At 41.8% G+C, this 72089-nt stretch overlaps 1 protein-coding gene, 2 long non-coding RNA genes, 1 other non-coding gene and 1 pseudogene across 4 annotated transcripts; 2 read left to right on the plus strand and 3 right to left on the minus strand.

The window, feature by feature from the left end:
- Positions 1 to 26571: 26571 nt before the first annotated feature.
- On the minus strand, positions 26572 to 31645 carry LOC130713033 (flavonol 7-O-beta-glucosyltransferase UGT74F1-like; annotated as a pseudogene).
- Positions 31646 to 35286: 3641 nt separating this feature from the next.
- LOC130713034 (uncharacterized) lies at positions 35287 to 36678 on the minus strand. Its single transcript, XM_057562837.1, has one exon. It carries the CDS (start codon positions 36676 to 36678, stop codon positions 35287 to 35289), a length of 1392 nt encoding a protein of 463 aa, XP_057418820.1.
- A 15658-nt stretch (positions 36679 to 52336) lies between these two features.
- LOC130716328 (small nucleolar RNA R71) lies at positions 52337 to 52443 on the minus strand. The gene has a single exon (XR_009011947.1). It is a non-coding gene; the product is annotated as a small nucleolar RNA R71 (small nucleolar RNA).
- An 8102-nt stretch (positions 52444 to 60545) lies between these two features.
- LOC130714131 (uncharacterized) lies at positions 60546 to 62705 on the plus strand. Its single transcript, XR_009011164.1, has 2 exons — positions 60546 to 60947; positions 62464 to 62705. It is a non-coding gene; the product is annotated as an uncharacterized LOC130714131 (long non-coding RNA).
- A 3904-nt stretch (positions 62706 to 66609) lies between these two features.
- Positions 66610 to 68928, plus strand: LOC130714034 (uncharacterized). Its single transcript, XR_009011109.1, has 2 exons — positions 66610 to 67169; positions 68687 to 68928. It is a non-coding gene; the product is annotated as an uncharacterized LOC130714034 (long non-coding RNA).
- The last annotated feature ends 3161 nt before the right edge of the window (positions 68929 to 72089 follow it).

Consider the following 72089-nt stretch of genomic DNA (forward strand, 5'->3'; position numbering starts at 1 on the left):
GGAATTGGGTATAACATAGGTAGTAGATTTAAATGGAATTTAATCCCATTCCAATTACCGACTTCTTCACTAAGTCTCTAGCTAACCCCTTCGTCAAGTGGTCAGCTAAGTTTTGTTGCGACCGAACAAACTCAATGGATATCACTCCATTCAAGATTAATTCCCTAATCATACTATGTCTAACACCCAAGTGTCTAGACTTTCCATTGTACATTTGACTATAAGCCTTGGCCAATGTGGCAGCACTATCACAACGGATAGAAATTGGTGATATCGGTTTAGGCCATAATGGAATCTCATATACCAAGTTTCTTAGCCATTCCGCTTCTTTACCAGCAGCAGCTAATGCCACAAACTCTGATTCCATTGTAGAACCAGTTATACATGTTTGCTTCTTGGAAGCCCACGAGATGACACCTCCCCCAAGCAAGAACACCCAACCACTTGTAGAGGATGAGTCTTCAACATTATTTATCCAACTAGCATCCGAATAACCCTCTAATACCGAAGGAAATCCCACATATGACAATCCATAATTCATAGTACCCTTCAAGTACTTGAATACCCTAGTTATCGCATGCCAATGATGTCTACTAGGATTACTAGTAAATCTGCTCAACTTTCCAACCACAAAAGCAACATCCGGTCTAGTGCTAATCATAGCATACATCAAAGAGCCTATAGCTCTTGAATATTCGAGCTGATCCACAGGTTTACCTGTATTTGGCATGTGTTTTTCACTCGGATCCATGGGAGTACTAACCGGAGAACAACTTTCATGATTAAACTTCTTGAGTATTTTCTCAATGTAATGAGATTGCGTAATTACAATCCCCTTATTCTCCCGTTTAATCTTAATACCAAGAATAACATCCGCTTCTCCCATATCCTTCATGGAGAACTTTGATGACAAGAAATTCTTTGTTTTATCAACTTGATTTTGGTCCGTGCCAAAGATCAACATGTCATCCACATATAGACAAATAATAACTCCTTTACCGGATGTATCAAATTTGCTACTTACACATTTGTCAGCTTGGTTTAGAATAAAACCACTAGACAAAACAACCTCATCAAATTTTTGATGCCATTGCTTCGGAGCTTGTTTCAGCCCATACAACGACTTAACTAGCTTACACACCTTATGCTCATTACCAGGCATTACAAATCCTTCCGGTTGCTTCATATACACTTCTTCTTCCAAATCACCATTCAGGAATGCTGTTTTGACATCCATTTGATGGATCAATAAATTGTGAATAGCCGCTAAAGCAATCAACAATCTAATAGTAGTGATACGAGCAACTGGAGCATAGGTATCGAAGTAATCAATCCCTTCCTTCTGTCTAAAGCCTTGGATTACCAATCTAGCTTTAAACTTGTCAATTGTACCATCGACTTTCATCTTCTTTTTGAAAATCCATTTGCAACCCAATGGTTTACAACCTGGTGGTAAATCAGATAATACCCAAGTATTATTTTCCATGATAGAACTCATCTCTTCATCAATTGCTTCTTTCCAAAAAGCAGAATCTCGAGATTTCACAGCTTCATCATACGTTCTTGGATCCTCCTCTATACTATAGCAATAATAGTATTGATTATCAATATGATCCTTTGATCCCTCAACTAAATATAATTGAAAATCCGAACCATAAGATTTAGGTTTTCTAGCTCTTTTGCTTTTCCGAGGTTCGAGTGTCTCACTTGGTACATCAGTTGAATGATCATCCTTTGTAGGTTCATCCGACTTAGATATAAAGTCCTTTGGTCTAGGTATAGAAGAGAAACAATTCTCATCAAATATGGCATCTCTTGATTCTATAATTATGTTAATAGAAATCGAGTCATTAGGATAACATAGAACCTATAGGCTTTGAAATGTTCAGCATATCCAACGAAGATGCAAGCTACACCTTTTTCACCCAATGTTTTCCTTTTAGGATCCGGGAGTCTAACCATGGCCCTACAACCCCAAACACGTAGAAATGTTAAGTTGGGTCGTTTCTTATACCAAAGTTCATATGGGGTAGTCTTGTTCCTTTTATTAGGAACCCTATTTAACAAATAGCAAGCCGTTAACATGGCTTCTCCCCAAAACCCTTCACTCAAACCAGAATAGGATAACATGGCGTTCACCATTTCTTTAAGAACTCTATTCTTCCTTTCAGCCACACCATTTTGTTGAGGTGTATAAGGTGTCGTAGTCTCATGAATGATTCCTACGGATTGGAAGAATTCAGGATCATAATATTCACCACCTCTATCCGTACGTAATGTTTTAATCATCACATTCTGTTGCAATTCAACTTCAGTTTTATAAACTCTAAATTTATCTAAGGCTTCATCTTTAGAATGCAACAAATAAACATAACAGAATCTAGATGCATCATCTATGAAAGTGACAAGATACTTTTTATGTCCTAATGATGGAGTAGCATGCAAATCACATAAATCACTATGTATCAATTCAAGTATGACAGATTTCCTTGTTATGCTTTTAAAAGGTTGCCTAGTGATCTTTGTTAACATGCAAGTTTTACACTTTTCTACATTTCCATCAAAAACAGGAATTAAATCATCTTTAGACATTTCAAGCATTCTTTTATAATGTACATGTCCTAGACGAGCATGCCATAAAGAAGATTTAATAACATTCGAATTGGTCATAAATACAGAACCAGAATCATTAGGAACTCCATTCAAATTCATCATGAACATACCATTATTATAATATCCAAATCCTACAAACACACCAGACTTTGATAATACATATTTATCGGATTCATACACTTGCTTGTATCCAAGCTTATTCAATATAGGACCAGAAACTAAGTTCTTACGTAGTTTAGGAACATACAAAACATTAAACAAAGTAATAGTTTTTCCAGAACTGAATTCTAACACCACGCTTCCTTTGCCTTCAACAGGATCAAAGTGATGATCTCCCATGTAGAGGACAGATCCAACTTCCACTGGAACAAAAGTCTTGAACCAGAAACGATCCTTGCAAACATGTGTTGTGGCGCCAGAATCAATCCACCACGCAATAGCATCATCCTTGTTCTTGGGATTGGTCCTTAGACCCTTTTCCCGAACCACTTGCATTCGCGTTATCATGCTTCTTTCCAGAACGACAATCCCTCTTGAAGTGGCCTGTCTTACCACACTTCCAGCATTCTAGTTTCGGTTTCTTGTTAGAACCGAAACTTCCTTTGTTGTTCTTGAAAGCACGCTTCTTTCCTTTGTTTTTGTTGTTATTGTTCTTACTACCCTCCTCGATCATATTAACCGAGGGACCATCAACTTCTTTTCCTTTTCCCTTGTCACCCTCCTGCGCTCTTAGAGATTCTTCTATGCGCAAGTGACTTCCAAGTTGGACCAAAGACAGTTCGTCTTTTCCATGCTTCAAATTGTGTTTGAAATCCTTCCATGAAGGGGGCAACTTGTCTATGATACTTGAGACAGATATTGTTTCATCCATCTTCAATCCGTGCAGTGTGAATTGTCCAAGAATTCGTAGAAGTTCATTGTATTGTTCCATGACAGACCTTGATTCAACCATTTTGTAATTGTTGAAGTTAGTCACCAAGAACTTCTTACTGGATGAGTCCTCTGCCATGTACTTGGCTTCAAGACAATCCCACAATTCCTTTGCAGATTCCACATTTTGATAAATATCGAATAAAGGATCAGACATACCGTTAAGAATGTGTCCTCTGCATATGTAGTCGTCATTCTCCCACTTTGATCTGCTTCTTATATTTTCAACAGTTTCTTCCTCCAGAAGTTCAGGAATCGGTGTAGACAGGACGTATACCACCTTCAATGTTGTCAACAAAAAATGCATCTTCTTCTTCCAACGCCTGAAGTCTTGTCCTTGAAACTTGTCCAACTTCCCGAACTTAGTAGTCATCTCCTTTACAGCGCCTTCTCCAGCCATGATTATCTAGAAAATAATTTGTTCGTTTGTTAGAAATCTGGTTGTGATAATCCTGGATAAAGTCAAGAATCGTGAGCGTCCACTTTCCGAACAAATTATTTCGACCCTATAATTGCCTGGGTTCACGAAATCTTTGTTGGGATAATGCTTGACAATCAATCTGTTTCTTGGCACAAGAGAACAGATAAAGAAAGTAGAGAGATGTTGTGTTGTTCGAATTTCTGTTTCAGAATTCTGTTTCTGGTTTTCTGTTTTTTTTTTGTCCTTAGGCTGCAAGCAACCTTATATAGAAGGTTGTGTTTGCACGAATGATCACAATTGTTCCGAAAAGTCACAATTGTTCCGAAAAGTCACAATTCTTCAAACAATTTCAAACTAGGGTCACAACTGTTCAGAACCTTGGACCCCGGTTCGTATTCGCGGTCAATTATGCGTTGGCTCACCGAGCGTGCACTCCGCACTAACCTGACTCAATTCCGAGCCTAACGCGTAATTGCATCAGCCTATAGTAGATCACATTACTACTAAAATACATTGATGATTCTAAAATCACCAACAACACAAGCCCCAAAAGCACTTCCTAAGCTCCAACACTTGGTAAAAATCTAAGGAAAAATCAGAAGTCCTGAACAAAATGGCCTAAAGCCTTATTTATAGGCAGAAAAGTCGAGCTGGGGCGCTCAAGCGCCGCCCATGAAGCAGAAGCTTCACTTTCCCTTCTGGCAAGCTGGCGCTCAGGCGCCAGGCTAGGGCGCTTGAGCGCCAAACACTCGGATTTGGGGACTTTTCAGCTTTTTGTAACCCCCTCTTTGAATGTTCTCATCAATTCTTCACCCTTTTGGCCTTCTTTCTTCAAGAGTAACCTGCTGCAGCACTAAAGGACCAAGACAAGTAGTAAAATCAAGAAATTCAAAGGGTTTTTAATCACCTTAGTCCTCACAAAACCATGGCAAAACACATGCAAGTCCTAAACTCTACAAAAATGCAAAAAGAACCCTCATAAAACCATAAATTACTAAAACTAAACTCCAACCCAAATAAATATAAAAATGCATGAGAATGCATGAAACATGTAACACCCCGATTTCGAGGTGTCACTTTAGTAACCAAAAATAAACTTTACGCGGAAAACAGGTAATTTTTTTTTCGTTTTCTTTCCTTTAAATCAAAGCGATAAAGAAGTAAAGACAACACCCAACAACTAAACTAACCGATATACAATATATACATCTGTACAGCCTCAGCTGCACTCCATGTCACGCGAACTCGCAGTGACTCCAAAGTAGTGCGCCCGCAGGCAAATATACAAACCAGAACTGTGAGTAAAAGTATCAAAATATACAGTCATCCAATGAGAATGTCGGCACCCAAAAATGGCCTGAAAGAAAGACTCCTATACTCCGACAGACTCTCTGTGATCCTCCTCAAAAGAACCACACAAAAAGCCACACATCGGAACCTACCCTGTCCCCAAAAAGAAACTGACGATCAGAGCTCTACACAAAAAAATGTCGCTAATCCTAACCTACCCTCCCAGCTCAGCTCACCAATCCTCCTCCTCCTCATCTCTGCTCGGCGAGTAGCTCTCCCCACTGCTCTCGGAGTCAGAGTCGGAATCCACCGTAATCATCTCGGTGTCCAAGTCCATAACCTCCCTCCTCACTGTCCTGCGCACCGCCCTAGTCGAGCCGGTCTCCACATCCACCTCTCCTGTGAGAACATCCTCCTCCACCACCCTCATCAAGGGGTCCACACGGTAGCCGTGCGGTGAAGAGAAAGATAAGAGACGTGAGGCAGATGGGACAACGGACTCCCTCCTCGGCTGTACGAGCCTAGAGGACGACGCCACGTCGGTAGAAGCGATGGCAGTAGCCGGAGGTGGCACAACAGGTGTAGCAGCAGCAGCAGGCTCGATCTCCTCTGGGTCCTCCTCAACAGAAGGTGAAGTCGGAGGTGGTGCAGGTGGTGCATGTCCAGTGCCTGGTCCACAGTGAACTGAGGGCGGCAAGTCAAAACTCAGCTCCATACGCCGTAGCACTCCTCTCGTCAGGCGTCCTCGCTCATCCGTCCGGTCCTCCATGACTCTTCCCCTATACGTCGCTCGGTGACCAGGGACATCGATCACCCAAGCGGTGGGGGCATCCCGATCCAGCAGCTCATATCTGATCCCCCCCGAGGGAGAGACAATCGAGAACCAGTCGGCCATCGACATCTGGCAGCAGGCCGACCGCCCAAACACAAACATACAAACAAAGCCAAGGCGCTAGGGTCAACTCACAGAAATACGTAGATATACACTCAACATGTGATATGGGGTATAGATATATGTTGATATATACATATATAAACAATCCTAGCATGTTATGGCTCTAATATTGCTTCAATAAACAACCAGCACACAATCCAAGTCAGCATGAATGTATGCGTGAAATGCACAATATGAATCCGGATTTGTGACGCGTTCCCGTTCGCCACAAGTGAAGCATTCCCGTTCTTCACTATGGATGAACCATTCCCGTTATCCATCCTAGATGAACCATTCCCGTTATTCATCCTTGGTGAACCATTCCCGTTATTCACCATATGATGAACCATTCCCGTTATTCATCATTTATGCAAGGTGAACCATTCCCGTTATTTACCATGATATGCACAGGTGAACCATTCCCGTTATCCACCCGATTGATGCAATATGATTAGCCAAACAACGAATCGTCCTTACCACGAAAGTGTCTAGCTCACAACCCAATCTCAACAAACCCATGAGTTAGTGTCGGTCAATACAACACAACTCGGAGTGAGTGTCGGTCAATACAACACAACTCCATCCACAGAATACACAAGGGTCTAGTGTCGGTCAATACAACACAGCCCAAACAACAAGAGCACTAGGTGTCGGTCAATACAACACGGCTCCACAACACTCCCCAAGAGTACTAAAGTACTCGGTGACTTTCAATCATCACCATAGCTCACCTTAGTGGCTTTCCCCAATTCCGATAACTCTCCAAACCCACAACAAAGGTCGACTTTTCCTCGTCTTTCGTAAATATTTTCCCCTTTAGTTCATCCTATGATTATTCGTTTAGTAAAAACGTTTCGAATTGAATTAATCACAACAAAGGTCGACTTTTCCCCGTCTTTCGTAAATATTTTCCCCTTTAGTTCATCCTATGATTATTCGTTTAGTAAAAACGTTTCGAATTGAATTAATCAGGTTATGAGTTTATTTCTCAAAGTCTAAGTCTCCCAAAGTCTCTAGTTTTCAAAATTCTATTCATTCTAGGTTTTCCGAAAACCAACCACCCAAAAGAAGTTTCCCGGGGAAAGTCTAAGTAAACCAACGAATCCCAACAAATGGCTAAGTCCCAAACCCCTCGTTTGATTTTGCCTAGGGTTGCTCATCCAACCCGAAATATCAAAGATCACCAGATCAATGAATCTCCACTCCGAAATCGCGTCAAAACGCTCAATCCAACAAAGCACAACATCACAACATCAGTTCATCAACATAATCAACATCAAAGTAAAGCATAAGTCGAATTGATCGACACCTATCATGCATTCATAGCTAATATATAGTAAGTTGCCCTAACCTCGAGCTGTTCCAGCTTCGCAAACAAAGTTCTCCTCAAACAATTGCTCTGAGTCTTCCAAAGTTCCTTCAACTGAACCTCGGAGAAAAACAAAGCAGAAACCAAACAAAATCGATTAGTTCGATCGCAATACAATACATAAACGATAGACAAAGCATTAAAAGCTTCAGAATACGACTTCCGGGTACGAAAAGACAAGTTTTCGAAAACGAAAGACTTCCCTCCCCTAAGGAATAGTCCACGGCCATAAGGAGAAAAGAGCTTCGGCTCTTTTTCTTCGATCAAATCAATTCACAAGGTAGTTTTAGGGTAAAACTAAGGCAAAGAAACTGTCAGAACAATTTTCGGACAATCGGGTCGAAATACGGCTATCCAGGGGCATTTTGGTCCAAAATAAAGGCTCAAAACTTCAAAGGTATCAGTTCTGAAAACAAATTTGACAGCAACGATCCTCATGACATCCGTGACAACAAATCCTAAAGGCACGAAGTCAGATTATAGCTTTTCGACAATAAAGTTTTGAAATGTGAGACAAAAAGGATTTTGAATCAGTTTTTCAGATCCCTGTCAACTGGATCACAGTCAGAGTTTACTGACAAAGGTTTTAGGCTCTTGGGAACCTAGAGAACATAACCCAAGCAAGAAATCGAAGAAAACAGACAATTTTAGAAAAAGCTCAAAACTGTGAGCACAGAAACGACTTTAGAAACTCAGCAGAAACAGTAATCAGAGGTAGGAATCGTGTTAGTTACCTCGATACCTAGAAGTAGGGACGAACTGGACGAAGATTGGTCAAGGTTTCGCGAAAATCTCTTCTCCCCTTCTCCCCCTAGAACTCGCGGCCTCAAGGTTGCAAATGAAGAGAAATTTTGCTTTTTCGCGCTATTTATAGGCGGGTGAAATCGCGGGAAAATGAAAATTTCGCGATTCCGATTTTTGCAGCACGTTCATCGAGAAATTCTAAGAGAGATTCTGGCGTCATAATTCCAGAACTCAAAACAAATATCTAGGATTTGGGAAAAACGATATCCAAAACGCCAAAAGCGGTGTAAGTTAGTCTGTCCCGAAAAACTACTTTTTGATGTGATGCTCAAACGACAAAACTTTGTACTGGAGAAAGATTGGAAACGTCGAAACAAGTCTGGCAACGCGGACGGAATCTTCGTTAGAAGTCCCGAATAGAAAAAGTCTTCATCCATCGCTCAAAACTAGGGTTTCGCAGCAAAGAAATTAGCGTCGGCGGACATCCGAAAAGTGGAACCTATCGTGCGTACAGTCCAGAGTTCCGAAATGAAACGCTGGTCGATGGAAAAATAAAGAGAATCTTTAAATTTTCCGAGAGTTCGAAATCTCACTCAAAACGTTGCTTTAAGAGTGAAATAGCCTATTCTGGACACGCTCGCCCTAAGACATGTGTGCAGACGACTCGCACTAACTCCAAAAACGACTACGCAACATTCCTCAAGCAATTCCTGAACTTTCTTCTTCATTAATCTTTCTCAAATATCAAACTCCTGTCACGCTTACACTGATTCTACGCGTGAGTCGGAAATTAGCCTGTTATGAAAATCCAGGTCTTACAATACTCCCCTCCAAAAAGAATGTTTCGTGCTCGAAACTCAGAGTTCAGCAAAAAGTCCGGGGTACAGTTCCTTAATCTTGTCTTCCAATTCCCATGTAGCATCCCCCGTATCCTTGTTCCATATCACCTTTACCAACGAAATCTGCTTTCCCCTCAGCTGTTTCACTCTTCTATCCCCAATACTCACTGGCGGTGCCGCAAAGGTCAAATCATCCTTCAGTTCAACGTTGTCTGGCACGATCACATGAGTCGGATCTGGAATGTACTTCCTCAATTGCGACACATGAAATACATCGTGAATGTTGGAAAGAAATGGTGGTAGTGCAATCTGATACGCAACTGGTCCAACACGTTGAGTGATTTGATAAGGCCCAATAAACTTTGGCGTAAGCTTCCTTGACTTAATAGCTCGTCCAACCCCCGTAGTCTGAGTAACTCGTAGAAACACATGGTCACCTTCCTCAAACTCTAGGGTCCTACGTCTTTGATCAGCATAACTCTTCTGTCTACTCTGTGAAGCTCTCATCTGTTCTCTGATCTGCTTAACCTTCTCAGTCGTCTGTTGCAGCATTTCTGGCCCAATCAACAAACTCTCTCCATCCTGATACCAACACAGCGGTGTCCTACACTTTCGACCATACAAAGCTTCATACGGTGCCATCCCAATGCTCGCATGAAAACTATTGTTGTAGGTAAATTCAACCAATGGCAGAAGATCATCCCAGCTTCCTCTGTTATCTAACACACAAGCCCGTAGTAGATCCTCAAGCGACTGAATAGTTCTCTCAGTTTGCCCATCAGTTTGTGGATGATACGCCGAACCCAACCTCAGTTTGGTTCCTAACGCATCATGAAGAGCTCCCCAAAAGTGTGAAGTAAACTTCGGATCCCGATCAGACACAATACTTGTCGGAACTCCGTGTAGTCTCACAATCTCCGCCACATAAATCTCAGCCAACTTCTCCACATTATAGGTAGTCCTCACTGGTAGGAAATGCGCTGACTTGGTCAAACGATCCACAATCACCCAAATCGAATCGTGTCTCTTCTGTGTTCTTGGCAAAGCTACCACAAAATCCATGGATATACTATCCCATTTCCACTCTGGCACGTCTAAACTCTGTAGCATACCAGCAGGTCTTTGATGCTCTACCTTTGCCTTCTGACAAGTCAAACATGCAGCTACATACTCAGCCACTTGTTTCTTCATTCCTGGCCACCAGAAATTCAGTTTCAAATCTTGATACATCTTTGTCATTCCCGGATGAATACTCCATTTGCTCTTGTGTCCTTCATCCATGATTAGTCTTCTCAATTCTGGATTATTGGGTACACACACTCTGTCCTTGCATCTTAAGATATCATCCGTTCCGATCTTGAATTCCGGATCTTTCCCTTGAATCACTAAGTTCCTCTTCTCCAGCAGAAACTCATCTTGCAGTTGTTGCTCTCTAATCTCTTCCATCAGTCCACTGGCAATTCTGATCATACCGAACTTCAACTTTCCCTCAGACGATGTCACGCCTAAACTCATATCTCGAAATTGTTCCAGTAACTCCAGCTCTTTAACCATCATTGACGAGACATGCATCTTTCTGCTCAAAGCATCAGCAACTACATTCGCCTTCCCAGGGTGATATTGCAACGTAAACTCATAGTCCTTAATGAACTCCATCCATCTTCGTTGCCTCATGTTTAGCTCCTTCTGATCAAACAGGTATTTAAGGCTCTTGTGATCGCTAAATATCGTGAAAGTACAACCATAGAGATAATGCCTCCAGATTTTCAGCGAAAACACAATGGCAGCTAACTCCAAATCGTGAGTCGGATAGTTCCTCTCGTGAGTCTTCAACTTTCTCGAAGCATAAGCCACCACCTTTCGATGTTGCATCAGCACACATCCCAAGCCTTGATACGAAGCATCACAATAAACTTCATAAGGTTCTTCTGGTTGCGGCAAAATAAGTACAGGTGCCGTCATCAAACGTTCCTTCAGAGTCTGAAAACTTGTTTCACACGCCTCTGTCCATGCAAAAGGTTGATCCTTCCTCGTCAATTGAGTCAAAGGTCCAACAATCTTGGCAAATCCCTCAATGAAGCGTCTATAGTATCCAGCCAAACCCACAAAACTTCTGATTTCTGTCACTGTCTTCGGTTGCTCCCAAGCTAAAACAGTCTCTACTTTCGCCGGATCCACAGCTATGCCTTCCTTTGAGATAACATGGCCTAAGAAATTAACTTCCCCCAGCCAGATTTCACACTTGGAAGGGTTCGCATACAGCTTCTTCTCTCTCAACACTTGTAAAACTTGGCGCAAATGTCCTTCATGCTCCTTCGCGTCCTTCGAATATATCAATATGTCATCAATAAACACCACCACAAACCGATCTAAGAACTCATGAAAGATGCGGTTCATGTAATCCATAAAGACAGCAGGTGCATTAGTCACTCTAAATGGCATCACTAGGTACTCATAGTGTCCGTAGTGTGTTCTGAATGCAGTCTTTGGTATATCCTCAGTCTTCACTCTGATCTGATGGTAGCCCGACTTCAAATCTATCTTCGAAAACACAGCAGCCCCTCGCAACTGATCCATCAAATCATCTATCCTCGGCAACGGGTATCGGTTCTTGATCGTCGCCTTGTTCAGCTGTCGGTAATCCACACACAATCTCGACCTTCCGTCCTTCTTCTTAACCAAAAGCACTGGCGCTCCCCACGGTGAAACACTTGGTCGAATAAATCCTTTTGCCGAAAGATCCTCCAACTGAGACTTCAACTCCACTAACTCCGCAGGTGCCATACGGTAAGGTGCGATCGAAATCGGTCCAGTTCCGGGTACAATATCGATCGCAAACTCTACATCGCGTATAGGCGGTAGTCCAGGTACATCTCCAGGAAAGACATCCGCAAAATCTCGAACCACCGGAATACCTTGAATATCCGATTCCTTCTTCCCCTCCAAACTTAGCAATGAAAAGTACCTCTGAGTGCCCTCGCTCAACGATGCACTAATGTGGTTAATAGAAAGATACTCGAAAAGATCCGAGTCTGGGAACACCACTCTCTTTCGACTACAGTCCAAAAGACAATGGTAGTGGGATAACCAATCCATCCCGAGGATTACATCTAGGTTTTTAAGGGGTAGACATACTAGGTTAGCATGGAAAGTTCTATCTTTATATACTACTGAACAGTGCATGCATGCGACATTAGCAATTAGAGTCCTAGCAGGTGTAGTTACCATAAGATCAAAACTCAAAGTAGTAATAGGCAGATGCAGTCTTGATACGCAATCCTTAGAGACAAATGAATGAGTTGCACCAGAATCAAAGAGTACAGTTAGAAGATTACCGTCAATTTCACATTCTCCTCTGATCAACCCATCAGCTCCTTCAGCCTCTTCTCCATCCATGGTATACACTCTTCCCTTCGCAACTGGGCGCTTCCCACTAACAGCATTCACCAACGGCTCAACCTTTGGTGCCTTACAATCCGTAGCCAGATGCCCAGATTTGTTGCAGTTGTAGCATCTTGGTGGCCTCGTACAATTGTTTGCATAGTGCCCGGTTCCTCCACACCGGAAACAAGTCACCTCGCGGTTTGGGGTACGGCTTCCCGACCCTCCAGAAGTAGCAGCAGCCATCGGCTTGTAAGATCCCGGGGTAAACCCTCTCCCCGCAGGACGTTGATATGGCTTCCTCGCCTGAAACCTTCCTCTTCCTTGAAAACTCTGTGGTGTCGACCTCACCGGTCCCCCTGTTCCAGTCCTGTTGTACCTCCGATTCTTCATCAATTCCACCTCAGTTGCCTTCTCAACCAACGCTTGGAATCTCGTGATCCCCAACGGTCTCACCGAGTCTTCAATATCAGGCCTCAATCCCCGCACAAATCTCTTGAACATGTAGGGTTCATCAACTTGATCACGGAAAAACCGAAAGTACTTTGCCAGAGACTCTAACTTGGCAGCATACTCCGGGATAGTCATGCTTCCTTGTTTAAGAGTCAGAAACTGTGATTCACGCTCGTCACGAGCACTGTCAGGGAAATACTTCTCGAGGAAAGCAGTTCGAAAAGAATTCCAGTTCACCTCAGTATGATTGGCTTCCATCATCCCTCTGGCGCCTCTCCACCAGTACTCAGCATCTCCCAACAACAGGTAGGTTGCCAGCCCCACTTTGGCTCCCTCAGCAGTCTGTAACACACCAAAGATCTTCTCAATTTCTTCTATCCAGAGTCCGGCTTTGTCCGGGTCAGTACCTCCCGAAAACTTAGGCGGATCCTGTCTCCTGAAGTCATTCAAACCTTTGTTCTGATCCAGAGTCGCCTCCCTCTGACGCTGGTGTTGATCACGCGCTTCCTCCGCAGCACGTCTCAAAGCATTGTCATTCGCTTGGTTAGTCATTGCCTGGGCCATAGTGGCCATCATCTCCGCTAGCTGATTCGTGTTCACCATCGTCTGTTAGCCCCAAGAAAAAGGTTAGTCCTAATCGTAGAATAGCACTAAAGCTACTCCATATAATTAAGTAATAATAATACAATCAATTAGAACGAAAAATCGTTCCGCAGACAATCAATTTTCACTCTTTGCAGAGTCACACAACCTAGCACAGAAGACCTATTCCCCAAAGACTCCCAAAAGACTCGACTAAGCTCTGATACCACAATGTAACACCCCGATTTCCAGGTGTCACTTTAGTAACCAAAAATAAACTTTACGCGGAAAACAGGTAATTTTTTTTTTTTCGTTTTCTTTCCTTTAAATCAAAGCGATAAAGAAGTAAAGACAACACCCAACAACTAAACTAACCGATATACAATATATACATCTGTACAGCCTCAGCTGCACTCCATGTCACGCGAACTCGCAGTGACTCCAAAGTAGTGCGCCCGCAGGCAAATATACAAACCAGAACTGTGAGTAAAAGTATCAAAATATACAGTCATCCAATGAGAATGTCGGCACCCAAAAATGGCCTGAAAGAAAGACCCCTATACTCCGACAGACTCTCTGTGATCCTCCTCAAAAGAACCACACAAAAAGCCACACATCGGAACCTACCCTGTCCCCAAAAAGAAACTGACGATCAGAGCTCTACACAAAAAAATGTCGCTAATCCTAACCTACCCTCCCAGCTCAGCTCACCAATCCTCCTCCTCCTCATCGCTGCTCGGCGAGTAGCTCTACCCACTGCTCTCGGAGTCAGAGTCGGAATCCACCGTAATCATCTCGGTGTCCAAGTCCATAACCTCCCTCCTCACTGTCCTGCGCACCGCCCTAGTCAAGCCGGTCTCCACATCCACCTCTCCTGTGAGAACATCCTCCTCCACCACCCTCATCAAGGGGTCCACACGGTAGCCGTGCGGTGAAGAGAAAGATAAGAGACGTGAGGCAGATGGGACAACGGACTCCCTCCTCGGCTGTACGAGCCTAGAGGACGACGCCACGTCGGTAGAAGCGATGGCAGTAGCCGGAGGTGGCACAACAGGTGTAGCAGCAGCAGCAGGCTCGATCTCCTCTGGGTCCTCCTCAACAGAAGGTGAAGTCGGAGGTGGTGCAGGTGGTGCATGTCCAGTGCCTGGTCCACAGTGAACTGAGGGCGGCAAGTCAAAACTCAGCTCCATACGCCGTAGCACTCCTCTCGTCAGGCGTCCTCGCTCATCCGTCCGGTCCTCCATGACTCTTCCCCTATACGTCGCTCGGTGACCAGGGACATCGATCACCCAAGCGGTGGGGGCATCCCGATCCAGCAGCTCATATCTGATCCCCCCCGAGGGAGAGACAATCGAGAACCAGTCGGCCATCGACATCTGGCAGCAGGCCGACCGCACAAACACAAACATACAAACAAAGCCAAGGCGCTAGGGTCAACTCACAGAAATACGTAGATATACACTCAACATGTGATATGGGGTATAGATATATGTTGATATATACATATATAAACAATCCTAGCATGTTATGGCTCTAATATTGCTTCAATAAACAACCAGCACACAATCCAAGTCAGCATGAATGTATGCGTGAAATGCACAATATGAATCCGGATTTGTGACGCGTTCCCGTTCGCCACAAGTGAAGCATTCCCGTTCTTCACTATGGATGAACCATTCCCGTTATCCATCCTGGATGAACCATTCCCGTTATTCATCCTTGGTGAACCATTCCCGTTATTCACCATATGATGAACCATTCCCGTTATTCATCATTTATGCAAGGTGAACCATTCCCGTTATTCACCATGATATGCACAGGTGAACCATTCCCGTTTTCCACCCGATTGATGCAATATGATTAGCCAAACAACGAATCGTCCTTACCACGAAAGTGTCTAGCTCACAACCCAATCTCAACAAACCCATGAGTTAGTGTCGGTCAATACAACACAACTCGGAGTGAGTGTCGGTCAATACAACACAACTCCATCCACAGAATACACAAGGGTCTAGTGTCGGTCAATACAACACAGCCCAAACAACAAGAGCACTAGGTGTCGGTCAATACAACACGGCTCCACAACACTCCCCAAGAGTACTAAAGTACTCGGTGACTTTCAATCATCACCATAGCTCACCTTAATGGCTTTCCCCAATTCCGATAACTCTCCAAACCCACAACAAAGGTCGACTTTTCCCCGTCTTTCGTAAATATTTTCCCCTTTAGTTCATCCTATGATTATTCATTTAGTAAAAACGTTTCGAATTGAATTAATCAGGTTATGAGTTTATTTCTCAAAGTCTAAGTCTCCCAAAGTCTCTAGTTTTCAAAATTCTATTCATTCTAGGTTTTCCGAAAACCAACCACCCAAAAGAAGTTTCCCGGGGAAAGTCTAAGTAAACCAACGAATCCCAACAAATGGCTAAGTCCCAAACCCCTCGTTTGAACTTGCCTAGGGTTGCTCATCCAACCCGAAATATCAAAGATCACCAGATCAATGAATCTCCACTCCGAAATCGCGTCAAAACGCTCAATCCAACAAAGCACAACATCACAACATCAGTTCATCAACATAATCAACATCAAAGTAAAGCATAAGTCGAATTGATCGACACCTATCATGCATTCATAGCTAATATATAGTAAGTTGCCCTAACCTCGAGCTGTTCCAGCTTCGCAAACAAAGTTCTCCTCAAACAATTGCTCTGAGTCTTCCAAAGTTCCTTCAACTGAACCTCGGAGAAAAACAAAGCAGAAACCAAACAAAATCGATTAGTTCGATCACAATACAATACATAAACGATAGACAAAGCATTAAAGCTTCAGAATACGACTTCCGGGTACGAAAAGACAAGTTTTCGAAAACGAAAAACTTCCCCCCCCCTAAGGAATAGTCCACGGCCATAAGGAGAAAAGAGCTTCGGCTCTTTTTCTTCGATCAAATCAATTCACAAGGTAGTTTTAGGGTAAAACTAAGGCAAAGAAACTGTCAAAACAATTTTCGGACAATCGGGTCGAAATACGGCTATCCAGGGGCATTTTGGTCCAAAATAAAGGCTCAAAACTTCAAAGTTATCAGTTCTGAAAACAAATTTGACAGCAACGATCCTCATGACATCCGTGACAACAAATCCTAAAGGCACGAAGTCAGATTATAGCTTTTCGACAATAAAGTTTCGAAATGTGAGACAAAAAGGATTTTGAATCAGTTTTTCAGATCCCTGTCAACTGGATCACAGTCAGAGTTTACTGACAGAGGTTTTAGGCTCTTGGGAACCTAGAGAACATAACCCAAGCAAGAAATCGAAGAAAACGGACAATTTTAGAAAAAGCTCAAAACTGTGAGCACAGAAACGATTTCAGAAACTCAGCAGAAACAGTAATAAGAGGTAGGAATCGTGTTAGTTACCTCGGTACCTAGAAGTATGGACGAACTGCACGAAGATTGGTCAAGGTTTCGCGAAAATCTCTTCTCCCCTTCTCCCCCTAGAACTCGCGGCCTCAAGGTTGCAAATGAAGAGAAATTTTGCTTTTTCACGCTATTTATAGGCGGGTGAAATCGCGGGAAAATGAAAATTTCGCGATTCCGATTTTTGCAGCACGTTCATCGAGAAATTCTAAGAGAGATTCTGGCGTCAGAATTCCAGAACTCAAAACAAATATCTAGGATTTGGGAAAACAATATCCAAAACGCCAAAAACGGTGTAAGTTAGTCTGTCCCGAAAAACTACTTTTTGTTGTGATGCTCAAACGACAAAACTTTGTACTGGAGAAAGATTGGAAACGTCGAAACAAGTCTGGCAGCGTGGACGGAATCTTCGTTAGAAGTCCCGAATAGAAAAAGTCTTCATCCATCGCTCAAAACTAGGGTTTCGCAGCAAAGAAATTAGCGTCGGCGGACATCCGAAAAGTGGAACCTATCGTGCGTACAGTCTAGAGTTCCGAAATGAAACGCTGGTCGATGGAAAAATAAAGAGAATCTTTAAATTTTCCGAGAGTTCGAAATCTCACTCAAAACGTTGCTTTAAGAGCGAAATAGCCTATTCTGGACACGCTCGCCCTAAGACAAGTGTGCAGACGACTCGCACTAACTCCAAAAACGACTACGCAACATTCCTCAAGCAATTCCTGAACTTTCTTCTTCATTAATCTTTCTCAAATATCAAACTCCTGTCACGCTTACACTGATTCTACGCGTGAGTCGGAAATTAGCCTGTTCTGAAAATCCAGGTCTTACAAAACACTACATGAGACAAAGAAAAAGACTCAAAATACTCAAAGAAATGACCCAAAAAACACTACTAAAATAGGGTCATCAGTTGCTGGCAAGAAAGGTACTCCGAGCCAGTTACTTTTGGCCCACACTAGAATAGGATGCGACCTAGCATGTCAAGCAGTGTGACCCATGTCAAAGGCACGCGACCTCCATCTGGCCCCCACAGAACGACTTTCCTCCCTGGTCTCCCCTTGGCCTTTCCACCCATGGGGAATGGACCTCCTGGGACCCTTCGACACCGCTCCAAAACAACTAAAGCACTTAGTAGTCGTAGTTGAATACTTCACTAAGTGGATTGAGGCAGAGCCCCTTGCCACAATCACATCTGCCCGCATCCAACGTTTCTTTTACCGAAACGTTATCAGCAGATTTGGAGTGCCTAAGGTCCCGATTACCGACAACGACACCCAATTTACATCCAAAGGTTTCAGTGAATTGGTAGATGGGCTGCACATCAAGCAACGCTTCACTTCCGTTGAGCACGGGCAAGCCGAAGACACAAAGGGAAACTGGGCAGAGCAGCTCATACTTAGAGTCATACTGTGGGCAGAGCAGCTCGACCACGTTCTGTGGGCATACCGCACCACCCCGCATTCCACCATTGGGGAAAGCCCTTTCCGGCTGACGTTTGGGACGGAGGCGGTCATTCCGGCGGAAATCGGGGAGCCTAGCGCTCGCACCTTGGGTTACGACCCAGCGGAAAACGACCAGCTGATCGGGAAGGACCTCGACCTTCTTGCTGAAAGAAGAGCGGTTGCTAATTGCAGGGAACTAATCGCTAAACAACGTGCCACCATACGCTACAACAAGAAGGTCATCGCTCGGGTATTCAGGCCAGGGGACTTGGTCCTTCGCAAGGCCAGTATTGGGGCCCGTACGACCGAAAAGGGAAAGCTAGCTACCACTGAAGCAACTGGTACGAGAGCGTACAAGCTGGAAACGCTTTCCGGGGAAGAAATCCCACGCACTTGGAACGCAACCAACCTCAACCGCTACTACAGCTAGTCGGGATCGACCGATAGGAACCTCGCAACCGATTAAGTACTTCAGAGTACCTTTTGCTGTTTTTTAATTACTTTTTATTCCGAATCAAGGGTCCTTTCCCATCTTCCCCTCTGTATGAAAGGAGGAAACTTATGCTTTTCAAAGACAATTCAAGAAGAACCATTTTGCTTATATTTTTTAGTACACTTTACGAGGGAAAAGACCCACCGGGCACGTTAACTCAAAGACCCATAGGGCACGTCAAATTAAAAGACCCACCGAGCGCGTTAATTTAAAGACCCACCGGGCACGTCGAATAAAAAGACCCACCGAGCGCATTAATTAAAAGACCCCCCGGGCATGCTAATAAAAAGACCCACCGAGGGCACATTAATAAAAGACCCACCGAGCATATCAATCAAAAGACCCGAACGGGCAAAGTCACGTAAAATAAACTACAACATGTGAATAAGCTGAAAAGTTCATAACATCCCGACAACGGTTGGTCAAAAGGAAAACGATTACAATGATTCTAAGGCTATTACAATCGTTAAGGAAAAGAACAAAAACACTTGAAGAAAAAACTAAACACAACTATTTCAACTTCCGCTCAAGGAGCGCCCTCCGGAGGGTAGGTCTTTCCACCCAAGACAACCTTCCGGTAACCAACCGGGCCCGCATTCAAACCCGGGTTGACCAAAGAGAGCTGACTCACCACATTGTTGAAGGTAGCTTTGTTAATCTTTGATACAGTTCCCTTCAACTTCTTCTTGTCCGCCTCCAACGCGACAATCTTGGCCTCAAACTCGCTCTTCTCCTTCCCCAGATCAGTAATTTGCTCAAGATCCAGCGCGCGAGTAGCCCGCTCCCCCGCCAGTTCTTTCTCGGCCTTCTTCTTCTCTGCAACCTCCTCCTCAACACGCTTCAGCTTGGCATCCAAGTCTTTGAGGTCGACTTCCCCGGCCTCCACCTTCTTCTTCAACAGCTCTTTTTCAGCATTCGCAGCATTGAGCTTCTTGCTCAGCTCCTCGATAGCAGTCACACCAGCCTCTAACTCTCTGTTCATTGTCGCTATTAGCTGACCGTCCTCCTCCCGCTTTGCCCTAAGGTCTTCCAGCTCGGGGAGCGCCGACAGCTGAAGGTAGCGGACGACGGAAGCAATCTTGAGCAAACCTCTAAGGGCATAGTTCAGCAGACCATACGGATCCTGATCACCCAAATACTTCCGGTCGCTCTTAGTAAGCACCAGATCGTCAATCTGCTCCAAGTGCTCCTCACTGTTGGCACTGGTGGAAGGGCACCAGGGGGATTATGGAAGATAACCATGAGGAGATCAACTGGAACTCCTTTCGGACGGCGTTCTTGGAGAAATATTTTCCAACAAGTGCCCGGGATGAGCGGGAGTCACAATTTCTGACACTTCGTCAAGGAGGTATGTCGGTACCAGAATTTGCTTCCAAGCTGGAATCTTTGGCGAAGCATTTTCAATTCTTTCATGATCATGTGAATGAGCGCTATATGTGCAAGTGATTTATTAACGGACTGAGGCCTGATATTGAGGACTCAGTGAGGCCATTGGGAATTATGTGCTTTCAGCCGTTGGTGGAGAAAGCCACATAAGTGGAGCTAATGAAGAATAGAAGGTTAAACCGTGCTGGAACTGGAGGGCCGATGAGGTCGGGCTCTCAAAATTTTCAAGACAAAGGAAAATTTCAGAGCGGGAGGCCATATCAGCGTCCTGCTGAGAAAGGATTTACTTCAGGATCTTACATACCCATGACGGGTACTGCTGGTGGTTCTGGAGATCGGACTTTGAACAGGGAGATGACTTGTTTCAGATGTGGGAAGCCGGGGCACTATGCTAATGCTTGTCCCGACACGAGGCCCAAATGCTTTAATTGTAACAAAATGGGGCATAATGCCGGTCAGTGCAGAGCACCCAAGACGGAGCCAACCGTGAACAATGCTCGTGGAAAGCGTCCTGCTGCTAAAGCAAGAGTTTACACCATGGACAGTGAGAGAGCTGAGGGGTTTGTCAGAGGAGAGCGCAAGAACGATGGTAACCTTCTAACCATTCTTTCTCATTCTAGTATAATATGTTCCATTACTCTCGTAGCGTGTGCAAACACACCTATCTTACTTATACTGTCTGAGCTTTGACCTTATAGTTAGTACACCTATTAAGACTTTACTCAGTTATTGCTCGTGTTTAAACTATAGAAGTACACGAGGTTTAGGATAACATGCTAAGCCTAGGAAGTAGTCTTCCACCGATGCGTTTAAACGGAAGTATATTGCGGATCCGACCCCTGCTATTGAGCTGGATGACAGTAAGTTGAAGGATGAGATGACGAAATGACTAGTTAAGTCCCTTGAGGTATAGTTATGATTTGATCTTCTAGAGGTTAAGTCTCGATTTATGCGAAGTGTTAGGGATTTCAGTAAGCCTAGATTGGTGTGAGTGAGGAAGGTTTTGAGGATGAAGATGACAATAATGGATTGTTGGATATTAAGAGGATGATTAGCTTATGAGTGGTCGATGAATTGATGATTAAGGGGATGAGTCTTGTCATGCACGAGGTATTAAGACTCAAGTTGAGTTTTAATTTGAACGGTGACTAAGGAGAAGAATTATTTCATGGTGCGAGCGACGATAGTTACGAAGTTGGAAGTGACGTTAATGGACTATTAGATTCCAACGCAATGTTTCGACTAGGGGTTATCAAGTGGTCGAGCCTGACAACATAGGGCTGAAAGATGATATGTCTGTTGAGACGCCGTCGGTCAACATTGGGGCTAGAAGGGTGAAACAAATCAAAGGGAAAGTAGAGTACTTTAGTGAAAGTTATTTGGAACAAAGACACGGACGATGCTATGTGGGTATTAGAGGAAAAGATCAAGGAATAATATCCGGAGCTTTTACTGAACCCTAAGTTTCGAGGACGAAACTTTCTTTTTGGAGGGTAGTAATGTAAGACCCAAGTTTTTAAGTTTAGAATAAGTGAATAAAATCCTATTCACGATTAGGGTTGATGTATCGTGAAGGGAAACCTGAACAAGAGTTTACCAAATGAAATAAATTTATGAAGGAGAAAGTTCAGGAAAAGTCTCAGGATTGTACCAGAGTCGATAAAAGTTATAGCACGACCGTTATACGCTTAAACCTAGGGCAGAAACCCTAGTAAATAGCTAGTTTTCACTTAAAGTCACGATGGAAGTTAATTCCAAAAATCTTCAGAGAAATGTTAGAACTTCTCTTTTTCCATATATAACAATCGTTTCGAGGCGAAACCCTAGGATCTACGAACGTCCGATTCCAATCATCGGAAGTTTGCCGAAACCGAAACCCTGGTATTTCAAAACCCTAGAATCAACCGACGATGAAGACTTTTTCTATTCGGAGCTTCAAATGAAGATTCTACACGCGTACACCCATTTCTCTTGATGATTTCAATCTTTCTTCAGAAGGAAGTTTTCTATTCCGACATTCGATGCAAAAAGTAACTTATCGGGTAAAATAGTTTTACACCGACTTTGCATTAGTCGCCAAAAATACAAGGAGACCTCTTTTTAGTTTTGGAATTCTTTCGCCAAAACATATCTTAGAATTCACGGAGAATGAAGCCGGAAAAATCAGATTCGCGAAACTTTCATTTTCCCGCGTTTTGCCAACCTCTATATATAGCAAGAAAAGGAGAAAAAATGGCAAAACTTCACCATTTTCTCTCCCAAACCCGCGAGCTTCACCAAGGAGGAAGGAAGAAGAGTTTTTGTTCATTTCTTGCTTGATCGTCGATCCAACAGTTGCTACTCGAAGGTTTCGAGGTATAGTCGCTAATCCTTACCTCTGATCGTCTTTTCCATAGCTTTTCTCTATGTCTTTCTGTGCTCATAGTTTTGAGGTTTTTGCAAAACTATCCTGAATATCTCATTTTTGATTCTAAACATCTTCCCTACATTCTTCTGAGTATGTTTAGCTAATAATACCTCGTCGATTCTCTAAAAACTACCGTCGAGTTTCGATTCTGGTAAAAATACCCATTTTGGGGCAAAGCTTTGTCCTTTGGGCTGAAAACTATCGCCTTAGCTTAGTGCTAGTAGGATTAGTTGTCATAAACGTCGTTGGTGACGTCCCCATCCAATTTGTTTTTTGAAATTTCAGTATTGAATTTCTGAGCTAAAAATATTGACCAAAATACCCCTGCGACAGTTTTTGATCCGATAATTTTTCCGAGTTTAGAATACCCTTAGTTACGGCTAATGATAGCATAAAAACCAAGTTTGATCGAAGAAAAATCGACCCTCCTATTTGTGAATAGTGGCCGAGAGCTATAGAGGAGGAGGAGGAAAATTCCTTTTTCGAAAACTTGTCCTTTCGCGCTAGATTATCGTACCTCGGAGTATTACTACTTCGTGTAACCTTAGTGAGTATTGATAGCTTAGTTTCCGATTGATTTTGATAGAATTCTGTGGTTTTGCTCTAAAGGTGCTTTTGAGGATTTTCCTGAAGAGCAAGGCTTTGCTTGTGAAGAAGAGTTAGAGGACAACCCTGGAGAATCTGCAGGTGAGGGCTACTCACTGAATCTCTAGTTAATGCTTAGGGTCGATGCTTTCGACATTGATTTATTGTTTATGCACTTGTTTGTGTTTGATTGGGAAAAATGTTTTCTGAGGCTTCGGCTGACAATGTAGATGATTCATCTACTGACTGTTTTTGAGATTGACTTACATGCTATGTGCTATGTGGGTAATCTAGGATGTGTGGTGCATGCTTTATATGCTAAGTTCTATGTGTTTATTCTGAGATGTATTGATATATGACATGTTTGTTGACTGTGATGAAGTAATTATGTCTTTCGCTGATATCTGTGATTCTGAGTAGTAAGGATAGCGGGCAGGTCATGCCGATTTTATTTTGAGAGTTTTGAGAAAGTTTGATAGGACGAATGAGATTCGGGCCTTGTTAAGGTTTTTCATGGATCGAGACATTCTCTGGAGTCATTTGGGGATTAGGAGATCCCGAGAACTTATAATCTTTTGCGATAAGACTAAAAGGATATTATTTTGTAAAGAAAACTCATAAGACATTAAACAATCTCTAAATCTTCAAATAAGGATAATAAACTCGAAAGGAAGCTTTGGATGCAAATCTTAGTTTTGGAAAATGAGAAGTGTCGTCGGATCCAAGTGTTGAGAAGAATTGTAAGTTCTGAGTATGTTGATACTCCTTCGCTCTTTGAGCAGTTTGTTTAGCCATCCAAGGGATGAGCCGAGGAGCTTCACTGAGGCGTGAGACCTTGTGAATGCGGGATACTCCACTGAGGCGTGAGACCTTGTGGAAAGCATGGATCTTCACTGAGGCGTGAGACCTCGTGAACAGTATGGATCTTCACTGAGGCGTGAGACCTCGTGAATGCGTGAAACTTCACTGAAGCGTAAGACTTCGTGCAAGTGTGTACATTCACTGGGGCATGAGACCCCGTGAAAGCATAAAACTTCACTGAAGCGTGAGACTTTGTGAATGTGTGAGACTCCACTGAAGCGTGAGACTTCGTGAGAGCATTGATGACCCGAAGAGTTATCGTGAGTGTTTGCACTCATTTTATGATTATTGTATTTTGTCGCAGAATCGACTGTTACCTTAGGGTAAGCTTTTAGAGACATTAATTTAGCTAGAACACGTGGCGACGTGTTGAGTGAGGTCGGAGACGTTGTTTGGCTAATCACATTGCATTCATGCACACATAGGAGGTTAATACACGGCGTGATACCGGACCTTCGTCGGTTTCCAAAATGGTCATAAGACCCGGAATGCCGTGTAAGAGCGTTTGTAGACGACTCTTGTAGCAGACCGAAATGGCAGACCTACGGATTACGGCTGATCTGACTACCGTTGTTGTTGGAGTAAGAGGCACGCGGGCAGAAATGGTCCCACCGTTGCTGGTGCTAGGATTGATCCGTTTGATGTCCATCCGTTTCCGGAGTGCATTTGGTTAACTGGGTTAACCGTCATATCATTTCATGCAACATGCATACTAACTTAGTTGTTGAGTGTGAATGTTACTTGTTAATCTTACTTGGAGCATGCTAATTGTTATTACTGTCGTTACATTCATTATGGAATATGCAACCCTAGGATGTTATCCCTAGCTATAAGCCTAAGTGGCTATTCTATTATCTGTATCTATCGGTGCTATTATTTACATAATTCTTTGGAGTTGACCCTCGCGTCTTCTGTGTGTGCTTTGGCGGACTACGCCCTTTGTCAGATGTCTTTGGCGAGCTGGTTCACGACGGTTCACCCTTCGGGGGGAACTAGGGTTGGGATGCTGGAACAGGAGCGCATCGCGGTTGCGAGAGGAGGACGGATGGTGTACATAGACTTAGTCGTTCTGGATTCAGATTCAGACGACAATCATGCTAGCACTTAGGTTTTTATTGCTGGTGTGAGCTCCTCGAGATAGGATTAGTGTAGGAGTAGAGTCGTAGCTCTGACTGTCATTCGTTTCTTTGGGGACAGGGTAGTTTCCCACCTATAGCTTTTTGTGTGGTTTCTTTACGGGAATCACAGAGAGTTGGTTGGACTTAGGAGCTCTTTTCAGGCCGATGGGCCAGCTTATTCTCAGTTTTGAGGGATAGTGTTGCGGACACTTCACCTTTATATTTGGTTTGTACATTTTGCCTACGGGCGCTACTTTTCTACTTTCCGTCACTAGAGGTTACTCGTGACGAGGTTGCTACTTACAGCGGGGGGGCTGTATTATATATTGTATATTAGTTTGGTTGCCTTTCGCAATTGGGTTTTATTTATTTCAGTCTTGTCTATATTATTATCGAAAAAAAATATTCACGTTTTTCTGCATTAAGTTTCTTTTGGTTACTAAAGTGACGCCACCGAAATCGGGGTGTTACATGGAAGATCTCCACCACTGGCCAAATAGTGGCCCAATCATCATTAACAAGGGCATAGTCCAAGCGTTCCTGAATATTATTCGGAACTGGACACATATTGGACCAAGTAAATTGGAACCCGGAACGCTCAACATCATGAATATCACAATCAGAAATAATCTGAAGCACTGACTGAAGGTGATGGACATCCACCGGGTTACCCCCCAATTTATCTGTCGGGGACAAAACATCATTAAAATCGCCCACGCAAAGCCATGGTATAGGGCTCGGGGGCTTTAACCTCTGAATAAATTCCCAAGTGCGGTGCTTATTCTGCACTTCGGGGAAATCATATATACCAAGGACCTGCATTTGAGCATGAGCTTTTGGGTGATCCACCATAAACAATATATGGTTTAAAGATGCATGGACCACTTGGACCTCCACCTCATTGCTCCACTGTAAACAAAGACCACCACTACGTGACTTGCCTGCACCTGCACAACCAACAGGGAACAAGTTAGCAAAAATAAGATTCCGTCGCATTCCACCAATTTCCTGAGATGATTTACGTGTTTCGGAAAGAAAGACCACGTCGGGAACTTTTGATGATATGAGCCCTTTCAGGACTCGAACTGCCCCTGGGGTTCCCAACCCGCGGCAGTTCCAAGATAACAACTTCATTGAGGTGGGCGGAGCTGCTCAGCAGCCTCTGCCAATCCCAATCCATCAAAAGAGTTTTGTTTCTTCAATGGAGGCGACACCCCCGTATGCCTATCTGGTTGCATCTCGATGTGTTGCATGGCAGAACTTCCCCAGTTGTATTCTATTGAGGGAATCCATAATCATTATATATTGAAACTAATAGAGATATTTCTTCAGCATATTAACAAACTCATTGATGTTGTTGTCTGAAGTGCCACCCTGACTCACTGCTTCTTTAACAAGTTCCTTCCATTTCTTAGCATTAATCCTCAGTTCTTCTCCATGTTCCTTTTCCATTACTTCCCTGAGGCAACTCTCAATCTCTTCTCTTGTCACAATCCCATTTTCATTTACCTTAACTCTGATCCCCATCTTCCACACATCCTCAACATATTTTGCATTTACAGGCTGGTCAGTCCATTGTGGCATTGCAACCATGGGCACCACAAAGCACAATGCTTCAGTGGTTGAGTTCCATCCACAATGTGTTAGAAAGCAACCAACAGCTTGGTTTGATAGAACTTCCAATTGGGGGATCCAATTCACCACTAAACCTGTAACACCCCGTTTTCCAGGTGTCACTTTAGTAACAAAAAATAAACTTTACGCGGAAAACAGGTAATTTTTTTTTCGTTTGATTCCTTTTAAATAAAGCAATAGGAAGTAAAGACATAACCCAACACTAACTAACCAATGTACCTCAAATATAGACATGTACAGCCTCAGCTGCACTTCCACGTCACGCGCACTCGCAGTGACTCCAAAGTAGTGTGCTCGTAGGAAAATATATACAACCCAGAAGTGTGAGTAAGAAAGTTTATAATTACAACCCACAAGGAGAAAGTCGGCCTCAAAATGGCCTAAGCAAAGACCCCTATGGTCCGACTGACTCACTGTGATTCCTCAGTAAGAGAACCACACAAAAAGTCATGCGTCGGGAATCTACCCTGTCCCAAAACAAAACGAATCAGAGCTCTACACAAAATATGACGCCTGCCTAAACCTACCCATCCAGTACCGAGTCCACAGCGAACTGAAGTTGGCAAGTTGAAACTCAGCTCCATGCGTCGTAAAGCTCCTTTCGTCAGACGTCCACGCTCGTCAGTCCGGTCCTCCATGACCCTTCCCCTGTACGTCGCTCGGTGACCAGCAACATCGATCACCCAAGCGGTGGGGGCAGCCCGATCCACAAGCTCATACCTGATCCCCCCCGAGGGAGAGACCATCGAAAACCAGTCGGCCATCGACATCTGGCAGCAGGCCGACCGCCCAAAAACAAACATGCAACCAAAGCCAAGGCGCAAGGGTCAACTCACGGAAATAAGTAGATATACACTCAACATGTGATATGGGGTATAAATATATGTTGATATGCATATATATAAGCAATCCTAGCATGTTATTGGCTCTAACAATGCTTCAATAAATCAAACAGCACACAATTCCAGTCAGAATGAATGTATGCGTGAAATGCAATGAATGTGATCCGGATTGTGACGCGTTCCCGTTCGCCACAAGTGAAGCATTCCCGTTCTTCACTATGGATGAACCATTCCTGTTATTCATCCTTGGTGAACCATTCCCGTTATTCACCGTATGATGAACCATTCCCCTTATTCATCATTAATGCATTGGTGAACCATTCCCGTTATTCACCAAAAGATGCACAGGTGAACCATTCCCGTTATTCACCCGATTGATGCAATATGGTTAGCCAGACATCGAATCGTCCTCACCACATAAGTGTTTAGCTCAAACCCAAACTCAAAACAAACCCAAGAGTTAGTGTCGGTCAATACAACACAACTCGGAGTTAGTGTCGGTCAATACAACACAACTCGAATAACAAAACCCAAAATCAAAACCAGAGTCAGTGTCGGTCAATACAACACGACTCGAATAACAAGAGTACTAGAGTACTCGGTGACTTTCAATCATCACCGTAGCTCACCTCAGTGGCTTTCCCCAATACCAAAACCCACAACAAAAGTCGACTTTTCCCTGTCTTTCGCAATTATTTTCCCCTTTAGTTCTCCTATGATTATTCGTTTAGTAAAAACGTTTCGAATTGGATTAGTCAAGTTATGAGTTTACTTCTCAAAGTCTAAGTCTCCCAAAGTCGCTAGTTTTCGAAAGTCTAATCATTCTAAGTTTCCAAAAACCCTCCAAAAGAAGTTTCCCGGGGAAAGTCTAAGAATACGAACAAATACCAATGAATGGCTAAGTCTCAAACCCCACGTTTGGACTTGCCTAGGGTCGTTCATCCAACCCGAAATATCAAAGATCACCAGATCAATGAATCCCCACTCCGAAGTCGCGTCAAAACGCACAATCCAACAATCATCTCAGCATCATCAGTTACAGGAATATCATAATATCAATTCATCAACATAATCAACATCAAGTAAAGCATAAGTCGAATTCATCGACGCCTATCATGCATTCATAGCTAATAGTAAGTTGCCCTAACCTCGAGCTGCTCCAGCCTCTTGGTTTAAACTCCCTTCACACAAATGCTCTGCAAAACCCAAAGTTCCTTCAACTGAACCTCGGAGAAAACAAAGCAGAATCCAAACAAAATCGATTAGTTCGATCGCAATACAACTCATAAACGATAGACAAAGCATTAAAGCTTCAGAATACAACAATCGGATACAAAAAGACAAGTTTTCGAAAACGAAAAACTCCTTCCCCATTGATATAGCTCTCGGCCAAAAAGGAAAAAGAGCTCCGGCTCTTTTTCTTCGATCAAATCTGTTTACAAGGTAGTTTTAGGGTAAAACTAAGGCAAAGAAACTGTCGAAACAACTTTCGGACGATCGGATCAAAATACGGCCGTTCAGGGGCGTTTTGGTCCAAAATAAAAGCTCAAAACCTCAAAGTTATCCGTTCGGAAAACAAATTTGACAACAATGATCCTAACGACATCCGTGACAACAAATCCTAAAGGCACGAAGTCAGATTACGACTTTTTGACAATAAAGTTTCGAAATGTGCGACAAAAAGGGTTTTGAATCAGTTTTTCAGATCTTTGACAACTCGATCACAATCGGTGAATACTGACGGAGGTTTTAGGCTCTTGGGCACGTAGAGAAGATAACCCAAGCGAGAAAACAGGAAAAACGGACAGTTTTACAAAAAGCTCAAAACTGTGAGCACAGAAACGACTATAGAAACGCAGTAGAAACAGTAATCAGAGGTAAGAATCAAGCTAGTTACCTCGGTACCTTGAAGTAGGGACGAACTGCGCGAAGATCGGTCGAGTTTTGGCGAAAAATTCTTCTCCTCCTCTCCCCCTTGAACTCGCGGCTTTGGATGGATGGAAATGGAGAGATATTTTGATTTTTGAGCTATTTATAGGCAGGCGAAATCGCGGGAAAATGAAAATTTCGCGATTCCGATTTTTGCAGCACGTTCACCGATGAATTCTAAGAGAGATTCTGGCGTCAGAATTCCAGAACTCAAAACAAATCTCTGACATTTGGGAAAAACGATATCCAAAATCCCAAAAGCGGTGTAAGTTAATCTGTCCCGAAAAAACTACTTTTTGCTGTGATGGTCAGACGACAAAACTTTATACTGGAGAAAGATTGGAAATGTCGAAACAAATCTGGCAACGCGAACGGAAACTTCGTTAGAAGTCCCGAATAGAAAAAGTCTTCATCCATCGCTCGAATCTAGGGTTTCGAAGCAAAGAAATTAGCGTCGTCGGACTCCCGAAAAGTGAATACTATCGTGCGTACAGTCCAGGGTTCCGAAATGAAACGATGGTCGAAGGAAAAATAAAGAGAATTTTCAAATTTTCCAAGGATTCGAAATCTCACTTAATACGTTGCTCTAAAGCGAAATTAGCCTATTCTTGACACGCTCGCCATAAGGCAGGTGTGCAGACGACTCGCACTAATTCCCGAAGCGACTACGCAACATTCCTCCAGCAATTCCTGAACTTTCTTCTTCATTAATCTTTCTCAAACAGCAAACTCCTGTCACGCTTACACTGATTCTACGCGTGGGTCGGAAATTAACTTGTTCTGCAAATCCAGGTCTTACAAAACCCCTTCCACTTGCATCCATTTCTTCCAACAACTCTTTAGAGAGGTTTTTTGTCTCTAGACCAGGGATCACCCACAAGAAGTTGAAACCAGTTCCCAATAAGCCCAATGCTATTTCCTTCATCTGCTCTGTGCTAAAGCAGACCATGCTGCCAAATGATACATAAATGACTGACCTTGATGGCTTTGGTTTGATCCAGTCAATGGCTGATGAATCTAATTGGAAGAGATTCAAATTATTTGCTCTGTCACTTGGGACTTCTTTGTCCAGATGAAAGGATGGAACTGTTGGCCCAATCATCAAAAATGGACATAGCTTCGACATGGCATCCACCACCTATATGGAAATTCATGAGATAATAAATTATTTAACCGCACATACTACAGTTCATACTTAATGTCACTATATGACTTTTGTTGTTATGCCACTTTTATTACAATCATCGACTTTGAAAGGAGTAAAAAATAATGTGCTAGTGTGACAAGGAATATAAAGAGGAGGTAACTGAAAAACCTGGTCCTCTAGCTTGTAGAAGGAATTAACAAGAATGACATCTGCTTTGTGGACATTAGAAAATTGATTCATGAGTAACACATAGTAAGCTGGATAGACACCAAGCTCATGAACAAAGAGGGTTTGTCTTTTAGATCAAGCAATGGAAGCCCTGGTATAGAGATTGGTGTTGAAGAAATAGGAAGCTTTAAAAGTCCATGGTGGACATAATAATTTATACAATTGACAGCACACATCTGAGTGAAAAAAGCAGCAGCTAATAAGCCAAATTCTTTGTCAGTTCCAAAACCCATGGCATTAAAGGGTCATAAACTAAGTAATCTATGGGGTGATCAGAAATGTTGTATTTTTGGATGAGTTCCCTCAAGTTCTTGGAGCCTGTGGTTTCCATGCAAGAAAGATAGGTTGATATGTTTGCAGCTTGAGCAAAACCACCTTGGTCATAACCATCTGATAAGGTGTCAAATTGAATGGAGGCTGGTAAGGGTGATGATTGGAGATGCATGGTTTTGGAGATGAATATGGTTGTGACAATGGTGGCTCTGACTCCTTTGGTGCTCAAGAATTTGGCAAATTGAAGCATTGGATTTATGTGGCCTTGGCTTGGGTATGGAATCATTAACACATGCCTACAACCATTCTCCTTGCTCTTTTTCTCTTCCATCACCTATGTTGACACAAGCACAAAGAGAACTGAATTATGGTGGAGGTGATGATAATAACACAAACTGTTGAAATTATTTGAGCAACACAACTATTTATAAAGGAAAATGTTTGGTGGACACCGTGTAGATACCCTACCCAATGTAAGAAAAAAGAAGAAATGAAAAACAGGTAATGCATTGATATATGATTTGATGTGATAAGAAAAATTATAAAGAAAAAATCTATATTTATGGATATATACTCTTTTGTGTGTTTATAAATCATAACCTATCTACAAATTATATTTTTTGAAACGCAAGCTGCAAGTTGGTTTGTTAGTCTTAATTTACCGTATGAACCATTTGTATGCTTACTTGAATTTTTGTTTTATCAACAAAAAAAACTCTCACATTGTGAGATGAATATATTGAACTCTCAATTTTCTTACTGAACAGTTTCTCCTAAGATATAGGAAAACCATTTTAAAGTAGATAAATAATTTTTTCTCAGAAAAAAATAATTATTCAATCCTCACATCATATAGCATGCAAAGATTTTAATCACGAATCAATATCAATATATATTAGAAAAGAAGAACTTTTCTAAGGTAAATTTGATGATGTGTCGCTCCCAAATTAATTCTCATTTGATTTTTGACACATGTCAAAGCTAGGCTCTTCCTCCTTGCCCCTACTTGCCACATGTGCCATGAATTCTCCTTACCTTATTTCTCCAGATAATTTACACGTGCTAAACCTAAATTCTTCCTCCTCATCAACGCATTATTCTAATATGAAATCTTCTTCTTCCTCCTCTGTGCGCCGCTCACCATCAACGCATTATTCTAATCTGAAATCTTCTTCTTCCTCCTGTGACTTTGTTTCTGCAATTCACTGTTCATCTGCGCCCAAACCCTAACTCGAGGTACCCCTCTTATCATGTTATTGCTTTTTCTGCTTCCACGGTTAGTCTGAAACTCATTCACTCACTCTGTTTCGGCCATTCTTGATGTCAAGGTTCACTTTTCTTCGACTTGAGAGAGTAAGGATGAAAAGAGTGAAGTTAATAGTTTTTAGCGACAGAATCGATTGCGGATTCCTTTAGACTTGCGATTTCAATTGGATCTCCTCACCATCGCCGCCGCTACTAACGCCAAGCTCGCCTGCTTTCTGCCTGGGTCACCCACGTTGTTCGTACACTCACTCTCTTCCTCTTTTTTCTGTTTTTTTTCTTTCCAAGCAATCATCAAGATCTGGACCAGGTTCAAGTTCAAGAGGAATGGGACCAATAGAGAATCCTGAGAACACTGGCAGAAGGGGTCCAATACCCTGACATGGGAGGAGTTGATTCAGCCTCTGCCCGTGCTTGGGAACTCAGAACCTCCTTGAAAATTGTGAGTGACAGCTTTGTTCCATTTTAAAATATTTGCTTTAATTTTAATATTCAGTTTCAGTATAAAAGTCCATGCTTGCAATCGTATCAAAACTAAGTTACAGTTCACATTACTCAAAACTCCCTCTACAAATGATTTTCTTTCTCAGTTCCCAACAACATTCATGTGTGTCCTTATTTGTAAATTGAATTTTCTTTTTGCAGCACCTGAGAAGAAGCACCGTCTCCCATCTGCTTACAATCGTTTCATGAAGTGAGCTCAGATTTCTGAAGAGATGTGGATTTTTTATCTTTGTTTTTTTTCACTACAACAACACAGTTTGCACTATTACATTCTCTATTTCTCTTACTCTATTTACTTTCTTAGTACTATGACATGTATAACATATATGTTTGATTTGATGTCGCAGGTTCCTTATCTGAATATTCTCAGATCAAATATTAATCGGGGGGGTTCTTTCAGCTTCTGAGTTCATGACACATGCTGAACAATAAGGATAAAAAAAGCTTTTCAGCGAGCTTAGAGCACCTAGGCGTGCTCCATTGGCGCCTAGGCGCCAATTGCCTTCCAGAGGCATGTTTTGGGCATGGAATTGGCGCCTGAGCGCCCAGACTCATGTAGTTTGTCTATAAAAAAGGTTTTAGCCAATTTCTTTGTAACACTTAGACATTTTACTCATTTTGGATCAAGTTTAGAAGCTGAGGAGAACCTCGGGGCTTGTGAGAGGCTTCCAACTTTTCATCTTTCTCAGGTTTTTAAACATTTCTTGTATGGATTCACTAGCCATGAGTGGCTAGTTTTCTTTTATGCTTTGGGTTTAAGAGATTCTATAAAGCTTTAGTTTTCTAAATCCTATCTCAATGCATGAGTTCTTGATTTAACCTTGTATTTCAATTCCATTATGCATGTTTAGTGAAATTCTAGATCCCTTAGAACAGATGTCCTGCACAATGCTGGGACAAACGATTAGAACAATATGACTGAAAACGCACAAACACACGTACAAATAAAAAGAACAAGACACAACAAGTTGTTAACCCAGTTCGATGAAACTTCACCTACGTCTGGTTAGCTTTCGCCCAAAGAAAAGGAATTCCACTATCTCAAGATCTAGGTGTTACAGACACACATGAACACATCAAGTTCATTGTTCTTAACCTAATCTACCTAGTGGTCTTCTACTTAGAACCACAACCTAAGTATGAGAGCCCCTCTCAGTTTTCCTCAATCACTGCCTCAGTGATTGGTAACAACAATAACTCAAAGTTTGTTTGACACTCAAACGCAACACAGAACAAGGTCTTACTTTATAGAAACAATGAGCAAGACTTGTTCACAATCAACAACGACAAAGAACAACTTAAACTCTCAAAAACACTCAATCTTCAATTCTTCAATATAATTCTCTGTGTCTTCATGCTTCAGTTCTTTGTCCTTTTATACTTCAGCAGAGGCGGCACTAGGGTTTCTTGGGCTGAAGAACAAATCTAATCCAACTCATATCAGCACAGAATCTTCCAAGATATGATATGAGTGATTAACGACTTAAGAATAGAAACAAATCTCCAATCACTGATTTGTTCCAACAATAAACAACCCGCGTATATCTCCCTTCAATGAGTTACTTGAATCTCAAGTAATAACAAATCATATCCTCTAAACTAATAACAAAGGGACCCACATTGCACGCCAGTAAGGACAAATGTCCTGGCCTTTTCACAAAAGCAGATGTCACAACATCGGCTAGGACATCAGGTTGTTTTTAACAAAATGTATGACAACAAAGGAACAACAATCTCCCCCTTTGTCAAATTTTGTCTAAAAACAACTTCACAACCAGAGAGGGTAAATCACATCAGCAGCGGAAAAAAAACTCTCCCTCAAAATAATGCATCTTTGTAGCCAACCAGAGAGGAACTCCCCCTCAAATGATGCATCCATGTAGACTGCTTGAAGTATAAATACCATATGCATAGCAGCACACACACAAACTAACACACCAAATAATGCTTGAACAGAACCAGTAGAATACTTGAACAAACAGCTTGAAGAACTAGTACATAACCGGTCTTGAATAAGTCTTCATGATTATTACAGAACAGAACCAGAATACCAAGTCTTCAAAGCAAAATGAAAGAACGACAAACCAACCAACAAAAACAACAACAACAACACTACTCCCTCTTTTTAGCACAAATTTGGCAAAGATGGAAAGAATTAAAGCACAGCCAAATAAGGGTCAACTAGTACAACTACTAGGACAAGTACTAAACATCAGAAGAAGAAGAGTGCTCCTCGTCATTGTCTGCAGATCCTTCCTTCTCAGCAGCAGCTGCAGGCTCACCCTCTTGACCAGCTTCCTCCTTGAGACTTTGAATCAACGCATCCACCTTAAGCTTCCTTGCAGCAGCAACCCTGATGGTTTCTTGCAACTCCTTAGAAATATCTTCCAATTCAGAAAGAACACTCTTTGTTCCAGAAGCTGACATAGAAGCAGGCACAAATGTCCTATTGGATGGCAGATCAATGTCCAGGACATGAGGTTCCAAGAATAAGCGATGATCCAAGGTTATAGGATTTCCTCTGGGAAAGGGCACATCATTCACACCAAGAATATGAGGATGTTGTGTCAGTATGATAGCAGTCAGAAGTGAAGGAAAAGAGACAGGAAGCTTCACTGCACAAGTCTCAGCATGCTTCAGGGTTTGAGTAAACACAAAAGAGCCAAAATCAAAATGAATCTCAGTTCCTATACGGTAGATCAACTTGGCCAGCATAGCAGAGATTGCAGAGGTATGATTAGAGGGAATCCAATTCACCACTCCAATCCTATTCAAAATTGCATACTTCACAGTCAAATATCCAGTAGAGAGAAGCTTCTTGGCAGGCCATTTCGTCACCTTTCCTCCAGTCAATTCTTCAGCAATGGTGTCCAGAGAGAGTTCTTCAACAAATTCAACCACACTCCTCTCGAGTGCTTTATTTATGATTGCAGGAGAGAAATTCACACACTGAACCCTCACATAGACTTTTCTAAATTCAGGACTGGCAGGATTGCCAACATCATCAGACAAATTGACTAGGAACTCCTTCACTAGCCTATCATAACACTTGCCTATCTCCATAACAGCCTTCCTCAAACCAGTTCTTGTGATAAGAGCAACAATCTTCTTGCATTCCAAAACATCAGACCCAATTTCCCTTTCCTTAGCAATACGTCTCTGGAAGACATACTTCCATTTGATGGCAATCTCAACAGCATGAAAAGAAACATTATCAAGTGGAATTGAAGGAATATCCTGGGGAATGCGCTTACCAGAAAACTTCTTTCTCTCAGAAGCCGTGATGTCCATGACATCGGCTTCAACATCCAAATCTGAATCCAGTTCAACCCTGGAAACCTTCTTCTTCTTCACAGTAGTCTTCTTTGCTTTCTTGCCAGAGGACTCCACAACCTTTTTCTTTACCTTGCTTTGCACATCCACTAGTTTTGATTTTGAAGAGACAGGAGTGGACTTTGCTTTCTTCTTTTGGCTCACAGGGGTTTCTCCAACAGATGCCCTTCTTCTTTTAAGTATCCTGGCAGCAACACTGGCCAAGGGTACTTCCTCTGAATCTTCACCATCAGAGATATCGTGAACAATGGGAGGGGTCTTCATAGGCTCTACTGACAGAGCATCCTTTGAATCTTCAGCCTTGGAATCAGGATTCTTGGACGAAGGGAAGAATCCTTTGAGAGTGGACCTTCCTTGTCAGGCTGGTCAGAGATTGTCTCATCTGAGGAATGTGTAGACGTTGCGACATCGTCTTCATCATTTGCAGAAATAAAAGAGTTTGAAACATCCTCAGACACAGGGGCTTCAGGGTTTTGTATTGGGGTTGCACGAGACTTATAATGCTTCCTGGATGGAGTTGAGTTCTTCTTGGATTGAGCGGAAGAACTTGTGTGTAAACCCATAACCCTAGCACCACCAGCAGTTCTCTCTATCTTTCCCTTCACAGATTCTTTCTTGCCTGTAGACATGGTGAAATGGTAATGCAGAAAGAACAAGTACAAGAATTGAGAGAATTGTAAGTAAAGAGAACCGAAGATTGTGAGATCAAGATTAGCAGTTTGTTGTGAGATTGGAATGAGGCCGTTGATGATGATTATATAGCAGTTGAGTGGGAAGGAAGCAATGATGTCACAACGGCAGTTAATGGTAGTTACGAGAAAACTAGCCGTTAGACTGAAAAGGGGCGTTAATTGCTATGCTTCTTCGAAGAGACAAATCCCAAGATTGCCTCTTAATTTATCAAATGTAGCAGCATCCAAGGGTTTGGTAAAAATATCAGCCAATTGTTTCTCTGTGGGAACATGTTCAATTTTGTCCTCAACCAACTTCCTGATGAAATGATGTCTGATATCTATGTGCTTGGTTCTGCTATGTTGAATGGGATTCTTTGCAAAGTTAATGGCACTTAAATTGTCACAATACAATGTCATGACATCTTGCTTGACTTCATACTCCTTCAACATTTGCTTCGTCCAAACAAGTTGAGTGAAACTACTCCCCGCTGCAATGTATTCTGCTTCAGCTGTGGATAGAGAGACACAATTTTGCTTCTTACTGAACCGTGAAATCAGATTGTTCCCAAGGAAGAAGCAACCTCCAGATGTACTCTTCCTATCATCAGCACTCCCTGCCAAATCTGCATCACAATACCCTACAAGAGAAGAATTTGTATCATGTGTGTAAAGAATGCCATAGTCACATGTACCATTTATGCATTTGATAATTCTTTTCACTTGTAAGAGATGACTTGTCTTTGGTGCAGCTTGATATCTTGCACAAGCACCCACAGCAAAGGTAATATCTGGTCTACTAGCAGTGAGGTACAAGAGGCTTCCAATCATGCTTTTATACAAGCTTTGGTCAACATCCTCTCCCTGATTATCTTTTGTCAACTTGATTTGAGTAGCAGCAGGAGTCCTTTTATGCCCAGATTTATCAAGACCAAACTTCTTAACAATACCTCTAGCATACTTACTTTGAGAGATGAACATGGAGTCTTCCATTTGCTTGATCTAAAGTGCCAGAAAGTAATTTAACTCACCAACTAAACTAATCTCAAATTCTGACTTCATCTGTTGGACGAAATGTTCCACCATCGGGTTCGACATCCCACCAAAGACAATATCATCAACATATATCTAAGCTATCATGAGTTTTCCTCTTTCATTCTTCACAAACAATGTCTTATCAATTCCTCATTTGCAATAGCCATTCTTAACCAGGAAATCTGTGAGTCGTTCATACCATGCTCTAGGAGCCTGTTTTAATCCATACAAGGCTTTCTTGTGTTTGTAGACATGATCAGGATGATGTGGATCTATAAATCCCTTTGGCTGTTCAACATACACCTCCTCATTCAGATATCCATTCAGAAAAGCACTTTTGACATCCATTTGGAATAATCTGAATTTCAGAAGACAGGCAACTCCCAACAAGAGCCTAATGGATTCTAGCCTAGCCACAGGAGCAAACGTTTCTTCAAAGTCTACCCCTTCTATCTGAGTGTATCCTTGAGCAACAAGTCTTGCTTTGTTCCTAGTCACAACACCATTCTCATCTGACTTGTTTTTGAAGATCCACTTAGTGCCTATGACTTTTATTCCTTCAGGTCTAGGAATGAGATCCCACACTTCATTTCTTCTAAACTGGTCAAGTTCCTCTTGCATTGCATTTATCCAGTACTCATCTGTTAGGGCCTCCTTGACATTCTTTGGTTCCATCTTGGAGATGAAACATTCATGAGCAATGTACCTTCTGGCCCTGGTGGTAACATCTTCTTTAGGATCACCAATAATATTTTCTTGAGGGTGATTCTTTAGGATTCTGATGGAAGGACCTTTATTGGCAGTGGTCATCTTTTCTTCTTGTTCATCAGAGCTTACATCTGACTCGATGTCGAGGTCAACTGTTGGGACATTGGCTTGGACATGTGGACCATCCTCATCTTCTGTTGCAGTAGTGTCCTCCCTTCCACTTGGTTGATCATCAATAGAGACATTTACTGATTCCATCATGACCCCTGTTCGAGAGTTGTACACTCTGTAGGCCTTCCACTTGGTTGATCATCTTCTGTTGCAGTAGTGTCCTCCCTTCCACTTGGTTGATCATCAATAGAGACATTTACTGATTCCATCATGACCCCTGTTCGAGAGTTGTACACTCTGTAGTCCTTGCTGTTTGTAGAATACCCCATGAAGATTCCCTCATCATTCTTAGGATCCAGCTTTCTTCTTTGATCACGATCGGCCAAAATGTAACATTTGCTACCAAAAATGTGAAAGTGTTTCACTGTTGGCTTCCTTCTTTTCCAGTGTTCATATAGTGTGATTGTAGTTCTTGCTCTAATGGTTACTCTATTATGGATGTAGCATGCGGTGCTCATAGCTTCAGCCCAGAATCTGTTGGAGATTTTCCTTGCATGCAGCATTACTCTGGTAGATCCTTGAAGAGTCCTATTTTTCCTTTCAACAATCCCATTCTGTTGAGGAGTGATGTGAGCTGAGAATTCATGACTTATACCTTCTGAATCACAAAAGTCAGAGAATTTAGAGTTCTCAAATTCTCTTCCATGGTCACTTCTGGTCCTTACTATGGCACAGTTCTTCTCAGTTTGAAGCTTTAGACATAACTTCTTGAATATGTCAAATGTTTCAGATTTCTCTCTCATGAAGTCAATCCAAGTGTACCTGGAAAAATCATCAACACACACATACACATATTTCTTACCTCCCAAGCTTTCAACTTGCATGGGCCCCATTAGATCCATGTGAAGTAGTTCAAGGACCTTTGTTGTAGTTGGATGTTGGAGCTTTGCATGAGACGTTTTGGTCAGCTTCCCAATCTTGCATTCTCCACATATTTTACCTTCATCTATTTTTAACTTTGGTAGACCTCGAACAACCTCTTCAGAGATAACTTTCTGCATACTCTTGAGATTGATGTGACCTAGACGTTGGTGTCATAGATTCAATTCATCCACCTTTGATATCAAGCATCTAGACACTTGTGCTTTTTCTTGTGGAACCCACATGTAGCAATTGTCTTTAGACCTGACACCTCTCATCATAACCTTATGATTACTAGTAGTAACCATACATTCTTTCTTGCTAAACAACACATTTAGATCCTGATCACACAATTGACTTATACTGATTAGGTTTGCAGCCAATCCCTTGACTAGTAGAACATTATTCAGATCTGAAATCCAGAGTTTACCAGCTTTCCAATGCCTTTGATTTTTCCTTTAGCACCATCTCCAAAGGTAACAAATTTACTGGAGTATTCTTTAAGATTTTCTAGATACTCCTTGTTTCCAGTCATGTGTTTTGAGCAACCACTATCAAAATACCAGTCTTCACTTGATGAAACTCTGAAAGATGTGTGGGTTATGAGGCAAGCGACTTCACCTTTGGGTATCCAAGCCTTCTTGGATGATTTGAGGACCTTCTGAATCTAGGGATATCCATATAGCTTGAAGCAGTAAGGCTTAATGTGACCAAACCTACCACAGTAATGACATCTCCAATGAGTTGGTGCAGTAAACTTCTGAGTATTTGTATGCTGAGGCACATGTTGTGACATCGGGTTTGACATCCGATAGTTAACTGGATTTTTGAACTCAGAGTTTTCTTTAGCACTCACAAACTTCTTTGATGCTTTCTGATTTCCCTTATTCTCATACTTGTAACTGAAACCAATGTTTTTCACACTTCTTCCTTGCTTGCTAGTTTCTTCTAAGATTTCTTCTAGCATGTTGATCCACTGTTCAGTATACGCACTGATTTATATGTAGTTTCAACTTTTCCTGTCAGAGTGGACACCTTTTCTTGAAGCTCAGCAATTGTTAGGAGAAGTTTGGCCTTTTCTACAGTTTCAACATCTTTCAGTTTTGTATTCCATTCCTCAAGATCATCCTCTAATTTATCAATGGTTCCCCTCAGGTTTTCATTTTCAGTCTTGAGTAGTTCTGCCTCATCCCCTTGCTCCTTCAACCTCTTGCAATTTTCTTTCCATTTGATGTGCAACAGCCTGTAGGTCTCCTCTAGCTCTTCATATGTCATCTCATCCCCACTGGAATCTGAGTCATTAACAGCTCCTGAAAAAGCATTCACTTTGTTGGCAGATAATTCTTCCTCATCCTCAGTATCCTCATCTGACCATGTAACTACCATGCCTTTCTTCTGTTTCTTCAAATAGGTTGCACACTCAGATCTAATGTGACCATACCCCTCACATGCATGACGTTGAACACCCTTGCCTTGGCCTGATTTGTCTTCCTCTTTGGCCTTTCGCTGGGAATTGAAGGATTTGGAGTTGTCTGACTTAATGTCCTGGACATTAGGCTTATTTCTTCTGTCTATCTTCCTTAGAGCTCTATTGAATTTTCTAGCAAGAAGAGTCAAGGCTTCTGATAAATTCTCACTTTCACTGTCAGCATCATCTCCTTCAGTAGTGTTGGATACAAAAAGGCAATACTTTTGGTCTTCTTCTCAGGTTTCTCACCCACTTTCAACTCATACGTCTGCAAGGAACCAATCAGCTCATCCACTTTCAAACTGCTGATATCTTGAGCTTCTTCAATAGTAGTGACCTTCATTGCAAACTTGCTGGTTACATACCTCAAGATTTTCCTCACAAGCTTTTCATCTGACATGGGTTCTCCCAGAGCAAATGAAGCATTTGACAGATCACGAACACGCATGTGATATTCAGAAATTGTCTCATCTTCTGTCATTGCCAAGTTCTCAAATCGAGTGGTAAGCATCTGGAGTCTAGACTTCCTTACCCTGGTTGTGCCTTCATGAGCAGTTTTCAAAATCTCCCAAGCATCTTTGGCCACAGTGCAAGTATTAATCAATCTAAACATGTTTTTGTCAACAACATTAAAGATTGCATTCATTGCCTTTGAGTTTGCCAGAGAAGCTTCTTCTTCAGCACTTGTCCACTCATCCTCAGGTTTTTCTTCAGGAATAGATGTGCTTCCCTCAGCTTGAGCTTTGACAGGATGTTTCCAACCTTTGACCACAGCCTTCCAAGTTTTGTTGTCAAGCGAACCTTCCAGTAATCATAATTGGAGCCATCCAAGATTGGTGGCCTGTTAATCGATCCTCCCTCCTTACTGTCCATGAGATCAAGAAAGTATCTCCCTGGAGCTCACCCAAACAGAACTGGGGTGTCTGCTCTGATGCCAATTGAAATTCTAGATCCCTTAGAACAGATGTCCTGCACGATGCTGGGAGAATCGATTAGAACAATATGACTGAAAACGCACAAACACAGGTACAAATAAAAAGAACAAGACACAGCAAGTTGTTAACCCAGTTCGGTGAAACTTCACCTACGTCTGGTTAGCTTTCGCCCAAAGAAAAGGAATTCCATTATCTCAAGATCTAGGTGTTGCAGACACACATGAACACATCAAGTTCATTGTTCTTAACCTAATCTACCCAGTGGTCTTCTACTTAGAACCACAGCCTAAGTATGAAAGCCCCTCTCACTTTTCCTCAATCACTGCCTCAGTGATTGGTAACAACAATAACTCAAAGTTTGTTTGACACTCAAACGCAACACAGAACAAGGTCTTACTTTATAGAATCAATGAGCAAGACTTGTTCACAATCAACAACGACAAAGAACAACTTACACTCTCAAAAACACTCAATCTTCAATATAATTCTCCGTGTCTTCAAGCTTCAGTTCTTTGTCCTTTTATACTTCAGCAGAGGCGGCACTAGGGTTTCTTGGGCTGAAGAACAAATCTAATCCAACTCATATCAGCACAGAATCTTCCAAGATATGATATGAGTGATTAACGACTTAAGAATAGAAACAAATCTCCAATTACTGATTTGTTCCAACAATAAACAACCCGCGTATATCTCCCTTCAATGAGTTACTTGAATCTCAAGTAATAACAAATCATATCCTCTAAACTAATAACAAAGGGACCCACATTACACGCCAGTAAGGACAAATGTCCTGGCCTTTTTGTAAGATCAAGGTTTGATCAGTGGTTGCATCTCTATATTTTGATGATTACAATTAAGGTTTGTGATGATGAACAATTGTGGTACCCTAACGTTTGTCTCCTTGAGTTGTGACAAACAGGTTCTGAATCTGACCCAAACCTATTCATTCAGAAGAAGAAGAACCAAAGAGAGCTTTAAAGATTATCATGTTCGTCAGAACAGTGGAAAATCCTTCAGAAGTTCTGAAGATGGAAGCTCTCAAGAGGTACTGAAGAACTGGAGTCAGAAGTTCTGAAGACCAGATGTTCCAGCGGAACGGTCCAGAAGTAGAAGACTCAAGTTCTGAAGACCTGAAAGAAGTTGGCATCTGGAGACCAAAGCTATTCTAGCTCTGACGTTCAGAAGTTCTGAGGAACTTGTTCAGAAGCAGAAGTTGCAAGGTCAGAGGATCCAAGCTTCCGTCTGACTATGATCAAAAGCTTCACCAACGTTCATCTGAAGCACTCCAGATCTCAAGTCAGCTGGTGAAAGGACAGGTCGCTGTCATAGTACAAAATCGTACAAGCCTCAGTCTGTCCGCCACTTACCTCGTGCAGCCTAGCAGTCTGATTTTACAAGATTGCCACTCCAACGGACAAAACCCTAGCAACGACTACATCATATGCCTTGGAGTATTTAAAGGCTGAAGATAGAAGAAAGAAGCTAAGAAACTTTGCTGAAATCATTCAACTTATACGAACCAATCTCTTAGCATTATTTCTTCACTGTTCTTAAACATCTGAGTTTACTATTAGCTTTTTAGAAGCATTACTTGTAAACCCGAAACCTTTTACATTACTTGTAAAGTTCCTTAAGAGACCAAGGTTGGTCGGATCTTGAGAGGACTGAATCAAGGTTGATTCAGTGTTTAGCTAGTCTTAAGAGGATCGGTAGATCAGCTTCTTAAGAGGATACTAGTGAGAAAATCAGTGTATTGTTAGTCACTTAGCAGGTAGCAAAGTGCAGTTGTAACACTCATTGATTTTAGTGAATTACCTTCATCAGAAGAAGGAAGAAATCACCTTCACGGGTGGACTGGATTAGCTTGAGCTTTTATCTCAAGTGAACCAGGATAAAATACTTGCATGCTTCACTTCTTATCCCTCAGCACCTAGTTCTTATCTTTGAGTTTGGAAAAAGTTAAAAAGTATATCCTTTATTCGAAAACTCTAATTCAAACCCCCCCTTTCTAGTGTTTTTCGCACCTTCAATTGGCATCAGAGCTCCGATTCTGATTTAAACACCTAACAGTGTTCAGTGATCCAGAACCTAGTGTGAAAAACAAACGATGGCCCAAGCCAATACTTCTGCTGACAACAACAACAACAACAACCAACTCAGAGCACCAATCTTTGATGGTGAAAAGTTTGTGTACTGGAAAGATAGAATAGAGAGTTATTTCCTTGGCATTGACCCAGATCTCTGGGATATGGTCATGGAAGGCTATACTGATCCAGTAGATGCTTTAGGAGTGAAGATCCCCCGTTCTGAAATGACTGACGCTCAGAAGAAGCGTTTCAAGGATCATCACAAGGCGAAGTCTATGCTATTCAGCTCAATATCATATATTGAGTATGAGAAGATCTCTGACAAAGAAACAGCAAAATCCATATATGACTCCTTGGTCATGACGCATGAAGGAAATGAAGAGGTCAAGGAAACCAAGGCTCTTGCTCTCATACAACAATATGAGCAGTTTAAGATGGAATCTGGTGAAACCATTAAGGAGATGTACTCAAGGTTTCAAACTCTGATTGCTGGAATCAGAGTGCTAAACAAGGGCTACTCTACTGGTGATCATGTCAAAAAGATCATCAGAAATTTGCCTAAGGAGTGGATGGCTTTTGTCACTGCACTGAAACTCTCCAGGAATCTGAACTCGCTAAAGTTATAAGAGCTCGTGAGTCATCTCAGAAGCCATGAGATTGAACTCAAAGAGCACAAGCCTCAAAAGAAAGACAAATCTATTGCTCTTAAGTCAAAGTCTGACAAAGCGAAAGCTTATCAGGCAGAAGAGGAAGATTCTTCTGAAGAGCTATCAGATGCGTCTGGTGATGAAGAGCTATCTCTTTTCACAAAGAGATTAAGCAAACTCTGGAAGAACAGACATAGCAAAGGCAAAGGACCAAAGAAAAGTTCAGGAAGATTTGAATCTTCATCTGGTCAGAAAAAGTCATCTGGAAAGGAAGTCACTTGCTTCGAGTGCAAGGAATCTGGGCACTACAAGAGTGACTGTCCCAAGCTAAAGAAGGACAAGAGACCAAGAAAAGTCTTCAAGAAGAAAGCTCTCGTGACCTTCGATGCGACTGACTCTGATGAAGCTGAGTCAGAAGAAGATGAAGCTGTGGAGGCTCTGATGGCTACCACCAGCAGAGGTGCTGAAGCTTCAGAAGATGACTCAGACTCTGAGAATGACGATGAGGTATTCTCTAATTTTTCTCCATCTGAGCTAAGAACTGCTTTATCTGAAATAATGGAGAAACATGATGTTCTGGTAAATAAACATAAAGAGCTTAAAAGAAAATATGCTGTTAAAATTAGTTCATCAGAAGTTCATGAGAAGTCAGTATCTGAACTCATAGAAGAGAACTATTCTCTTAAAAATGACAACTCTGTTCTTCGTGCTAAAAATGCCATGCTAGAAGATCAACTTGCATCATCTGATGTTAAGCATGAGACATTATATGAGAAAGCATTTCAAAGGTTCCTAGCCAAGGGCATAGACAGAAGTCTTATGGCTTCAATGATCTATGGCATAAGCAGAAATGGGAACAATGGCCTTGGCTACTCTCAATCCATGAGAGATGAGTCATCTGAGCCCAAACGCGAACCATTGCATAAGCATTTCGTTCCCGCTGGCACTGTCATTCCAGAAAAGGTTACACCAAAGGTGGTAAAACCAAAGGGAAAATTTAAACTTGACATGTCTAAATATTATAATCAGGTTCCTATGTATTATCCTCCTGTTGCACCCAAAGTTCCAAGAACTTCTGGGAAAACTAACAAGAAAGGACCCAAGATATGGGTACCTAAGACAAAAATTATTCCTGTTGCAGACATCTTATGCAGCTCAGTTAAGACACCTGTCATGGTACCTGGACAGTGGATGCTCGCGACACATGACGGGCATAAAGTCTATATTCCAAAAGCTGGTACCGCTTAAGTCAGGAGGAGACATTGGCTTTGGGGGTAACCAGAAGGGAAAAATCATTGGAAAAGGTTCCATAGGAGATGGAAAAATTCCAGTTATCAATGATGTACTTCTGGTGGAAGGATTATTGCATAACTTTCTCTCCATAAGCCAAATTGCTGACAAAGGTTATGATGTGATCTTCAATCAAACCTGCTGCAAAGCTGTCAGTCAAACAGATGGATCTGTTCTGTTTTCCGGGAAGAGAAAAAATGATATTTACAAAATCAAATCCTCTGAACTGCTATCTTAGAAGGTCAAGTGTCTCATGTCAGTTAATGATGAGCAATGGATCTGGCACAGACGCCTAGGGCATGCCAGCCTCAGCAAGATCTCTCAACTCAGCAAGCTAAATCTTGTCAGAGGATTGCCTCGTCTGAAGTATTCATCAGAGGCTCTGTGTGAAGCTTGTCAGAAGGGAAAATTCACCAAGAAGCCCTTTAAATCAAAGAATGTGGTATCTACAACAAGACCCCTTGAGCTACTTCACATTGATCTCTTTGGACCAGTGAAAACTGAATCCATTGGAGGAAAGAAGTATGGGTTAGTCATTGTAGATGACTACAGCAGGTGGACATTGGTAAAGTTCCTAAGGCACAAAGATGAAACACACACTATGTTTACCAACTTCATCACTCAAGTTCAGAAAGAGTTCCAAACTTCAGTGATTACTGTCAGAAGTGATCATGGTGGAGAATTTGAGAACAAAGCTTTTGAAGAATTGTTCAACTCCCAAGGAATCTCTCACAACTTCTCCTGTCCTCGTACTCCCCAACAAAATGGAGTTGTTGAAAGAAAGAACAGAACTCTTCAGGAGATGGCTCGCACCATGATGCAAGAATCAAGTATGGTCAAGCACTTCTGGGCAGAAGCAATCAACACTGCTTGCTATATCCAGAACAGAATCTCCATCAGACCAATTCTGGAGAAGACTCCTTATGAGCTATGCAAAGGAAGACAACCTGATATCTCTTACTTCCATCCATTTGGAAGTACTTGCTACATGCTCAACACTAAGGAGCAATTGAGTAAATTCAATTCTAAAGGTTTAAAATGCTATTTTCTTGGTTATTCTGAAAGATCTAAAGGTTTTAGAATTTATAATATTATTCATCAAACTGTTGAGGAATCTATCCAAATTAGATTTGATGATAAGCTTGGCTGAGAAAAGTCAAAGCTGTTTGAAAGATTTGCAGATTTAAGCATTGATTATTCGGAAGCAAATCAACCAAAGAACAACTCAGAGGATGTTGCTCCAGAGGCAGAAGCATCTAAAGTTGCTCCAACAACTTCTGATCAGCTTCAGAAGAAGAAAAGAATAGCTGCCTCTCATCCAGAAGAACTGATTATTGGCAACAAAGATGCTCCCGTTAGAACCAGGTCTATGCTCAAACCTTCATAAGAGACTCTTCTGAGTCTGAAGGGACTTGTATCTCTCATTGAGCCCAAATCAGTTGATGAAGCTCTTGAAGACAAAGGCTGGATTCTGGCAATGCAAGAAGAGCTAGATCAGTTCACCAAGAATGATGTATGGACCTTAATGCCTAAACCCAAAGGTTTCCATGTCATATGAACCAAGTGGGTATTCAGAAACAAGCTGAATGAAAAAGGAGAAGTAACAAGAAACAAGGCAAGACTGGTGGCTCAAGGCTACAGTCAACAAGAGGGGATTGATTACACTGAGACCTTTGCTCCTGTAGCAAGGCTTGAAGCTATAAGGCTACTGATCTCCTTCTCAGTGAATCACAACATCATTCTCCATCAAATGGATGTCAAGAGTGCCTTCCTCAATGGTTACATTTCTGAAGAAGTGTATGTCAAGCAACCTCCTGGCTTTGAAGATGACAAACATCCAGAGCATGTCTACAAGCTCAAGAAGTCACTCTATGGACTGAAACAAGCTCCCAGAGCGTGGTACGAAAGGCTTAGCTCCTTTCTTCTACAGAATGAGTTTGTAAGGGGTAAAGGTGACAATACTCTTTTCTGCAGAACCTATAAGAATGATATTCTTATAGTTCAAATTTATGTTGATGACATCATTTTATGTTATGCTAATCCCTCTCTGTGCAAGGAATTTTCTAAGTTGATGTAGACTGAATTCGAAATGAGCATGATGGGAGAACTCAAATACTTCCTGGGAATTCAAATAGATCAACGACCAGGAGTCACCTATATCCATCAGAAGAAGTACACCTTGGAACTTCTGAAGAAGTTCAACATGAGTGACTGCAACATCTCTAAGACTCCAATGCATCCAACATGCATTCTTGAGAAAGAGGAAGTTTCCTCTAAGGTTTGTCAGAAGCTCTATCGTGGAATGAGAGGCTCTCTTCTTTACTTAACTGCCTCCAGACCTGATATATTGTTTAGTGTGCATCTCTGTGCTAGATTCCAATCAGATCATAGAGAGACTCACTTAACCGTTGTTAAGAGGATCCTCAAATATCTGAAAGGAACCACTAACCTTGGCTTGATGTATAGAAAAACATCAGAGTATACACTTTCAGGTTTTTGTGATGCTGACTTTGCTGGAGACATAGTGGAAAGGAAAAGCACCTCTGGAAGCTGTCATTTCCTTGGAACAAATCTTGTCACTTGGTCAAGCAAGAGACAGAACACAATTGCTCTATCAACTGCTGAAGCAGAGTATGTCTCAGCTGCCACGTGCTGTACACAAACCATATGGATGAAGAATCATCTGGAGGACTATGGTTGGTCTCTAAAGAAGGTTCCTATTTACTGTGACAACACAGCTGTTATCTCACTCAGCAAGAATCCCATTCTACACTCAAGAGAAAAGCATATAGAGGTAAAGTATCATTATATTCGTGATCATGTTCAGAAGGGCACTCTATCATTAGAGTATGTTGATACTGACCATCAGTGGGCAGATATTTTCACTAAGCCCTTAGCAGAAGATAGGTTTTTATTTATTCTTGAAAACCTGAACATGGACTTTTGTCCAGAGTAAGGTTTTCCTCAGAACTTCTGACCTTGGTACCTCTGAAGTCATCAGATGTTACCCTTTTCAGAAGGTACTCGATCAGAAGCACTTAACCCATTGGTTAAACTTCTGTGGTAGGCAACAATACACGTGTCACTTCATTTGTGACATAGTTCCTTGAGTCGCGTGGTGTATCTGCTATAATAATGATGCCTACTCTCCTCCACTATGCTATTTTCAGACTATCTATTTTACAACCGTTGATTTTGCCTTTACTTTTTACCTCTTAAAATCACAACGGTTACCATTAAACCCACTATACGCACTTTTCACACACGATCTTCCACACACTTACACAGACGGTTTTTCAAACTCTTTGTGTGCATTGCATTCATTCATACTCTTCTCTCCAATATTCCTCTCTCTCTCTGAACCCTAAACCTCACTACCTGAGAATCATGGGCAAATCAAGGAAATCAAGAGCAAGTGTCACTACTTCTTCCAAACCAACCGCCGAAGACCAAGAAACTCAGAGATTTGAAGCAGCACAACAAATTCTGAACACACCCAATGTGGTTACCTGCGTTAAGAAAGCTGAAGAACTGGTTGTGTGCAACGAAGCAAGAGTGGACTTCGACAACCTGGCTGATCATGGGTTTGATATTAGGGATCAAGTCAACTTGCAAGGGTGGTCTGGTTACTTTGATAGGCTCTGCGGTCCGATTTACAACAAACTGGTTGTAGAATTCTGGAAAAACGCAGTCTGCAACGACTACTATGTCGTCTCTCATGTGCTGGACAAGAAGATTGTAATTTCAGAAGAGTCCATTGCAAAGCTGCTGGGTATGGAGTTCCAGCAAGGAAAAAGGATCAAAAACGTTGACGCTAATGTTCCTGGGATGAGGAACGTAGTCAATAAGGAGATTTATAATAATTGGTCTCTGGAGAGGACCAAGTATAACATAAAGGACTTGAAGCCAAACATGAAGATTTGGCAGAGGATTTTCATATCCTGCATTCACCCCAGAACCGGTGGAACTGATTACCTTAATGCAACCTAAAAGGTAATCATGTACTACATTTCTAAGGGTAAGCCTATATGCCTGCTGATGACCCTATTTTAGTAGTGTTTTTAGGGTCATTTCTTTGTGTGTTTTGAGTCTTTTTGTTGAGTCTCTTGTAGTGTTTCATGCATTCTCATGCATTTTTGTCTTTTCTTTAGTCTTTATTTTGTTTTGGTAATTTAGTAGTTTTATAGGGAGTTTTCTTGCATTTTAAGTAAAGTTTAGGACTTGCATGGTTTTGTTGTGTTTTTGTTGAAGGACCTCTTGTGCTAATGAGCTCTTGGAGCTTCTAGAATCTTCCTTAACTTGTTGGTTAGGTTTGGAGAGCAGAAACTGAAGGAGAAAGAAGGCCAAGAAGCATGGAATTGATGGAGAACTTAAAGAGGATTGAAAAGAGGAGTTTCAGAAGCCAAAAAGTCCTTTTCAGGTGAGCTTGAGCGCCTAGGCGCCAATTGGGTCCAGAGGAATGTTTTTCAACATGCAATTGGTGCTCAGGCACTCTGAATTGGCGCCTGAGCGCCCAGCCTCGTTTATTTTGCCTATAAATAAGGCTTAGGCCAATTTCTTTGATACATTTTGACATTTCACTCATTTTTTATCAAGTTTGTGAGCTGAGGAGAACTTTAGGGCCAAGGGAGGCTTGCAACTTGTATTTTTTCTCAGGTTTTCTTTACATTTTCTTTATGAATTCACTAGCCATGAGTGGCTAGTTTACTTTTTGCTTTGGGTTAAGAGATTCTATGAAATTTTAGTTTGTTAAATCCTATCTCTATGCATGAGTTCTTGATTCAATCTTGTATTTCAAATCCTTATTGCATGTTTAGCTTTGGTGCACCTTTGCTATAGGCTAGATTATAATCAAATGGAAATTTGTTATGATTTAGGGACATGAATTGGAATAGATCCTTCTATACTTGCTTCTAGGCATAGAGTGAGGGTAGGGTTTTGTTAGCCTGAATATACATGCTATCATACCTCTTATGAATGTTTAAGTACACAAGGAATTGGGCTTAACTTTCAATTTGAGAGAATTACTTTTGTGAGGAATCAACTAGTAAGTACATAGGCTATAACAACAAGAGTTAAATCAAGGTTTCACATGCATAGGATAGGTGGACTAAAATGGATTAGATGATCAACAACCCAAGGCAATTTTCTCTCAATTGTTATTTCAAACTTTACCAACATTGCTCTTTTGCAAATCTTTTGTCACAATCAACCAAAACCAATTTCTGAATTTTACTGTTTGAAGAACTTGCAAACTTTAGGCTTAAATCAACAATTCTCACTCACAATCCCTGAGGTTCGATATTTTAAAACCCGGAGGTATTCGTACACTTGCGAATTGACCAACAAGTTTTTGGCGCCGTTGCCGGGGATTGTTTATGGTTTTCGGTTTAAGTTAAAGAGTTTGTTTGTTTGTTTTACTAAGCATTGCATTGAATAGGTGTTACTAACATTTTCTCTGTTTTTGTGATTTCAGTTTATGCACAGTAGACTTGGTTCGGATCCACTGTTGTTTGATCCGGAGCCAGAACGCACCCTCCATCGTCGACGAGCTCAACAAAGAGCTGCTGAGTTAGCCGCCATGGCTGCCCATATGACGGAGGAGGAGATGAAAGCCCACATTGAAGAAAGAGTGAATGAGGCTCTTCCTCAAAGACTTCAAGAGCATGAATTGGAGAATGCCAATCGTTCTCTTAGAGACCTCACCTCGGCTGCCATGAGCTACGATTATCCGGGCAGCATAGTTTCCCCCGATGGCACGGGAAATTTTGAGCTGAGGCCGGCATTCATTAATTTGGTGAGCCAAAATCAGTATGGTGGAGGTGCTCTTGAAGATCCTCATGCACACATGGAGCGATTTATCCGCAATTGCAACACCTACAGAGTTCAGAATGTTTCAGCGGACACCATCCGCTTGAGGTTATTCCCCTTTTCATTGAGGGATACTGCTGAGGAGTGGTTGAACTCACAGCCCCAAGGTAGTATTACATCTTGGGAAGACTTGGCTGAGAAGTTCACCACAAGGCTTGTTCCAAGAGCCCTCTTGAGAAAGCTCAAGAATGGCATCATGACTTTTACTCAATCCACCGATGAGAATCTCTATGAAGCTTGGGAGAGGTTCAAGAAGCTCTTGAGGAGGTGTCCTCAACATAACCTTACTCAAGCTGAACAAGTAGCAAAGTTCTATGATGGTCTCCAATATTCTTCGAGGTTTGGTTTAGATGCGGCTTCAAGTGGAGAGTTCGATGCCTTACTTCCACAAGTGGGGTACGAGTTGATTGAAAAAATGGCTATAAGAGCCATGAACTCTAGTAATGATCGCCAAGCCCGAAGAGGAGTCCTTGAGGTTGAAGCTTATGATCAACTTATGGCCTCCAACAAGCAACTCTCCAAGCAAATGAATGAGATTCAAAATCAAATGAAGACTACCAAGATTGGTGGTCGAGTTGCCAAGGTGGAGTGTGTGACTTGTGGAAGGCCACATGACAGCGAAGAATGCATAGAGACTAGACCGGAGGAGGAAGTGAAGGCCATGGGGCAAGCTCGGAATGACCCATTTTCAAATACTTACAATCCAGGATGGAGGAATCACCCCAATTTTTCTTGGAGGCAAGGTAATAGTGGTCAAGGTAATGGCTTTCAAAGGCAATTTCCTAGCCAAGGTTTCCAAGGCCAAAGCTCAAGACAACCACAAGAGCGAGGAGAAGGTGAAGGTAGTGGTTCCAAGAAGAGCTTAGAGGAGTTGGTGGAAACTTTCATCAACCGGACGGAGAATAATTACAAGAATCAAGAGGCAGCTATCAAGAATCTTGAGAATCAATTCGGCCAGCTGGCCAAGCAAATAGCCGAGAGACCTCAAGGTAAATTTCCCTCCGACACTATCCCCAATCCTAAGCAAGAAAATGCCTCTGTTGTAGCCACTAGAAGTGGGAGAGTGAAGAATGAATTGAAGGAAAAAACAGAGGGAGAAAAGAGAGAGGAGATAGTGGGAGGAGAAATAGTTGTGCCTATTAAGGTGAGAGCGGAAGTTGATCTTACTCCTGAAACTAGCAAGGTTCCGTTCCCTAAAGCATTGGCTAAGAGGAGTTTAGATAAAAAGCTTTCAAAATTTGTTGATGTTTTCAAAAAGCTCCACATTAGTATTCCTTTTGCCGATGCTTTGGAACAAATGCCTATATATGCTAAGTTTATGAAGGATATTTTGCATAAGAGAAGAAGGTTGAAGGGAGTAGATGAGACAGTGTTAATGACGGAGGAATGTAGTGCCATTTTGCAGCGGAAAATGCCTAAGAAAAGAAGAGACCCCGGAAGTTTTACTATTCCGGTGGAAATTGAAGGCATGGCGGATGTGGAAGCCTTGTGCGATCTTGGAGCGAGCATCAATTTGATGCCGCTCACCATGTTTGAGAGGCTGAACCTAGGAGAGGTTACTCCAACCATGCTATCCTTGCAAATGGCGGATTGATCCCTCAAGACTCCATATGGGATTGTGGAGGATGTAATGGTGCGGGTGGACAAGTATGTGTTCCCCGTGGATTTTGTAGTGCTTGATATGGAGGAGGATGAGAAGATTCCTCTCATCCTTGGTCGACCTTTCTTAGCTATTAGTAGAGCTAAGATTGATGTTGACAAGGGTCACCTCATTCTCCGTGTTGGTAAGGAAAAGGTACGGTTTTCTATTTTTAATCCTATGATTGAGACTAACCATGGCAATGACTTTGTCTGTGATGTGATTAGAAGCAGGTCGAAGGTTTCAGAAGAGACCCCCAAAGTTAATGCCCAAATTGATGAGTTCCATCCGGCTCTCATCAAGCTTGTTAGTGGTAACAAGTATGGGGGGTCCAAGTACGAGAACTTACATGCTCATATGGTGAAGTTTACCCAAGCTAGCACCCTTGCTAAGATTGAGGGCGTTTCAAGTGATGAAGTGAAGATTAAACTCTTCCCTCATTCTTTGACAAGGGAAGCTAGGGCTTGGTTTGATAAGCAAGAGGACATTACCTCATGGGAGGATTTACTCCAGAGGTTTTGTGCAAGGTTTCTTCCTTGCACTTGTGGTAAGTTAATCAATGGAAAGGAATTTCCTTCCTAACACCATCGGAAGGAGAGTCCACCTAGGACTATAACCTAGGGCTAAATGGGAGACAACCCATTCTTTTAATTTTGTTATCTTCTTTTAATTTTGTAGTGTTTTAGGTGTTTAATTTCAAAAAAAACAAAAGTAAAAAAGTAAAAAATTTGTGAAAAAACTGGGCTGAGCGCCTAGGCACCAATTCATGAGCGCCTAGGCGCCAATTAGTGGTAGAGGCACTGCCTCTGGAACTGGGTTGAGCGCCTGAGCGTTCCCCTCGAGCGCTCTTGTTCGTGTTTTAGCCCACATTTTGGGTTTTTAAAACCCCAACCTTTCATTTTCCCACTCTTAACTCTCATTTCTCTCATATAAACGCACCCCACTCTCTCCAAACCCCATTTCTACTTCTCATTTCTCACTTGCACACACTTTGGCTCTTCCTTTTGCTTCGACGTTCTGCATTGCATCAAGTCTACTCCACTTGCACCCACTCACTCTCAAGTCAAGGTAAGTTCCATTTTCCACTTCCCTTCATCATAGTTCGTGAGTTTTGCAATGCATGCTTCTTTTGGGTATGGGTGAGTGGATTTGTGCTAGTGCAAGTTGGGTTTGGGTTGTATTTGTTCATTATGGGTTGGTTGTGTGCTTAATTAGAAAGGGGTTGTGAATCTGTGAGGAATGGGTAGTTAGGATTTTGTGGATTAGTTTAGTTTAGCTTTTGCTTATAAGGTGTTTGTTAGAAGGCCTCAATCGGTTCTCTTAGTCGATTTTTGGCGAGAGCTCTTGTGGTAATCTTTCTCGCTTTGCCAAAATCACTAAGAGACTTGTTGGGTGCTCTTAGGTTGTTTTATTCTTGTTTTTGTACAAAGTTTCTCCTTTCATTTCTTTTTATTTTTGAACTAACATTTCTAACGTCTGTGGCTTGTGTATGTGCTAACAACTTTGCAGATGCCTGCAAAAAGATCAAGAACCAACGCAAGGGCTACAGCTTCTTTCTCCACCTCCCGGAGCTTTGATCACTCCCGCTTCCTTTCATTGAAAAAGGAGGAGTTTTATCGATCTCACCTAGCACACAAGGAGTGTGTGAAGGAGCGGGGAGTTCTTTATCGGGAGGGAAGAAGAGACCTCTTGGGCATGCAAGAAGCCATGGAGATTAGGAGGTGGAAGAATTGGGTCAACCCCATTCCGTTTGCTTGTGAGGTCATGGTTAGGGAGTTCTACGCGAACACCTACTGTGACAATCAAGAGGACAGGTCCAGGCCACCGGTGAATTCATCTTGGTTAAGGGGAGATGTGATTGACTACAATCCAGCAGTCATTCGCAGGCATCTTGGTCTCCTCACGGAGGACCAAGAGAAGGAGCTTTTCCCCGAGAAGGCCACCTATCATGAGCTCTTAGAGGAGAAGTCACCGGAGATCTTGGAGGACATGAAGGCAGTGATTGTTAGGCCTGGGCGGGACTGGGAAGCAGTTGATGATGAGATCATTTTTGTGCGGAGGAAGGATATGACACCGCTGGCTAGAGTTTGGGCTGAATTTTTGCAGGATTCCCTCATTCCTAGCTCTAACAAAACTGAAGTTAGAGAGGTTACAATGGTTGCCATCTACTGCATTGTGAGAGGCCATCCTATGGATATGGCCACCATCATTGCTGGTCGGATTTATTCCCTCTACAACAGGAGTAAAGACAAGCATCGGCCCATCTTTCCTTACTTGATTAGCTCTTTGATTCATGCGGTGAGGGACAGAGCTAGGAGGCCAGTCCATGTTATTGAGAAGACGTTGTCTGTGGCACCTCTGCTCAGTAAGGAGAGGACCACTCAACTTTATAAAGAATGGACGGCAAGAATGCCTCAAGAGGAGGAAGAGGAAGAGGATCCTGAGGAGCCAGCGGAAGAAGATGAAGAAGAAGAGGAGGAAGAAGAAAATGTTGAGGTGGTGAATGAGGTGGTTACTCCACCACGTGCTGACCCTTCTCCTGCTTGGATGGAGGCCGCTTTTGGGCGGATGTTTTTTAGGCAAGATCGCCTACACAGGGATCTTGACCTCCATTGGAGGGGAGGTAGCACATCAGACCCCAGGTACAATGGGCCCATGGATTTTAATACCTTGGAGCAGGGGATGATAGACTTGAGCTTGATGCATGATGCCGGTGTTCATCCGGATTTTGGCGATGGAAGGGGTGACCATGACCCCATGGAGTAACTTTGTTGAGGTATTCCTACTCTTAGTTTAGGTCATGCATCTTTAGCATATTTTTCAATTTATAGAATTTGTTTTTCTTTTTATCATGCATTGTTAATTAGCTTTTTGTTTTTGGGTCTTTACTTCCCTATACTCACATGCTTTTAGCTATAGTTTTGCTTCCCTACTTGTGCTGTTTTGAAAATGCTGTTGTGAGTACTTGTTGTTGTTTTGGGGATGAGTGATTGCATGTTGGGGAAGAGAAGAGGAGACTTCGGTCTTCCGAGTGTTTCTTGAGAAAGGAATCGAGGTGAGTCCATTAAGGGTCTATCTTTGACCTTTCACTATATAATTTCCCTGGAGGATCCTGACTCACTTGCAATTCTTGGTTCTGCGTTAATTTCACTCATAGCATGCTTTGTGATTCGTGCTTTATTCTTGAGACTGGTAGGATTTCTTGAGATTCTGAATTTGTTGGTTGAACATTACCCTTAGTTGTCCCATTTGAGTTTAATTGGAGAATTTATTGTAGCCAAGTGATGGGGACGGGTGTTTGGTTGGAATATTGGGGAATGTTGGTCCTTGTTTCATTTGAGAGAAGCTGAAAAATTGTGAAAGAGTCTCGTGCCCCAAATTTTAAAGTTAAAAAAAAGAAAAAGAACTCCCAAGCAAAAGTAGGAGTTGTGGAAGAAAAAAAAGAGAAAATTTGAAAAAGGGGGTGCTAGAGGCTTGTGAAAAATGTTTGTTGTAAAAAGCACCGGGGTTATTAGAGGAGGACCACACTCAATGTGCGGAAAGCCTAGTTTTCCCTTAGGGACCAACCACCATCATGTTTTACCTAGCCAATGTTTCAACCCTTCTGAAAGTCCCTTTGAATATTTGCATGTTTGATCTTTGTTGCTATTGAGTGAATGACATTCAGGACCTATGAACTTGCTTGTGTGCTCAGTGCACTAAATTAACATCTCATCCTAGGATTTTTAGTTCTATATGTTTCTCATGAATGGACTCTACACTCTTCTCTTTTCAAAAGATGCATGAAGTAGGTTGTCGGGTCTTTCTCTTGGAACTAGCTGTGATTCCTTTATCCCCCTGTTTTTGTGAAGTATTCCTTGTTGAGAGCACTTGTTTGGGAGCATTTCTTGCGCTTGAGGGCAAGCGAGTGTTATTTACGATCGAGGGCGAGCTGTCGTTGAGTATAGTGGTGTGATGACCCTATTTTAGTAGTGTTTTTAGGGTCATTTCTTTGTGTGTTTTGAGTCTTTTTGTTGAGTCTCATGTAGTGTTTCATGCATTCTCATGCATTTTTGTCTTTTCTTTAGTCTTTATTTTGTTTTGGTAATTTAGTAGTTTTATAGGGAGTTTTCTTGCATTTTAAGTAAAGTTTAGGACTTGCATGGTTTTGTTGTGTTTTTGTTGAAGGACCTCTTGTGCTAATGAGCTCTTGGAGCTTCTAGAATCTTCCTTGACTTGTTGGTTAGGTTTGGAGAGCAGAAACTGAAGGAGAAAGAAGGCCAAGAAGCATGGAATGGATGGAGAACTTAAAGAGGATTGAAAAGAGGAGTTTCAGAAGCCAAAAAGTCCTTTTCAGGCGAGCTTGAGCGCCTAGGCGCTGGGAATGGGCGCCTAGGCGCCAATTGGGTCCAGAGGCATGTTTTTCAACATGCAATTGGCGCTCAGGCGCTCTGAATTGGCGCTAGAGCGTCCAGCCTCGTTTATTTTGCCTATAAATAAGGCTTAGGCCAATTTCCTTGATACATTTTGACATTTCACTCATTTTTGATCAAGTTTGTGAGCTGAGGAGAACTTTGGGGCCAAGGGAGGCTTCCAACTTGTATTTTTTCTCAGGTTTTCTTTACATTTTCTTTATGAATTCACTAGCCATGAGTGGCTAGTTTACTTTTTGCTTTGGGTTAAGAGATTCTATGAAATTTTAGTTTGTTAAATCCTATCTCTATGCATGAGTTCTTGATTCAATCTTGTATTTCAAATCCTTATTGCATGTTTAGCTTTGGTGCACCTTTGCTATAGGCTAGATTATAATCAAATGGAAATTTATTATGATTTAGGGACATGAATTGGAATAGATCCTTCTATACTTGCTTCTAGGCATAGAGTGAGGGTAGGGTTTTGTTGGCCTGAATATACATGCTATCATACCTCTTATGAATGTTTAAGTACACAAGGAATTGGGCTTAACTTTCAATTTGAGAGAATTACTTTTGTGAGGAATCAACTAGTAAGTACATAGGCTATAACAACAAGAGTTAAATCAAGGTTTCACATGCATAGGATAGGTGGACTAAAATGGATTAGATGATCAACAACCCAAGGCAATTTTCTCTCAATTGTTATTTCAAACTTTACCAACATTGCTCTTTTGCAAATCTTTTGTCACAATCAACCAAAACCAATTTCTGAATTTTACTGTTTGAAGAACTTGCAAACTTTAGACTTAAATCAACAATTCTCACTCACAATCCCTGAGGTTCGATATTTTAAAACCCGGAGGTATTCGTACACTTGCGAATTGACCAACACCTGCCGTTTCTGCTTTTCAACTATTTGAAGGAATGCGTTGAGAAATCAAGGACCACAACTACTGAGAACAAGAGGTCAATTTCTTACATTCCTTATGGAAGGTTGCTTTCAGATATCTTCATCCAGAATAAACTAGTCAAGACCTTGGACTTCATGAAGATCTGACCATGTCCATTGGTGATGCTCTCAATGGGACCAAGTTGAAAAGAATGCAAATCATTGAGAAAGTCCAAGTTGAGCCCACAGAAGACACATCTGAAGAAGTTCGTCAGAAGAACTACCCTATTGAAGACTATCCTCTCTGGTCCAAGAAGGACAATCCAGCAAGCATTCTGAAATATGTAAGAATTCTCAGAAGCAATGGAGATAAAATCACTCTTGAAGAATTTGTCAGGACTCTTCCTTACAGTCCTCCTGAAATGCCAACTAGGAGAGCCAAGAGAACAATCAGCAAGCCTTCAGATCCCAAAGGCAAAGGGATTCCGATAGAGAAGACCAAGAAAACAAAAACAGCATCAAAGTCTGTAGTAATCAGGGAACCAGTTCCAGAATCCTCTCCTGAAAGAACTCCAGAAGAGTCATATGAGGAATCTCAATCTGATGACTCTGAAAGCTCTATGGATTCTTCCTCTAGAAACCAAGAAGAAGAAGTTCCACCTAGAAAGAATGTCAAGAGGAAAGCAAATATTGAAGAATCATCTGATGAGGAAACCGAAGAAGATGTTCCTCTGGTAAAAAGGCAAAGAATTCAACCAGCTCAAATTGAAGAAGAAATTGAGCAGGATGACTGTGAGATCATTGAAAATGTGCTCCAAGTCATAAGGGAATCAGAAGAAGCTGAAGAATCCACTGATTCAAATGTCGAGCCCATAGGCAAGAGGCTGAAACGGCCTCTGAAGGGTCCACTTCAGAAGAAGGAGTCAGGACCACAGCAAACATCTGAAAAGATCTCAGAAGTACAAAGAGAAAGGAGATCAAAGACAGCTTCAGATCCTGCAAGGACTGCCAGACCCACCAGATCCATCCCTCTCAGAGAATCAAGTAAGGAACCTACTAAAAGCATTAATTTAGTGCTTTAGTAGTTATTCCTAAACAACCTGAGCCTATATCTACATCTCTGCCAACATCAACCCAAACAGCTCCTGTAAGGCCCTAAGTTCAATTTGGAACAATTTTATGGAAGTTTGAATAAAATTGAAGTTTTTGGCTATGTTTGATAACTGGCAGATTAGAACTGTCAACTTGTGTGAATTTTTAGAGGGTCTTAACGACTTCATTTGAGAAAACTTCCTTCATGAGAGTTGTATCCCTTCAAGTCTAGAAAATTCTGCAAGTGGTTTCGTGTCGATCCGATATCTGTAGCTCCAGATATCCCCGTTTTAGTGAACGTAGTTCCGGCTGTACAGTGCCAGCGGGATTATTACATTGTTTTTCTTCTAAGTCCGAATTTAATTATGAATTTACCTTTGAGGGCTTAGGTTTTAGTAAGTTTCAGGTCTGATTAGGTAATTAGACTGGTGGGTTAAGGTTGGACTTGGGTCGGGCTTGTGGAAAACAAAACCCTAGCCCACTTGTGGGTTGCATGGGATTTTAGCCAAGGGGGGAAACCCTATTCTTCCACAATCAGAAAACAGAGATACACTACAGCACCTTCACGTGAAAAACAAAGAGAGAACGTGTGAGAGAAGAGAAGGGAGCCGCCGCCCAAGCCACCACCATTGTCGCCGGTCACGCGCGCGAGCAAGGGGGAGAGCGCGAATAGAGAGGGTTTCGCGAAGGAGAAGGAAGGTGAAGGAGACTTGGACAGCAAGAGATTGTTCTTCCAAACTTCATTCTCTTCTTCTTTTCAGACCAAGAACCCAAGGTAAGGGCTGGTCCTAGGATTGGGTAGATTGCCTAGGGTATTTGCCATGTTTTACTATGAGAAAAGTCATGAACATGATTGCTTTTGCAAGAGTTTTGTGTTCATGATGCTTGCTGTTTTTTTTCTGCCTTGAGATCTTGATGTTTTGCTTCTGATTTGAGATGAAATGTTGATGCCATGATTCTCCATTAATCATCACTACAATTACCGTTTTCTTCTATGACTTTGCTTGATTAAAATGATTGAAGACTTATATGCTTAGATCTGCCTTTTGTGCTAGAATTGATGGTTATCTTGGTTCTGGAAATTTAAGCATGATATATGATATATGATATGTGGTTCTTGCTGCTGGAATATGGTTTAAAACTCTGGGACTTGAATGGTTGAAAAATTAATTTGAAGGCAAAAGTATCTCTGCCAGTTTCCTGTACTGGACAGCGAGTTTTGGAGCTTAATTACACCTAATTCGGGGTCTCAAATGAAAAATGGATAAACTGGAAAATTGTAGATTTTCGAATTGGCTTTCTATGCATATAAAGAACATAATTTTTGGTCTAGTAATGAGGTCTGGAGGTCGATCTTAGTGACTGTTGCACCTGCTGTTCTTCCTGTACCGGACAGCAAGCTTTAAGGCCTAATATCACCTAATTCTGGATCTCCAATGGAAAAGTGATAAACTATAAAAGTGTAGAGTTTCGAATTATCTTTCCAGTCATGTATCATGTGAATTTTGTGGCTAAGTATTGCGGTCTGTAGACCATTTTTAGTACACGCTGCACCTGTTGTCCAAAAACACTAAATTTGAGAAATTGTTGGAAATGTTAGTAACATGTGATTAGGGACCTTTGTGAGATTTTTATATGATGATATCTGTAAACTGAGCCTCTGGAATTTGTAAATAATTTGTGAATTTGGGAGGCCCTGATTATTTCTATGCTTTGCATGAAGTTTAGTTGTGACTTGTTTAGGAGGTCGCTCACCCAGCTGTAATTCCTCCTAGTGTGACTGTTATTTCTTGACGTTGTAATCTGATACGATATTAACTCATAAGACTCTAGGATTGACATTAGAGCCTTAAACACCAAGAGAATGAATTTATAACTCGCTTGCAAGTAAATGTGAATAATTTGGACATAGGTCTGGTTAGGACTATGGACCATGAGAACAATGGTTCCGTTAGAGACAAAACGGATAACTTGCACGCGAGGGTGAATGCGGTTTGAACCGTGATGTTATGACTTGTGGGTGTCTGACCCATGGTGTGCTGTGGTCGTTCCAAGGAACGCCATGATGTTGTGAGCTTTGCTCATGGTGTTGTTCGTCTGCTGGACGAATGGTGTTGGATCCAAGGTGAAAGGTGGTTGTGTGAAGTGAGATTCCGTTAGTAACTGACTCTTTCCCATAAAAGACATATAATGTACTTATATTATATATGTTGTTGTTGATTTTGTCATTATCATTCTTTTTGTTGGACCTGACCCTGCTTGTTTGCTATGTGTTTATTTGGGGGGGGTAGATGGTCGTGAAGATAATGGCGATGACTCATTCTTGGGAGTTGATGCTACGTGACGTGCCAATACCGGAGGACGACTACACTTCAGAGGAAGAGGAAGAGGCTAAGGAATAGGGTTTTGGTTGAGAGTCTTTTGTTTTCTGTTGGGGTTGAGAGTTTCCGAAGTGTTGGTATCGAACAATTTTATTGCTTAAATTCGAATGAACAAGTTTTGATGTAATCTTTATTTTCATTCAGGCCTTTGATTCGTACTCTTTACAGTTGGTTATTTAAAAAGTTTTACGATGTTGGTTACTTCCGCGTGTTTTTGGAAAGGTTATGTTTCAAGAGTTTTCGTAAAATGAGAGGTTTGTCATTAATTGAAGATTAATAAGTGAATCGACGAAAACTCTTTATGAAAAAGGGTTAATTAGTTACTGAGTAACACTCGAGAAATCGGGGCGTTACATTGTGGTATCAGAGCTCCGGATGAGAAACCAGAGCACTAAGGGTTTTGGGCTTACGAGTTTCCGAACTCGTTGATGTTTTTGTTTTTGATAAAGATGTTTTCAAAGCTTCGCGGTGAGATTGGGTAGACTTGTGTGCTAAGATGTTTGCTTGACTGTGAGATTGTTTGAAATTAGTATCATTGCCGTGATACTTGAGTCTTTAATGGTGTTATTTGATTCTGGTGCTACACACTCATTCATTGCTGAGGAGTGTGTGAAAAAGTTAGGATTGCTAACTGCTGATTTACCATTCGATTTGGTGGTGTCGACCCCTGCTGCCGATCGCTTAGTTACTCGCACGGCATGCTTGAAATGTCCGTTGGTTTACGAGGATCGGAAGTTCCTTGCAAACCTTATATGTTTAGGGCTTAAAGAGCTCGATGTGATTCTGGGGATGGACTGGTTGGCGCAATATCATGTTCTTTTGGATTGTGCTAACAAGGCCGTGGTATTTCCGGATTCAGGCGTTACGGATTATTTGAATTCGTACCATTTGAAGAAGGGTTCACCGGCGTTCGTGAACTCTATCGTGGCGGAAGCAAGAAACGATAGTGATGTACGGAACATCTCGATAGTGCAAGACTATGTGGATGTTTTTCCGGAGGATGTGCCCGGATTGCCACCAGTAAGGGAGACGGAGTTCTCCATTGACATCATGCCCGGCACGGGACCGATATCGATGGCGCCGTATCGGATGGCACCAGCGGAATTGATGGAATTGGCAAAACAGTTGGATGATCTCTCTTCAAAGGGATTTATTCGACCGAGTGTGTCTCCTTGGGGAGCGCCAGTGTTGTTGGTAAAGAAGAAGGACGGGAGGTCCAGGTTGTGTGTAGATTACCGACAACTAAACAAGGTGACAGTGAAGAATCGTTATCCGATGCCTCGGATAGACGACTTGATGGACCAACTTCGGGGAGCAGTTGTTTTCTCGAAGATTGATCTGAAATCAGGGTATCACCAGATTCGGGTGAAGGAGGCTGACATTCAGAAGACGGCATTCAGAACTCGATATGGACATTATGAATATCTCGTGATGCCATTTGGAGTTACTAATGCACCCGCAGTTTTTATGGACTACATGAACCGTGTGTTCAGGCCATTCTTGGACAAGTTCGTGGTGGTGTTCATAGACGATATTCTAATTTACTCGAAGAGTAAGGAGGAACATGAGGAGCATTTACGTCAAGTGCTAGAGGTGTTGCGGAAGAAGGAACTCTATGCTAATGGAGGAAAGTGTGAGTTCTGGATGGAGGAAGTGAAGTTCCTTGGTCATGTCATATCTAGCAAAGGTGTGGCAGTGGACCCCAGCAAAATTGAATCAGTTTTGGCATGGGAACAACCGAAGACAGCAAGTGATATCAGAAGTTTTGTTGGGCTTGCTGGCTACTATCGGCGTTTCGTGAAGGATTACGCCAAGTTGACTGCACCGTTGACTCATTTGACAAAGAAGGATCAACCGTTTGCGTGGACGGAGAAGTGTGAGGCTAGCTTCCAAGAAATGAAGAAGCGGTTGACCACCGCACCTGTACTAGCTTTGCCAAAGGAGGGAGAACCATACGACGTGTACTGTGATGCGTCGCATAATGGTTTGGGTTGTGTGATGATGCAAGAGAAGAGGGTGATTGCTTATGCTTCGCGACAGTTGAAAGTCCATGAGAAGAATTACCCTACGCATGATTTGGAGTTGGCTGCTATAGTGTATGCTCTCAAGATCTGGAGACATTACTTGTATGGCAGTACGTTCACGATCTATAGTGATCACAAGAGTTTGAAGTACTTGTTTGATCAGAAGGATCTGAACATAAGGCAGAGACGGTGGATGGAGTTTCTGCAAGACTATGAGTTCTCATTACAGTATCATCCGGGGAAGACCAATGTTGTAGCTGATGCTCTGAGTCGAAAGGCTATACATGTATCCTCGTTGATGGTCAAGGAGTTAGAATTGTTGGAGGCTTTCCGTGATCTGAGTTTGAATGTTGAACTCGCACCGGGGAAGCTGAGCTTTGGAATGGTGACGGTGTCTAGTGGACTCTTGGATGAGATAAAGTCGAAACAAGAGACCGATGAAGGGTTGATTGAATGGCGCAAGCTTGTGGCACAAGGAAAAGCGTCTGAGTTCGCTATTGGGAACGACAATATTCTGCGTTGTAAGGGACGAGTTTGTGTACCCAATGATGCAGTAATGAGGAAGCTGATCTTGGATGAAGGTCACAAAAGCATATTGAGTATTCATCCGGGGATGAATAAGATGTATCAGGACTTGAAACTTCATTTCTGGTGGCCTGGGATGAAGAAACAAGTAGCTGAGTATGTGTCGACATGTTTGACGTGTCAGAAGGCGAAGGTGGAACATCAGAAACCAGCAGGAAAGCTGCAGTCATTGGATGTCCCGGAGTGGAAATGGGATAGCATTTCCATGGACTTCGTGACGGCGTTGCCGCTTACACGAAGGAAGTTCGATGCAATTTGGGTTGTAGTTGATCGATTGACGAAGACTGCTCACTTCGTGCCAATCAATCTGAACTACAAGGTAGAGAGGTTGGCGGAGATATACATTGCTGAGATTGTACGCTTGCACGGTGTGCCATCTAGCATTGTGTCGGACAGAGACCCGAGGTTTACCTCGCGTTTCTGGGAAGCTTTGCAGCGGGCTTTGGGAACCAGGTTGAAATTGAGTTCCGCTTATCATCCACAGACGGATGGGCAAACCAAGAGAACCATCCAATCCTTGGAGGATTTGCTAAGATCTTGTGTGCTGGATCACAAAGGCAGCTGGGATGAGATGATGCCATTGATCGAGTTCACTTACAACAACAGCTTTCATGCAAGCATAGGGATGGCCCCTTATGAAGCGTTGTATGGTCGGAGGTGTCGTACACCCTTGTGCTGGCATCAAGATGGGGAGAACTTGATTGTTGGACCTGAATTAGTTCAGAAAACCACAGAAGAGGTGAAGCGAATCCAAGAGAAGATGAGGGTTTCGCAGAGTCGTCAGAAAAGTTATGCTGACAATCGCAGGAAGGAGTTGGAGTTTCAAGCTGGAGATCATGTCTTCTTGCGGGTTACCCCGATGACAGGTGTCGGAAGGGCGATCAAGTCAAAGAAGCTTACTCCAAAGTTTATCGGACCGTACCAGATTACGGAGCGTGTTGGACCCGTGGCGTATAGGATTGCCTTACCGCCGTTCCTATCCAACATACATGATGTGCTGCATGTGTCGCAACTTCGGAGGTATATGGCTGATAATTCTCATGTGATTGAACCTGATGATATTCAGCTGAAGGATGATCTAACGATGGAAATGCCGCTCATCAAGATCGTCGACAAAAGCACCAAACGCTTGAGGAACAAGGAAGTATCCTTAGTGAAGGTTGTATGGAATCAAGCTACGGGCGATGCGACTTGGGAATTAGAGGATAAAATGCGGAAATCACATCCCGAGTTGTTTGTAGACCCTTAAGTTTCGAGGGCGAAACTATTTTTAAGGGGGGTGGTATTGTAAGGCCCTAAGTTCAATTTGGAACAATTTTATGGAAGTTTGAATAAAATTGAAGTTTTTGGCTATGTTTGATAACTGGCAGATTAGAACTGTCAACTTGTGTGAATTTTTAGAGGGTCTTAACGACTTCATTTGAGAAAACTTCCTTCATGAGAGTTGTAGCCCTTCAAGTCTAGAAAATTCTCCAAGTGGTTTCGTGTCGATCCGATATCTGTAGCTCCAGATATCCCCGTTTTAGTGAACGTAGTTCCGGCTGTACAGTGCCAGCGGGATTATTACATTGTTTTTCTTCTAAGTCCGAATTTAATTATGAATTTACCTTTGAGGGCTTAGGTTTTAGTAAGTTTCAGGTCTGATTAGGTAATTAGACTGGTGGGTTAAGGTTGGACTTGGGTCGGGCTTGTGGAAAACAAAACCCTAGCCCACTTGTGGGTTGCATGGGATTTTAGCCAAGGGGGGAAACCCTATTCTTCCACAATCAGAAAACAGAGATACACTACAGCACCTTCACGTGAAAAACAAAGAGAGAACGTGTGAGAGAAGAGAAGGGAGCCGCCGCCCAAGCCACCACCATTGTCGCCGGTCACGCGCGCGAGCAAGGGGGAGAGCGCGAATAGAGAGGGTTTCGCGAAGGAGAAGGAAGGTGAAGGAGACTTGGACAGCAAGAGATTGTTCTTCCAAACTTCATTCTCTTCTTCTTTTCAGACCAAGAACCCAAGGTAAGGGCTGGTCCTAGGATTGGGTAGATTGCCTAGGGTATTTGCCATGTTTTACTATGAGAAAAGTCATGAACATGATTGCTTTTGCAAGAGTTTTGTGTTCATGATGCTTGCTGTTTTTTTTCTGCCTTGAGATCTTGATGTTTTGCTTCTGATTTGAGATGAAATGTTGATGCTATGATTCTCCATTAATCATCACTACAATTACCGTTTTCTTCTATGACTTTGCTTGATTAAAATGATTGAAGATTTATATGCTTAGATCTGCCTTTTGTGCTAGAATTGATGGTTATCTTGGTTCTGGAAATTTAAGCATGATATATGATATATGATATGTGGTTCTTGCTGCTGGAATATGGTTTAAAACTCTGGGACTTGAATGGTTGAAAAATTAATTTGAAGGCAAAAGTATCTCTGCCAGTTTCCTGTACTGGACAGCGAGTTTTGGAGCTTAATTACACCTAATTCGGGGTCTCAAATGAAAAAGGGATAAACTGGAAAATTGTAGATTTTCGAATTGGCTTTCTATGCATATAAAGAACATAATTTTTGGTCTAGTAATGAGGTCTGGAGGTCGATCTTAGTGACTGTTGCACCTGCTGTTCTTCCTGTACCGGACAGCAAGCTTTAAGGCCTAATATCACCTAATTCTGGATCTCCAATGGAAAAGTGATAAACTATAAAAGTGTAGAGTTTCGAATTATCTTTCCAGTCATGTATCATGTGAATTTTGTGGCTAAGTATTGCGGTCTGTAGACCATTTTTAGTACACGCTGCACCTGTTGTCCAAAAACACTAAATTTGAGAAATTGTTGGAAATGTTAGTAACATGTGATTAGGGACCTTTGTGAGATTTTTATATGATGATATCTGTAAACTGAGCCTCTGGAATTTGTAAATAATTTGTGAATTTGGGAGGCCCTGATTATTTCTATGCTTTGCATGAAGTTTAGTTGTGACTTGTTTAGGAGGTCGCTCACCCAGCTGTAATTCCTCCTAGTGTGACTGTTATTTCTTGACGTTGTAATCTGATACGATATTAACTCATAAGACTCTAGGATTGACATTAGAGCCTTAAACACCAAGAGAATGAATTTATAACTCGCTTGCAAGTAAATGTGAATAATTTGGACATAGGTCTGGTTAGGACTATGGACCATGAGAACAATGGTTCCGTTAGAGACAAAACGGATAACTTGCACGCGAGGGTGAATGCGGTTTGAACCGTGATGTTATGACTTGTGGGTGTCTGACCCATGGTGTGCTGTGGTCGTTCCAAGGAACGCCATGATGTTGTGAGCTTTGCTCATGGTGTTGTTCGTCTGCTGGACGAATGGTGTTGGATCCAAGGTGAAAGGTGGTTGTGTGAAGTGAGATTCCGTTAGTAACTGACTCTTTCCCATAAAAGACATATAATGTACTTATATTATATATGTTGTTGTTGATTTTGTCATTATCATTCTTTTTGTTGGACCTGACCCTACTTGTTTGCTATGTGTTTATTTGGGGGGGGGTAGATGGTCGTGAAGATAATGGCGATGACTCATTCTTGGGAGTTGATGCTACGTGACGTGCCAATACCGGAGGACGACTACACTTCAGAGGAAGAGGAAGAGGCTAAGGAATAGGGTTTTGGTTGAGAGTCTTTTGTTTTCTGTTGGGGTTGAGAGTTTCCGAAGTGTTGGTATCGAACAATTTTATTGCTTAAATTCGAATGAACAAGTTTTGATGTAATCTTTATTTTCATTCAGGCCTTTGATTCGTACTCTTTACAGTTGGTTATTTAAAAAGTTTTACGATGTTGGTTACTTCCGCGTGTTTTTGGAAAGGTTATGTTTCAAGAGTTTTCGTAAAATGAGAGGTTTGTCATTAATTGAAGATTAATAAGTGAATCGACGAAAACTCTTTACGAAAAAGGGTTAATTAGTTACTGAGTAACACTCGAGAAATCGGGGCGTTACAGCTCCCACTCAAACAGAACCTCAAACACAAGCCTTTTCTCAAGCTGAAACACAAGCCCCCCAATCAAACATCCAAACAGCTACCACTGCCTTTCCATCCATCCACATACAAACCTCTTCCACATCCACCACAACTGAACCTGTACCTTCCTTCAATTCTTTCATTCAAGGTATCGTTCAAAGTGAGGCTACCCTGAGAAATTTGGTTCAACACTTCACTCCCAAGCTTCCATCCACTTCAAAGACCCTCCTGTTAACTCAAACTAGTGAGATCCCTGCTGAGGAAGAAAAAGAGGATGATGATGTTCAGATCCTTGAACCTCCTTTCAATGTGAAGCCTATTCAACAAGTGGCTTCCAACTTTGAAGATCAACTCCAAGATGTTGCTGAAACTTCCTATGTATCCTTGTCCAATTATTCTGCAGTAAACTCACGAGATCTGAGTTTTACCTCACCTAAGAAGACTGCTACCTCCAGGCAAAGGCAAGTGACGATCTCTGAAGCTGAGCATATGGATGAATCTGACCATTCAGGAATAGAGAAGAACCATGCGATTGATTCTACTCCTTCAGGACAACCCAGAGCTCATAGTTCCAATGCTTCAAGCTCAAATGCAACCAAAACTCCTCAGGCTGTCCTGACCTTGGCCACCTCATTCCGACCTCAAAATCTCATTCAACTCATTCAGGAGTTCTCTAAATAGGCAACCAGAAGATTGAAATGGTTATATCAGGTAACTAATAATCAGTTTGATGCTTCATTTGTTGATGGTTTGTGGTCTGCTTTCGGAAGATGGTCAGAAAGCAGAGCTTATGAATTTCAGAAGCAGCTTAGTAGTGAGAAACGTCTGAGAGTTCATAATGCGTCTGAGAGAGCGTATGAGCAAAGGCAGAGAGTGTTGCACAGAGTTTGTGAACCCTTGAGAAGAGCTATAGCTGAAAGAAACTATGTTGTATCTGAATGTACCTCAGAATATGCTGAGATGGTTTCAGTAGAGGTTGCATAAGAAGGAAGAAATCACCTTCACAGGTGGACTGGATTAGCTTGAGCTTTTATCTCAAGTGAACCAGGATAAAATAAGTGCGTGCTTCACTTCTTATCCCTCAGCACCTAGTTCTTATCTTTGAGTTTGGAAAAAGTTCAAAAGTATATCCTTTATTCGAAAACTCTATTCAACCCCCCCCCCCTTTCTAGTGTTTTTCGCACCTTCACTTTTCACAAAAGCGGATGTCACAACATCGGCTAGGAATCAGGTTGTTTTTAAAAAAATGTATGACAACAAAGGAACAACATTTAGCTTGAGTGCACACTTGTTATAGGCTAGATTATAATCAAAACGAAAGTTTGTTATGATTTAGAGACATGAATTGGAATAAACCCTTCTATGCTTGCTTCTAGGAATTGAGTGAGGGTAGGGTTTTGTTGGCCTGAATATGTATGCTATAAAACCTCTAATGAATGATTGAGTACACAAGGAATTGGGCTTAACTTTCAATTTGGAAGAATTGCTTTTGTGAGGAATCAATTAGTAAGTACATAGGCTAAAGCAACAAGGAATGAATCAAGGTTTCATATGCATAGGATAGGTAGACTAAAGTGGATTAGATGATCAATAACCCAAGGCATTTCCATTAATTTTTATTTTCAACACTTTCAATATTGCTCTTTTGCAAATCTTTTGTCACCAACAACCAAAATCAATTTCAGAATTTTACTGTTTTTAAAACTTGCAAACTTTAGGCTTAAATCCACAATTCTCACTCACAATCCCTGTGGTTCGATATTTTAAAACCCAGAGGTTTCTGTACACTTGCAGATTGACCAACAGTAATCTAAAAAATTTCTTCTTGATTACATGTGACCTGTCCAGATATTATAATGACTTTTTTTTTTGGTTTTGTGAAAGTGTGCTGGATAAAGAGTGCCATACTTGATTTGAACTGAGGATGATTGATCTACAGAATAAGCAAGGAACTGCAGATGAATTAGAGGATAGAAGGAGTTCTCAAAATTATTTGCTGGCTTGCAAAGACCATAGTGGATAGGCAAGTAACTGCAAGTGAATTAGAGGATAGGAGTTCTCAAACTTATTTGCTGGCTTGCAAAGACCAGGGATATTGTGGGATTCTTCGTCTTTAAACATGTAATATGTTTAATAATGAGAACTTACAATGGTTGATTTAGTTGGGAAGCTGCTCATTCTCTTTTTATATTGTGAACTGTACATGTATGATCTTATCTCAACCTTATTGCAATGTGGGGAATTAGAAGGTATCTTGGCTGATATATTTATCCATGTCAGAACAGATTTGGGAGGTCATGGTTTCATTTGTTTGGAATTATAAGATTGTTAATGGTAAAGAGGGCAACACTCATTTGGTAGTGAAAAAATGTAGTATGGGAAGTATAAAATATTTTAATTTGTGAACAGTTTTTGTTTATTTATGTTCAACTACAGGGAAATAAACTTTAAAGTTTGTACGGGAAGTAATATTTTCGCACTTTGGTTAAGACAAGTGCGTTTAATTAAATGTTTAATCTATCATGATTTTGATTTTTTCCTTGACTTAAAAGTTTGTACGAGAAGTAATATTTTTCCCTTGATTTGTTTCCTGTTGGCTTTTATGTATTTTTTTGGTTTTCATTTCAAGCTGTTACCATTCTTACTCTTATTTATTTATGATTAGCAGTTAGTTTTATTTTTTGGCATCGGTATTAGAGCAGCAGTGGCATCAAGTTCCGGTTGGCTTATAAATGAAACTCTAAGAGCCTTTATTTCTTTAGTCTTTTTTTTCTACATATTAATATATCCATGAATGATTTCTGTTAAAATCTCATTTACATATTAAAAGTCATAGGATCCTGGGGTACATGTGGTCTTGGGAAATTTTTTTAGCTTTTATCTTTCCACACCTCTTAATTATCTTCAGATTGTCAAGTCTTCATTTACATGTTTAGG

Source organism: Lotus japonicus, chromosome 4 (assembly GCF_012489685.1).
Source record: "Lotus japonicus ecotype B-129 chromosome 4, LjGifu_v1.2".
Classification (NCBI taxonomy): Eukaryota; Viridiplantae; Streptophyta; class Magnoliopsida; order Fabales; family Fabaceae; genus Lotus; species Lotus japonicus.

Coding starts and splice junctions, on each gene's coding strand:
- LOC130713034 (XM_057562837.1), bottom strand. CDS start 36,678: ATGAAGACCCCTCCCATTGTTCACGATATCTCTGATGGTGAAGATTCA.